The sequence below is a fragment of the Schistocerca serialis genome, chromosome 4 (assembly GCF_023864345.2).
Source record: "Schistocerca serialis cubense isolate TAMUIC-IGC-003099 chromosome 4, iqSchSeri2.2, whole genome shotgun sequence".
NCBI lineage: Eukaryota > Metazoa > Arthropoda > Insecta > Orthoptera > Acrididae > Schistocerca > Schistocerca serialis.
In genome coordinates this window covers 27710911-27771858 of record NC_064641.1, presented here as the reverse complement: position 1 = coordinate 27771858, position 60948 = coordinate 27710911, and the positions used below count along the sequence as shown (strand labels likewise).

The 60948-nt window shown below is 39.8% G+C and overlaps 2 protein-coding genes across 2 annotated transcripts; one reads left to right on the top strand and one right to left on the bottom strand.

The window, feature by feature from the left end:
- Positions 1-19292: 19292 nt before the first annotated feature.
- LOC126473946 (cyclin-dependent-like kinase 5) lies at positions 19293-57709 on the bottom strand. The gene is made up of 8 exons (XM_050101307.1): positions 57623-57709; positions 57388-57476; positions 57089-57282; positions 56811-56898; positions 46477-46648; positions 34245-34456; positions 27918-28084; positions 19293-21961 (listed from the first exon to the last, which is right to left on the bottom strand). Exons 1-7 carry the CDS (start codon positions 57657-57659, stop codon positions 27977-27979), a joined length of 900 nt encoding a protein of 299 aa, XP_049957264.1. The 5' UTR covers positions 57660-57709; the 3' UTR covers positions 19293-21961; positions 27918-27976.
- On the top strand, positions 24657-25394 carry LOC126473735 (tigger transposable element-derived protein 6-like). The gene has a single exon (XM_050100983.1). The coding sequence runs from the start codon at positions 24657-24659 to the stop codon at positions 25392-25394; it is 738 nt and encodes a 245-aa protein (XP_049956940.1).
- Positions 57710-60948: the final 3239 nt, after the last annotated feature.

The following is a 60948-nucleotide window of genomic DNA, read 5'->3' as shown; positions in this document are numbered from 1 at the left end:
TAAAACTACTGCACTTATAAATATACAAATGGGCAGTTTACGTAAGATGATAACATGGAACCTCCCACATTTGTCCATGAAACAGCTCTGAGCACAGGTCTTCATCATTCAAGAAGTAAAAATCTTGGGGCACCTGGCACATGATGATGAAGTTCATCCTGGTTCGAGAAAAATAAGAGCAGTCACAGATTTTCTGACTCCTCTGCAACCTTATGATGTGAAAAGTTTTCTCAGAATGTGCTTGTACTACCAGTGATTCATAAAGGACTTCTGTACCAATGCACGTTCCTTGCAAGAACTACTGCAGGAATACACCACATTTTCCTCGAATGAGGCACATGAAAGATATTTCCTTGTCCTTAAAGAGGCACTAACATATTCTCCTGTCCTAACAACGTACAATGAGAATGCCATGATAGAACTTCACAGTCACGTTAGCCATTTTGGGATACAGACAGTTATAGTACAAATTCAGAAAGGTGGTGTAAAAGTGATAGCTTATGCTTCGAGAGTACTATCCAAGTGCGAGGCGAACTGCTCTACAATTGAGAAAGAGTGCCTTTCAGTTGTTTTGAACATCAACAAGTTCCAGCCACATTTGTTTGGTAAACCAATCACCACTGCCTAGGCTGGCTGACTAGCCTGATGCATCCATCTGGTCAGCTGGTGAGATGGGCACCGAGGCTTCAGGAGTATGATGTCAAGATGGTATACAAAATCAGATACAGACACACAGGGGCATTGATCGCAGTTCAAGGAATCCTTTGGTGTAACACAACAGTGTGGACAAAATATTAGTCATGGCTGCATTAAATGATGCTGCTGCTGAACAGAGGGAAGATCCAGTATAGCTGAAAACTATAGAAGTCTTGAAGAATGAATAACTGACCAAAGGAGGTTTCCAGTTAAAAAACAGAACAATGTATAAGAGAAACTACAATCCAATGGGGCAGAAATGGTTGCTCGTCATCCCAGTTCATAAGTAGCCAGCAATCCTGAATTATTTCTACAACACTCCAGTATTTTGTGTAACATTGTTGCTTTAATTTGCGGTGTAAGCGGTGCTGATAGACAATAAAAGCGGGTTAAAACCTGTGAGCTGTTTGGGGAAGTTAACCTTGCATTACTGCGCAACTGTTTCACCTGTGTATCCAGTCTAGCTTACCAAATTCCCAACCAGACTAACATTAATTATAATCTTTTAATAGTCATACGACAACCGGTGATTTTTATATATATATATATAAGACAATTTAAATAATAAGAAATAAATCAGTTTATATTTGGAAATTTATTTTAACATTGATCATTGAAATTTCAGCATATTAAACTTGATTCATAACTAAGCTGGTGCCTTATTTAAGATTGTGAAAATGTGAGTTTGTAATCTTACAGAACACATCAAATATGGAGCCAAGATCGTGAGACTGCATACAACACTGCATTCATAAAATAACACACACAGAACGTTGAAACATATGCAAGAGGAAATTAACCACAACCAACCGATTCAATCTTCACCCAAAGAAGTTATGTTCGTAGCACAATCCTGTCTGTCATGTAATTACCACACACTGGTATACTAAATTCATACTAACTCTCTGTGAAATCTTCCCGAAAAGAATAGCTGAGGGCTAGTTTGATGATTACACCACATGCTTCACGTGGTCAACTTGGTTTACACAAAGAGTGTAACTCCACAATAATTTTGATAATTAAAATAAATTAGATCGAAAAGCAATTTACAAAAGAAAAACCTCGAACTGGTTACTATCATCTTACTATTAACCTGATGGGTCAAACAATTATATAAGCACGTGGTACTGGTCTCACAAAGTACACCCCACGTGGGTTGAACATAAAGAAAAGTTGCTATATTGAAAAATATTGTCAAGACGAGACATTATAATCTCACGCACATTCGCATTTAAGATTGATTAACTTAGTTAGAGTTACTGATCAACACGTGGTTCCACTTTACTCACAAAGTAGTGACAAAGCAACTACCGGAATATATTCTGAACTTCACACTCGAATTACACTGCGTTGCAATTTAAGATAACATTAGATATTTTAGAGCTAAACCTGAAATAAAGGTGATTAAATTTTCAGTTAGGCTGAACTTAAGAAATCCATTGTCCTACGGACTTAGCAGACACGCGCTTAGCCGGAGATCTTACCACTTCGGATGCTCGCCACGGACAGACTGCCGTGGTCCCTTCCTGAGGGTGGCTCACAAATACAAACGGAAGTGGCCAGAGGGGCAGCTTCCTATACCAACATGACAAGGGACGGACAGGAACATACTAAGAATAGAAACCTCTCTGCTTTTAGAAAGCGTAGCTACCTGTTCCGATGTTGGTCCTACTGTTCTCTGGCAGACAGGCTTGTCTGCTACCCTCAAGCATGCAACTAGAAATACATTTGCTCATTCATCCTCTCACACAGAAGGGAAGGGGGATGACAGTATTTTATCATATACAGTATATAAAAGAAAGCGGATGTAGGTTCCATATGAGACTGTGTGACATGAATTACATATAAACTGTGTTTTAAAGTGTAGTAGTGTGACAGCTCGTTCTTGTTTATGTGTAAAAGTAACACGTTTCACTGCTCAGTCTCCTCCCAGATAGTCAGAAACACCAACCATAGTAAATTTAGAAGAGGAATTTATGCCGTAAATGATAACATATTTAAGAAATTAACATGAAAGGAATCCAACAGAGACCTTTCACTTATCATGTATTTGTGAAGACTAGACTAGTGGTTGTCAAACATATGTAGCTTCTGAGCCACCACACCTTTTCTAAATGCTACCATGAGCTACCAAAAGAAAATGGGACAGAAATAAGAACTATTTAAAAAAATATTACAGTTGTTTGCCTATAAACTTACTTTTCTAGTAGATATGACATGAATTTTCATTAAATTTTGTTTTTTATGCTATTTGATTATGAATCCGTAGCTTCTAAAAATGCAATTTTGATTAATTCACTGTCTTCATATGGTTTGTTATTATGAACCATAATTTTTGAAGCTCTGAATGAAATCTCAGCTGCTCCTTTATTCTTTTTTAGTGGTTTTAAAAAAAGCTGATTGTTGATCATCAAGTTTGGATTTTAGCTCCCTTGCTCTTGTTTCCTTAGAGCACAATCTAGTGGGAAATCCTTTTCGATACCCGAGTGAACAATTCTGAAGTAACTTTCAACATTCCCTTTCTTCCCAACAGATACGCTTGCATATCGCAGTAAACACATACATTTTTCTTTTACCTGTGTAAGGAAGTAATCAGTTTCCGAATGAAGGTAATAAGTTTTTTTGCTTAATATCAACATGCAAATCAAGCTATTCATGTTAGCAAAAGTCTGATATACACACGAAAAATATAATATGCACAACCTCACACGTGTACAATCAACTACAAGGCTGATAATGTAGTTTTCTTGAATAACAATGGCATGTGCTCAGCAGAAAGGAAAGCAGTTGTTTCTGTGTGCACAGTCTGAGCTCAGTGGAGCAATCCATTCTGGCAAACATGAGCATTACCATGATCTACAAAAAGTGTCCCAATGAGCTACCAGTAGCTCACAATTGACAATTTGGCAACCTCTGATCTAGATCAATCAGATATAGGTCTCTACAGATCTGTTATGACACAATGGAAGCACATGTCGCAATTACCTGCAGGCCATTTGGCATCACCGAGCGAGGTGGCGCAATGGTTAGCACACTGGACTCGCATTCGGGAGGACGACAGTTCAATCCCGCGTCCGGCCATCCTGATTTAGGTTTTCCATGATTTCCCTAAACCACTCCAGGCAAATGCTGGGATGGTTCCTTTGAAAGGGCACGGCCGACTTCCTTCCCCGTCCTTCCCTGATCCGATGAGACCGATGACCTCGCTGTCTCGTCTCCTCCCCCACAAACAACCCAACAACAATCCATCTGGCATCAATCCCACCTGCAGCAGCACCATCCACCAAACTGGAATAAACTTCTTGGGGAGACCATCAAAATCAACAAATGGGAATTGATGGACAACAGACTACACTTATTACCTCACTAATTATGCTACCGCTAAAGCTGTACTGACTGCTGAAGCTCTAGATATTGTAAATTTCCTCATAAAAGATGTCATTCTGAAGCGTGGAGCACCCAGTGTGATAATCATTGATTGTGGAAAAGTTTTCCAGTCCGGAGTAGTACCAGTGATAATTCCACATTGCAGTATCACACACAGGCTGACTGTCTAGCAACCACAGTCGAGTAACCTCTGAGGATGCTTTAGTAAGATGTTGACAGACATGCTCTCAATCCACGCTTATGTCTAACAAGGAGAGCAGGATAGAATACAAGACGACATAGTTGCATGCAACACAATGAAGCAAGACATTAAATGTTTCATTCCGTTCTTCTTGCCCCACTGCCGCGAGACTGAAATGACAATGGACACACTATTCCCATTTCAACCAGGCGATACTCAGTTTGACTATTTGAAACACCTCATCACCAGGACCAGGGAAACAAGGCAGCTGGCTCACACCCTGGACCCTGGGCACCCACAGGAAAGACCAGGAGCACTGTAAAAGCAAACACCAATCAGTGAGATACAGCCTAGGAGACTAAGTAGGGAATTTTATGCCTGTGCAGAAAGTGGGGCTATCCAAAAAGTTACTAAAGCACTACTCTGAGCCATGTTGTATCTTTTGTCACTTGTCAGACATTGCATAAGAAGGCCAGGATTACGACACTCCACAAGAAGACAGAAGTGTGGACACATTGCCCATGTCTTCCACATGAAGCCCTCCTACAGTCCCAAGGTGCAAATCAATAATGAAGCTCAGACGGGAAGGGCTATCTCTGATTCTAATCATAGCGGAGAGGTTGTAACAACATGACCAGAACACGAGGATCCGTCGCACCACTGTACAGAAGATCATTGACGAGTTCTAAATCCAGGGTGCTGTAGTCAGCTCTAATGATAAATTCTGAAACGGAAGGTCACTTTTTTTTTAAGGAGAGGGAGCAATGTCATGGGCTGTGGTGTATGCAGTGTAGTGTTGCTGGCTGGTGTGCTGGTCAACAGTTCAAACCCAAGCACCAGCAACTGTTTGTTCCTTAGTATCCACCATTTCTGGAAGGTTCTTGAAATATCTTGTGTGTGTAAAGTCTGTAATTCCACAATATTTGACGTGTGTGTAAAGTGTGTATATTCCACAATATTTGATGTGTGTGTAAGTAGCATCATTCTGCAATATTTGATGTTTCATAAATAGCAGCACTCTCTTTTCAGGAGTTTAGTTTTGTTCTGGCTGTATGTTGGCATCTGCAATAAATGCACTTTCAGTTCTACATGTTGTAATTCATTGACAACCCTGCTTTCAGATTTGGACTTGAGTTTGCTTACAATGTGACAATATGAGTCACAAACATGACTGAACTTAAACGGAAAGATGAAAATCCATGAATGTGGCACAGTGCTGAAAATATACATTCCATAGTATTTCCAAACTCCACAATCTACACCCTGATCACAGGCATTTTATGGTTAATATCCATAAACATAACACCTGCCTCCAAATGATACTGCTGCAGATCATTCAGTTGGTGCGAAGCTATTACAACTCAAACATATGGCTCAATTTCTGCAAATATACTTCACTAGTGAGAATGAAAGAGAAGCAAATTTAAGAAGATACAACAGCACATACATGAAGCCACACCTAGCCAAATGCGTATAAAAAATTTTACACAACATTAGTCCCTACTTCAGGAGTATCATTCCCGCAGTGACAGGGAGTAGCCCACTTAACGAAGACCAAAAGACAGTCGATTAGGGGGAAAAATAGTGTAGTCATAAATTTTTGCACAGTGCTAGGAGGGAGCGTCCTGAAAACATACAAAAAATACTGATTGGTGGGGTTCGAACATTAGTGTGGTGGTGGGTTTAAACATCACTTTTTATGTTTTTCTCAGATCACTCTAAAACCACAAGTCCTATTGAAGTAGTCTAGTTGAACTACTTTAAATTTCCTACAAAAAAAGTCCTATTCATTCAGACGATGGAAAAATAGCAGAATGTTAGAAATATTGTTCTAACAGTATAAAATTGGAGTTTAACTTTAAATGAAGTTGGATAAAAACCAATTTAAAATATGTATTCTGGGAGTGTAACCGTGCAGAGAGAGGAGATGTATGGGGTAAGCAAAGGGTAGGTACATCCCCAGATTGTATTCATACACTTCCCTTCTTCATAGCTCTGCAGACTGAAGGCCGAAAAGGTGTACCTACTTCATCTACCTCCCTACGTCACAAGAAACAACTACAGGCTATTTCACAATGTTAACAAGCCCTCCACACCGTGCAGATATGCCATGCGTGTGTTATTTTGCGCAAAATGCATTAACACAACATGGAATGCAGATATGAATTACTAATAAAAGTATTGCAGGCAACACATGTGGACAGAATCTACATAACTTTCTGCGCACTGTTCTACACTGCTAGATGAGAAACTGATTCTTAGTCATCCTGTATGACAGCTTCTGGGAAAAGCAAATTCCCCCAGCATGAGCACTGCTCACTTTTCAGTTTACAGACATGCTGTACCTTTCCAGTATTTCCTTTCCAGATCTTTTATGTGCATACACAAAATAACTTCACTGAGCTCATGTTTATAAAGTGATGTTATTTTCAGTTCGTTGAGTACTTATTTACAGTTGTTAGTGAACTACTATGTAAAATACATTCCTGAGAGTTTGATTTGTAAGCGTGATGTTGTCAGTGACCTGTGTAGAGTTGGGGGCAAAGGAATTGGATTGGTAAATGTGGCACCTTGCTGCTGCTGTCTGTCATTGATGCTGTATTGTAAAAGCCATATAATTGTGTTTTAGTCGTTTGATGGCAAATAATGAATGTCCAAGAAGTAACTGCACTTATCTCACCATTAATTGTGTTACTAGTAGACTGCACAAACATTTTGTATTCACGAATTTCTGGCACTTGTAACCACTCATCCACACTGTACCTTCCAAGATAAGTTTGAATCTGTCTGATGGAATGGTACTGATCATATTCAAGTCTAGAAAAGTAACCTGCTGCAGTGCATTGCTTGACTTATGTTGAAATATCTGCAGTTCTATAACACATAGGTGTGACCTACTTCTGTGGTAGAGGCATACAATTGAATCCTCTGGGTTGGTTTAAAGGGGGGAGGGGGGGGTAGACCAAACTGCTAGGTCATCGGTCCCTCACTCTGATTAAAATAAATCCACAAGGGTGTGAAGAATATAATTGAGATACAAAACACAGCTGGAAGAAAGGAGAAAACCACAAGAATGACAGAAGGGCAACAAACACTAAAATGGGCAAAATCGGACAAGAAAACCCCAGAGAGACGGAAGAAATATGTAGAAGACATCAAAGCAAGAGGGCACATTACCATAGCTGCATGACCATGAGAAGCCAACCACTCCGCAACGCATTAAATCCTCCAACCTAAAAGCACTAGGATGGAGGGCACAGAGGGACAAAGGACATGTGCTAAAACTTAGATCAAATGATAGAACCCACTCTCACAAATAAAATATAAAACTAAAACTGCTGTTGAGGTATTGTTGCCCAACACCGAAGGTTGGGTGCTGGGAAAGTTAGAAGTCAACCACAGAGTGGCTTAAAGTGGGCAGCCCAGCAAGAGGTGGACGACACCGAGGTGGGTCCCCGCGACAGAGGAGGTAACCATGCGTTACTCACGTATTGCCAATGCGGAGCTGGCAGAGGACACAACTGATTCCCTGTGAGAGGACCGCATGGAAGATTTCAACACATTCATAGTCTCCTTAATGATATGCAGTTTGTTGTGTGTACTGTTATGCCATTCCGTCTCCCAAAGCCGAAAAACCCTGCAACGTAAGACAAATGGCTCTGAGCAATATGGGACTTAACATCTGAGGTTATCAGTCCCCTAGAACTTAGAACAACTTAAACCTAACTAACCTAAGGACATCACACACATCCATGCCCCAGGCAGGATTTGAACCTGCGACTGTAGCGGTCGCGCAGTTCCAGACTGAAGCGTCTAGAACCGCTCGGCCACACCGGCCGGCGCGACGTAAGACAGAACGCAAGTCAGTTTCGGAGATGTCCATCTCCAGAAGCAATTTCCGCATAGCCTGTTTGACCAGCCTGTGGCAAGTTCATTGCCTGGGATTCCGACATGTCCTGCAGTCTACACAAACACCACTACTGAACGATGGGACCATTCCAGGGCATAGATGGACTCCTGAATGGACACTACCAAAGAATGGTGAGGGCAGCACTGGTTGATAGCTTGTAGGCTGCTCAAGGAGTCGGTACACAGGAGAAATGACTCGTCAGAGCATGAGCAGGTGTACTCAAGAGAACGAGATATGGTTGCGAGCTCTGCAGTGGAAACACTGGAGCCATCTGGCAAGGAGTGCTGTTCAATATGTCCTCAATGAACATACGCAAAGCCTATGTGACCATCAGCCATCAAGCCGTCAGTGTAAACCACTTCATGGCCTCGGTACATGTCGAGAATTGAGAGGAACTGATAGCAGAGAGCCCCAGGGTTAACAGAGTCCTAAGGTCTAGAAGAATCTGCGGCCTAGGTGTACACCATGGAGGTGTACATGAATGGACCTCGAGGACAGGTGGTAATGGAAAGGACTCCAGTTCAGACAGAAGGGACCGGTTGCAAACCGCAATCGTAAGCCCTGACCTGGGCCACCGATGCGGGAGATGAACCGCCGTGGTTGGGAAAAAAGAGAATGTAATTCGGATGTGCAGGAGAACTTCGAATGTGTGCAATGTAACTGGCGAGCAGTTGTGCATGCCTAACCTTCAATGGTGGGACTCCAGTCTCCACCAGGACACTGGTCATCGAACTCATTCTTAAAGCTCCTGTCACTTGGCGACCGCCACGTGGTGCACTGTGTTGAGTAAATGCAACGCTGAGGGCGTTGCCGAACCATAAACCAGACTCCCATAGTCAAGGCGGGATTGAACAAGGGCTCTGTAGAACTGCAGCAGCGTAGAGTGATCTGCACCCCAGTTGGTGTTGCTGAGGCAGCGGAGGGCTGGAACTGGCCTTGGCTTATAGCAACACAGTCAATGTTGCTAAATACTGGACACAACTAGTGTAAATGTGTTTATTATGTAAAAAACTGATTTCTTACTCCTGTGCGTATTATGTAAAAATTGATTTCTTACTCCTGTGTTTATTATGTAAGTATTGATTTCTTACTCTTTTTTTCCCTGTGTGTTTATTTTATTACGTTTATGTGTCTCTGAATTACTCATGTATACAAATATGTATATTTTTAAATCAGCACAGTCTGTGTCCTGGTACTTCTGACACAAATAAATAAATAGCAGAGGGCATTGAGGTGCTGCCAGAACTTCTGCTTAAGCTGATGAAGGTGAGGTAGCCAAGTGAACTGGGTATTGAAAACCAGTGCTAAGAATCGATAAATCTCCACTACAGTGAGTGGATCGCCATTAAGGTAAAATTCTGGTTCTGGATGAACAGTGCTGACAGAAATGCATGACACAGGACTTTGTGGCTGAAAACAGGAAGCCGTGGGCTAGTGGAGCCAATGACTGCGCCTTCTGAATGGCTCCCTACGGGCACCACTCAACAACACCAGTATTGGAGGAGCAGTACAAAATGTAGAAGTCATCCACATACAGAGAATGTGCAACCAACAGCCCTACGGCCGTTGCTAGACTGTTAATAGCCAATAGAGAGACACTTAATACAGAGCCCTGTGGAATGCCATTCTCCTGAATATGGGGGAACTATGAGAGGCACCCCCATAGTGGATAAAAATCGGGAGCGGGCCCCAGAGACGCCACTCGTAGAGTGCGGCAAGGATATGATGATGTCAGGTCGTGTTGTATGCTTTACATAGTCATAAAAGATGGCAACCAGATGTTGGCATCTGGAAAAGGCTGTTCGGATGGCAGACTCGAGGGACACAAGATCATCAGTGGTAGAGCGACCCTGGTGGAAGCCGCCCTGACATGGAGCCATTAGGCCACGTGACTCCAGGGCCCAACCCAACTGCTGACACACCATATGTTCCAGCAGCTTATAAAGAAAGTTGGTGAGGCTGATGGGCCAGTAACTATCCACATCAAGCAGGGTTTGACCGAGTTTGAGCACGGGAATGATGATGTTCTCCCACCATTGCAATGGAAAGACGCCATCGCACCAGATCCAGTTGAAGATGACAAGGAGATGTCACTTGTAGTCAGACAAGAGTCGTTTAATCATCTGACCATGGATCCAATCCAGCCCAGGACCTGTGTCGGGGCAGTGTGCAAGGGGGCTAAGGAGCTCCCACTCTGTAAATGGGATATTACAGGGTTCACTGTGGTGTGTAGTGAATGAGTCAACTTTCCTTTCCATCTTCCGTTTGAGGGTGCAAAAGGCTGGGGGGGTAGTTCTCCAACGCAGAGGCTCGAGCATAGTGGTCAGCAAAGTGCCATGCAATCAAGTTTCTGTTGGTAGATAACACGCCATTGATGTTAATGCCTGGGACTCCTGTTGGGGTCTGGTACCCAAAAAGATGTCTGATCTTCGTCCAAACTTGGGAAGGTGATGTATAGCATCCAATGGTCATTTTATAAGCTGGCAAACACGGGCACGGAGGCACTTAAAGGCTATTAGGTGCTATAGGAAAGGGTGCCGCTTATGTTGCTGTAGAGCTCACCAACGCTCTTTAACTGTCTCAGAGACTTGCGGTGACCACCAAGGGACTTTCTTTCACTGGGGGCATCCTAAAGAACGGGGGATCGCACTTTCTGCTGCAGAAACAATCATTGTAGTGACCTGCTCAACGACATCGTCCATGACACCATGTGGGGGAGATACAGTGGTGACAGCAGAGGTGAAGGCTTCCCAGTCTGCCTTGTTTAAAGCCCACCTGGGTAGGTATCCATGGGCATGATGCCAGGGGAGAGACAGGAAGATGGGGAAGTGGTCACTACCACACAGGTCGTCATCGCTCTCCAGTGAATAGATGGGAGAAGGCCAGGACTGCAAACTGACAGATCAATGGCCAAATATGTGCAATGTGCCACAGTGAAAAGTGTTGGGGCACCTGTATTTAAGAAGCACAAGTCGAGTTGTAAAAGTAAATTTTCAACATCCCTACCTCGGCCAGTAAACATGGTGCCACCCCACAAGAGGTTATGCGCATTAAACTGTTCCAAAAGTAGGAAAGGTTTAGGGAGTTGATCAATCAGTGCACTCAGTATGTTCAAGGGTACTGCACCATCTGGAGGAAGATATACATTGCAGACAGTTATTCCCTGCATCTTCCTTATCCTGATGGCCACAGCTTCAATACGGGTTTGAAGGCGCACAGGTTCACTGCATACTGAGTTCACGACATAGACACAAACTCCACCTGACACTCGATTACAGTTGCTACAGTTCCTGTAATATATCACCTATGGCAGCAAAGGCCAGGGGTCCGCATTGCCAGGAACCAGGTTTCCTGGAGGGCAATGCAGAAAGCAGGTTCATAGCCGTCCCATTGTAGCTGGCTACCAAGCCCCCACAGAACGTATCTCTGTCTACGTAGATCAACACCTTCAACCCATTACATGCAGTCTCCCACCCTTCATCAAAGACACCAACCACTTTCTCGAATGCCTGGAATCCCTACCCAGTCTGTTACCCCCAGAAACCATCCTTGTAACCATTGATCCCACTTCCTTATACACAAATATTCCGCACTTCCAGGGCCTCGCTGCGATGGAGCACTTCCTTTCACGCCGATCACCTGCCACCCTACCAAAAACCTCTTTCCTCATTACCTTAGCCAGCTTCATCCTGACCCACAACTTCTTCACTTTCGAAGGCCAGACATACCAACAATTAAAGGGAACAGACATGGGCACCAGGATGGCCCCCTCATACGCCAACCTATTCATGGGTCGCTTAGAGGAAGCCTTCTTGGTTACCCAGGCCTGCCAACCCAAAGTTTGGTACAGATTTATTGATGACATCTTCATGATCTGGACTCACAGTGAAGAAGAACTCCAGATTTTCCTCTCCAACCTCAACTCCTTTGGTTCCATCAGATTCACCTGGTCCTACTCCAAACCCCGTGCCACTTTCCTTGACGTTGACCTCCACCTGTCCAATGGCCAGCTTCACACGTCCGTCCACATCAAACCCACCAACAAGCAACAGTATCTACATTATGACAACTGCCACCCATTCCACATCAAACGGTCCCTTCCCTACAGCCTAGGTCTTTGTGGCAAACGAATCTGCTCCAGTCGGGATTCCCTGAACCATTACACCAACAACCTGAAAACAGCTTTCGCATCCCGCAACTACCCTCCCGACCTGGTACAGAAGCAAATAACCAGAGCCACTTCCTCATCTCCTCAAACCCAGAACCTCCCACAGAAGAACCCAAAAAGTGCCCCACTTGTGATAGGATACTTTCCGGGACTGGATGTGGCTCTCCAGCAGGGATACGACTTCCTCAAATCCTGCCCTGAAATGAGATCCATCCTTCATGAAATCCTCCCCACTCCACCAAGAGTGTCTTTCCGCCGTCCACCTAACCTTCGTAACCTCTTAGTTCATCCCTATGAAATCTCCAAACCACCTTCCCTACCCTCGTAACCGCCCCCGGTGTAAAACCTGTCCCATGCACCCTCCCACCACCACCTACTCCAGTCCTGTAACCCAGAAGGTGTACACGATCAAAGGCAGAGCCACGTGTGAAAGCACTCACGTGATTTACCAACTGACCCGCCTACACTGTGAAGCTTTCTATGTGGAAATGACCAGCAACAAACTATCCATTCGCATGAATGGACACAGGCAGACAGTGTTTGTTGGTAATGAGGATCACCCTGTGGCTAAACATGCCTTGGTGCACGGCCAGCACATCTTGGGACAGTGTTACACCGTCCGGGTTATCTGGATACTTCCCACTAACACCAACCTGTCAGAACTCTGGAGATGGGAACTTGCCCTTCAGTATATCCTCTCTTCTCGTTATCCGCCAGGCCTCAATCTCCGCTAATTTCAATTTGCCGCCGCTCATACCTCACCTGTCTTTCAACAACATCTTTGCCTCTGTACTTCCGCCTCGGCTGACATCTCTGCCCAAACTCTTTGCCTTTACAAATGTCTGCTTGTGTCTGTGTATGTGCGGATGGATATATGTGTGTGTGCGCGAGTGTATACCTGTCATTTTTTCCCCCTAAGGTAAGTCTTTCCACTCCCGGGATTGGAATGACTCCTTACCCTCTCCCTTAAAACCCACATCCTTTCATCTTTCCCCCTCCTTCCCTCTTTCCTGATGAGGCAACAGTTTGTTGCGAAAGCTTGAATTTCGTGTGTATGTTTGTGTTTGTTTGTGTGTCTATCGACCTGCCAGCACTTTCGTTCGGTAAGTCACATCATCTGTGTTTCTACATACATTTATATTATTATAAAGACAAGATGTTTTTCAACATTGTTGTCAAAATTCTCGAAACGATCTACACAAATTTCACTCAAATTTTCAAACGATACTTCAATAAACATTTGGACAGACATAGGCTATATATTTTTAATATATAAATATATGTAATATACAAAAGAGAAATGTTTCCAAAAATCTAAAACATTTCTTGACCAACTGACTTAAAAATTTTACAGTGAACACATGGTGTGTCGTGGGGCGATCACTCTGTTTTTAAAATAATTGAAAAGCCACGATCGCTTCAGTTGTTTATTAGATGACCAGTTTCAGGACTCTGAAGGTGCCATCATCAGATCTGTGAAGGTATAACAGATGGTCTGCCTCATATGCCATGATGTCCATATGGTTTTATAAATGTCAATCCACATTCCAGGTATGTGGTTTTATAATAATTTTAATGTATATAGTTAACTCATGTAAGCATTCCCTCAAACCTGTTATGTTATACCTTCCAGATCTGATGATGGCACCTTCAGAGAGCTGAAACTGGTCATCTAATAAACAACTGAAGCAATTGTGGCTTTTCAATTATTTTAAAAATTTTACTTGTTACTCTAACAAACCCACCCCCCGTGAACCATGGACCTTGCCGTTGGTGGGGAGGCTTGCGTGCCTCAGCAATACAGATAGCCGTACCGTAGGTGCAACCACAACGGAGGGGTATCTGTTGAGAGGCCAGACAAACGCGTGGTTCCTGAAGAGGGGCAGCAGCCTTTTCAGTAGTTGCAGGGGCAACAGTCTGGATGACTGACTGATCTGGCCTTGTAACACAAACCAAAACGGCCTTGCTGTGCTGGTACTGCGATCGGCTGAAAGCAAGGGGAAACTACAGCCGTAATTTTTTCCGAGGGCATGCAGCTTTACTGTATGGTAAAATGATGATGGCGTCCTCTTGGGTAAAATATTCTGGAGGTAAAATAGTCCCTCATTCGGATCTCCAGGCGGGGACTACTCAAGAAGACGTCGTTATCAGGAGAAAGAAAACTGGCGCTCTATGGATCGGAGCATGGAATGTCAGATCACTTAATCGGGCACGTAGGTTAGAGAATTTCAAAAGGGAAATGGATAGGTTAAAGTTAGATATAGTGGGAATTAGTGAAGTTCGGTGGCAGGAGGAACAAGACTTTTGGTCAGGCGAATACAGGATCATAAATACAAAATCAAATAGTGGTAATGCAGGAGTAGCTTTAATAATGGATAGGAAAATAGGAGTGCGGGTAAGCTACTACAAACAGCATAGTGAACACATTATTGTGGCCAAGATAGACACAAAGGCCACGCCTACTACAGTAGTACAAGTTTATATGCCAACTAGCTCTGCAGATGAAGAAGAAATTGAAGAAATGTATGATGAGATAAAAGAAATTATTCAGATAGTGAAGGGAGACGAAAATTTAATAGTCATGGGTGACTGGAATTCGGTAGTAGGAAAAGGGAGAGAAGGAATCGTAGTAGGTGAATATGGATTGGGGCTGAGAAATGAAAGAGGAAGCCGCTTGGCAGAATTTTGCACAGAGCACAACTTAATCATAGCTAACACTTGGTTCAAGAATCATGAAAGAAGGTTGTATACATGGAAGAACCCTGGGGATACTGACAGGTTTCAAATATATTATATTATGGTAAGACAGAGATTTAGGAACCAGGTTTTAAATTTTAAGACATTCCAGGGGCAGATGTGGACTCTGACCACAATCTATTGGTTATGAACTGTAGATTAAAACTGAAGAAATTGCAAAAAGGTGGGAATTTAAGGAGATGGGACCTTGATAAACTGACTAAACCATAGGTTATACAGAGTTTCATGGAGAGCATAACGGAACAATTGACAGGAATGGGGGAAAGAAATACAGTAGAAGAAGAATGGGTAGCTCTGAGGGATGAAGTAGTGAAGGCAGCAGAGGATCAAGTAGGTAAAAAGACGAGGGCTAGTAGAACTCCTTGGGTAACAGAAGAAATATTGAATTTAATTGATGAAAGGATAAAATATAAAAATGCAGTAAATGAAGCGGGCAAAAAGGAATACAAATGTCTCAAAAATGAGATCGACAGGAAGTGCAAAATGGCTAAGCAGGGATGGCTAGAGGAAAATGTAAGGATGTAGAGGCTTATCTCACTAGGGGTAAGATAGATACTGCCTACAGGAAAATTAAAGAGACCTTTGGAGAAAAGAGAACCACTTGTATGAATATCAACAGCTCAGATGGAAACCCAGTTCTAAGCAAAGAAGGGAAAGCAGAAAGGTGGAAGGAATATATAGAGGGTCTATACAAGGGCGATGTACTTGAGGACAATATTATGGAAATGGAAGAGGATGTAGATGAAGATGAAATGGGAGATATGATACTGCGTGAAGAGTTTGACAGAGCACTGAAAGATATGAGTCGAAACAAGGCCCGGGAGTAGACAAAATTCCATTAGAACTACTGACGGCCTTGGGAGAGTCAGTCCTGACAAAACTCTACCATCTGGTGAGCAAGATGTATGAGACAGGCGAAATACCCTCAGACTTCAAGAAGAATATAATAATTCCAATCCCAAAGAAAGCAGGTGTTGACAGATGTGAAAATTACCAAACAATCAGTTTAATAAGCCACAGCTTCAAAATACTAACGCGAATTCTTTACAGACAAATGGAAAAACTAGTAGAAGCCAACCTCGGGGAAGATCAGTTTGGATTCCGTAGAAATATTGGAACACGTGAGGCAATACTAACCCTACGACTTATCTTAGAAGATAGATTAAGGAAAGGCAAACCTACGTTTCTAGCATTTGTAGACTTAGAGAAGGCGTTTGACAATGTTGACTGGAATACTCCCTTTCAAATTCTGAAGCTGGCAGGGGTAAAATACAGGGAGCGAAAGGCTATTTACAATTTGTACAGAAATCAGATGGCAGTTATAAGAGTCAAGGGGCATGAAAGGGAAGCAATGGTTGGGAAAGGAGTGAGACAGGGTTGTAGCCTCTCCCCGATGTTATTCAATCTGTATATTGAGCAAGCAGTGAAGGAAACAAAAGAAAAATTCGAAGTAGGTATTAAAATCCATGGAGAAGAAATAAAAACTTTGAGGTTCACCGATGACATTGTAATTCTGTCAGAGACAGCAAAGGACTTGGAAGAGCAGTTGAACGGAATGGACAGTGTCATGAAAGGAGGGTATAAGATGAACATCAACAAAAGCAAAACGAGGATAATGGAATGTAGTCGAATTAAGTCGGGTGATGCTGAGGGAATTAGATTAGGAAATGAGACAATGAAAGTAGTAAAGGAGTTTTGCTATTTGGGGAGCAAAATAACTGATGATGGTCGAAGTAGAGAGGATATAAAATGTAGACTGGCAATGGCAAGGAAAGTGTTTCTGAAAAAGAGAAATTTGTTAACATCGAATATAGATTTAAGTGTCAGGAAGTCATTTCTGAAAGTATTTGTATGGAGTGTGGCCATGTATGGAAGTGAAACATGGACGATAAATAGTTTGGACAAGAAGAGAATAGAAGCTTTCGAAATGTGGTGCTACAGAAGAATGCTGAAGATTAGATGGGTAGATCACATAACTAATGAGGAGGTATTGAATAGGATTGGGGAGGAGAGAAGTTTGTGGGACAACTTGACTAGAAGAAGGGATCGGTTGGTAGGACATGTTCTGAGGCATAAAGGGATCACCAATTTAGTATTGGAGGGCAGCGTGGAGGGTAAAAATCGTAGAGGGAGACCAAGAGATGAATACACTAAGCAGATTCAAAAGGATGTAGGTTGCAGTAGGTACTGGGAGATGAAAAAGCTTGCACAGGATAGAGTAGCATGGAGAGCTGCATCAAACCAGTCTCAGGACTGAAGACCACAACAACTCTAACAACCATTTCAACGGACATAGGCTATATTTTTTTGAGCAACAATGTACAAGTTTTCCATTGAAACTGACTGAGAGAAAGAAAATGCTGTGTATGCTGTGCTGTGAAACTGTGCAGTTTTGTTTTCTTTTTCGGTATCAGTTTTAACTACGATCACAGGGCATTTAAACATTAGACAAATTGTTTCTCACATATATATTCTTTATGTCCACACAAAAATTTGGTATTTTGTTTTCTTTCTCAGGCGCAGTTTCAAAAGAACACAGGAAATTTCGACATTTGGTTTATCGCCTTATGATTAGAATCCTAATACAGAATCTTAATATCTGAAACTCTATAATCCTCACCTACCACTTCTGCAGATTAAAAATTATGCACAATACTGTCACTGAAGCTCCTATCCTCACAGAACCAGCAGTTGGAGAGGTCTCTCCATACCTTGCATACCAATGATCTCAAAACATTCACTGATTCGTTTTAAATGACTTTAATTCTAAATGAAGGTTTTCTCTGCAATAACAAGAACAAAAGCTTAAAGTGGGAGAGAGGGGGGAAGACGTAACGGTCAGGGGGGGGGGGGGGAGGTAATTAGATAGGAATGGGGAAGGGGGAAGGAGGAGATGGACAGAGAGTGGGGGAAAGAGGAGATGGACAGAGAGAAGGGGAAGGACGAGATGGACAGAGAGATAGGGGGAAGGATGAGATGGACAGAGAGATAGGGGGAAGGATGAGATGGACAGAGGGAGGGGGAAGGATGAGATGGACAGAGGGAGGGGAAAGGACAAGATGTACAGAGACAGGGAGACGGAGATGGACAGAGAGAGAAGGAGAGGAGGTTGTAATACTGCCTGCCAGGCACTATTACAAAATTCCGACAACCATGGGAGTAGCAAAGTGCTACTTAACAGTATATTTTCAAACACTGATTATTTTTGCTGTCTTCAGTTATTTTAAAATGTCTCTGTTCTTTATATATTTGTCCTCCTCCTCTGCAAATAAAAATAGGTTTTTCCATTTACACTGAGTAGTCACCTTACTCCCCACTCTCTCAGACTATCACAAAAGGGTGAAAAGCTGCTCCCTTGTCAAACACACTCTTCCAACTGGATGAGGATCAGGAAGAATGTACTGTAGCACTGACGTTCCTACTATGTGCCTTGAACAATTTAGGACAACGGAAATAAACACCAAACTACATGGTAAATAAAATGTATATCACTGAAACATGTTCTGATTAAAAATTTGTTACCAACTACTTGATAGGGCATACTATAGGTAGAATTATTCTCAATCCACACTTCAAGAGAAAGAATCTAAATATTTGGAGTTACAAACTGTTATCTGTTCCTCAGTTCTCTGTTTTTATTTGCCATTTCAATGTCAGTGATCTCATCTGTAAGACACAATATTTCTGGTTACTCACCAATTTTTTTTTTTTTTTTGCCTTGACTTACTCTGCATTAATTTCTTGAAGCAGCAGAAATTTAACATATTCAATAGAAACTGAAATTTTTATTTCAGTTACTGTTGCTAAATTCTGTTAAACAAAATAATTCATTCATACAGAACACCTAAAAATACAAAAATGGACGGAAGATTAGTATTTTATTGTCACGTAAATGACAATGTCATTACACACATGCTCATTCTGAGAATAGGCAGAGATGAGAAAGAACATTAGCTGTGTTCTTTTTTTTTAAAAAAAAGAGTCATTCTTGCTTTCACCATAAGCAATTCAGGACAAGAACAAAAAACCTAAATCTGCGTGCCTGGACAGGGATTTGAACTCTACATTACCCAGCATGTCATTTTTCTCAGGGCAATTAATATGGTATACAACTTGCCAAGGGACAAACTACTTCAATTATAAGGACAAAGCCTAACTACCTCATTACACAGCCACAGATAAAGAGATTTAACTATCTTCCAGTTTTTTATTGTGATAAGCAATGAAACAGAATAGTAATAAAATTTTATCTTTGGTTACAATGTGTAATAAAACAAAATATAGAGCAAAGAAGGTAGATTCAATATTGTTGTTTTGTTGATCGTCTACAAACTGTAATATAAAAAAAAACAGGCATAGCATTTAATATTTAAAATAGTAAGAGCAGCACTCTGAGAATAAGCAATAAAACAGCAAAAATTTGGACCACTGTCACTTTACCCCCATCTAACATTGTTTCTTAAATATAATGGTAGAGTGCTCTATTTACTAGTCATATGTAAACATACCGTACACACACGAAGCTGTTTATTGGTATCACGTGCTCGTTAAAACGATTCGGTCCCTTTCTTCACAAACCACGTTGACCTTAAAATTTTCAGACTAATACGGATATTTTACATTGATGGACAGATTTTACAGCAGAGCAAACAAGAATGTCTAGCATAATGACTATTACAGAAGTCTTACAGACAAAGTACAAATATAAATTATTTACCTATTGTATAAAGTATTACTGCATCCATAAAATTGGATATAGACTTAAAATATACTTTACAAAAATGCCAGTTGCATTTTCTGCCATATTTAGAATAAATATAACTTAAGTTCACCAGACAAAGGTTAGTCATCATGTGTATCAAACTTGACAATTCCGTCAAGGAACTGCTCATAGCATGGTATTATGTGGAGTGTAGGGTAAACTACTGGCGAATGTGGCTAGTGTTTACAGTGTGTATGAAGCAGTCCACTGAATTATTTCTGCCATTAGTCAGATGTAACAAAGAGGTGCAAGACACAATGTGATGGAGAGCAAAAACTGTGAGACAGCCTTTAGGTGTATCAAAAGTCATGCTGTGAAAGATGTGGTGGATTACACTGACTATGTCTCAGCAGATAGCACTGTCTGGATTCACCCGGTCAGAATTGTGACCAAATGCTGATCAACACAGACTGAGACTGAAAGCATGACTCTCAGCTCATAGCTAATGACAGCTTCATTCCTGCAGGTCTCAAAATGAATACTGCAAGGAATTCAGTCACTCGTAAATTTATAACACAGGTGCATGCAAGAAACACACACTTGTGCTCACAAAACTGCCAAGTAGGTTGAAAGATTTTGATGCAGTAGAGCACAGTAAACATGTTCTTCAGTCAAACTAACCCCCTTTCAACCTTTGTAAATCATATATAGGCTCTTGTTCATTGGGTAGCACAGAAAGCCTTCTGGGACAATGGCCTAAAAAAGAGTGGTGCAGGCTAGAGATAGATCTCTGTTGTTGTTCTGTTTTAATTTTAAGGAAACGGATCCTTCACTTCAATTGACAGGTACTGTGAAGAGGAACAGCAACAACATGCATGACAACCATGTTTTGTCATTCGCCTGTCTGAAATTGCAGCTTAAGCGGCACTGTCTTCAAAGGTTGCACTGTAAAATGAATGTCCAGAGCCAATTATGCATCTAGGAATGATTGAAAAGTCCCCTAATAGAGACCACATTAAAGATATCTGTGGGTATTTGGAACAGTGCTTAAAATATTAGGGATGAAAGTTTTTTAATCTGACTGCCATGTGGTGTTTAATGAGTATAGTGATTGGACAATGGTGTTTCCTACATCCACAGCCTTGTCCAATCAACATCACAGCAAACTGCACGTGTTACAAAGTATCAGGAACATGGCATATCCTAACATGATGAAAGAGACTAATATGTTTGACCAGTGAAGTTATCTTATCTGCTAGATTTTGATATCAAGACTAGAGTTGTTTCAAAATGACAATTCAGGTGCAATACTCTCTAAAACAGTAAAAAGCAGTGAAGATAGGTAGTATTGTGTTAAATTTTCTCTGTTTAAATTTCAGTAATAGTAGAATTTAAATACTGAATTAACTGAGCTCTTTAATGAAGCAAGACTTACTAAACTAATTTAATTGTGTTACAACTCAAAAATAGGGAATACATTTGTCAGGGAAAGAAAGAGGACTAATGACATACTCAAAACATCACAGCTCCTATGTGAAATACTCATTCTAAACTAACAAATAGTAGCAGAAACACTTCTGTAATGAAACACACACAAAAGGATCTGACTAAAATCAAGGTATGACAAAAAGCAAAGACTGAAAACTTTTTTAGACTACACTACAGCACAGTCCATTCAGACATTTCAAATACTGTTTTAGAGGCTCACATTGTAAAAATATTTTCAAGCAATGTCTTTACCAGAATATGGGTACATTTAACATTTTACACAACACAATTAGATTTCAGTCAATTTCTTAATGACTCATCTACCCAAAAACTAATATTTTTCATCATATTCTTCTCACAATAATAACGGGCTCACTTACATAAAAAGACATTGAAGTAATACACTCAAAAGAAAATATTCATCTTTGGTATTTATATAATATGTGTAGTTCACTTTGTGATTATCCAATTATACATCAAAAACTTTCCACTTAAGAAACTATGGACAAAGCACAGTACACATATTGCTTAGGAATGTTCAGTACCAAACATCAGGATCTCAAGCATATGCATCACAAGAATCGTTGTGAATAAAATATACCATCCATTCAGCAGCATCTCTCATAGGTATAACTTCTGTTGATGGCAGAGATGTTCTGCAAAGCACAACAACTGCAAGAAATAAAAACAATGGAAGTGGAAGTTTAATTATTTCAATTACATCATACAAACAGAACAGTAAAATGTCAGAGAAAACCAAACCTGTAGACACTATCTTGGCATTTCTTTATCTGCTAATAACTGTCTTCAGAAGCGGTACTGCATAATTTAGTCTGCATAACAGACAGGGATCTCAAATATCTAACATTGTTGCAAAGTAGTTAATTATATCTACACTCTGTACACAAAAACTAATTTGGTTATAAACAGGGTGGATCACGTAAAACTTGTACTACAAATATTGCAGAAATGAAGAATGTTACTGGTGTGCGGTTTTCACAGAATGATTTGGTAGTCAGGGACTCATATTGAAGCCCATCAACTCATTGTAATAATACTCATAAAGTGTATTTTATGAGCAAACTTACACTTTTTTAAGAGGAACAATGCCTATTGATATTAACAAAGTAAAAGTAGAGTAAATTAAAATGTCAGTTGTGTTTGTTGCAGGATTCTAGTGTGAGTTATTTACGAGATATCGTGTTGTGCAACATCTCCGCGGGTGATATGATTTACCAATGCACAAAAAGCTGTCATGCTCATGGCATATGGAGAGTGTAGGAAGAATGCAGTTCGTTCTTGTATGATGTACGAGGCAAGATATCCCAACAGGCATCAATCATCTTGGCAATTATTTATCAACCTCTTCAACCAGTCACGTGAAAGTGGTAGTGTAACACCTGGACAATGTAACACAAGGAAACAAGTGACCACAGAAGAGGGGGAAATAAATGTCCTTTCTGCTGCGCACGTTAGCTCATGCACAATCACACAAGGAAGTGGCATGAGTCAGGCAAGTATCTTTCACGTTCTCCAGTGACATAGGTTCCATCCCTATCACACCTCTCTCCATCAACAGCAACATGGAAACAATTATGAAAATTGTGTTAACTTGTGTACATGAGCTTAAAGACATGATACGTATGTATCATGTACCTTGCCTATTGATGAAGCCACATTTACCAATCATGGCCATATAAACAGCCCATACACACACTATTGATCTGTTGACAATCCCTGTTGGCTTTATCACATGGAATGTCAGCATCCATGGAGTGTAAACGTGTGGTGTGGAATACTGAACCAGCAGCTCATAGGCTCATTTTTCATAGATGCAACACAAACAAGCATCGCAGCCTTCTAACAGACCATCTTCCACAGACGCCAGACAACATTTCTCTGCAGACTAGGAGCAGCCTCTGGTACCAAAATTATAGCTGTCCAGCCCATAGTGGATGAATTGTTCCCAAATCATTTGACTCAACACAGGGGACCTATATCTTGGCCGGTGAGTTCCCAGGATTTGATGCATGCAGACTTTTTTCTGTGGAGAAAGCCGAAAGACACTGTCTACAAGGACTTACCAACTGCACTCAATGATATGAACAATGTACAGTGAAACCTCTTTATAACGTTCCTCCATATAATGTTTTCCTCTATGTTACCTCCGTTTTTTTCGGTCCCGACTAAAAGCCCATATAAACAATGTTAAATTTTCCTCTTTACTGCGTTTCCTCTATATTACAGTTTCCTCCATGTAACGCTCATATTTTTGAAACCCTGGTCAATTATTTACCTCTTTATAACGTTTAAGTGACAGGATGTAGACGCATCGTTTTCCATTATGTGGTTTCACAGTTTGCACTGGCTCAGAAAGCCCGCGCTCAGCGTATTTCATATGTCAGCGGCAAAACCCGGTCACGTGACATGTGACGCACATTCTGCTTGCGATCTTTTTGGCGCCATTTCAGTCGATGCTTTGTATTAGTACTTAGTAGCGTGTTGTGTGAGCTGAGCAGCAAACAGTTTGTGTGCCTAGTAAGTGTGTGTCTTCGATATAACGTTTTTTTAAAGCTTTCATCAGTGGACATGGGTGAAAAGCGGAAGAATATTTCTCTGGAAGAGAAGGTCTCTATTATTAAAAAAGTGGAGGCATCTCCTGGCATGAGTCGCGTGGAGCTAGCGAAGCAATTGGGACTGGCCCCTTCAACACTCAACACTATTATGAAAAACAGATCGTCGATAATGGAAGGGTTTGAGAATTGTGGAAATTCGAAACGTATGCGTTTGAAACAATTGACTTACGACGAAATGGAGAAAGTTTTATTAACTTGGTTTCAGCAAGCACGTGCTGCAAACATTCCTATAAACGGAACTATTTTGAAGGAGAAGGCGCTTCAAATATCACTTCAGTTAGGAATGGACAATTTTAAGGCATCCAATGGATGGACTGATAAATTTCCACAGCGTCATGGTGTTGTGTACAAATCGGAATGTGGTGAAAGTAAAAGTGTGGACGAACCAACTGTAGCTCAGTGGATACAGACTCTCCCTAACCTGATACAGGGCTACAAACTGCGTGACATTTATAACGCTGATGAAACCGGCATGTTTTTCAATTTAATGCCGGATGAGACATTTACTTTTCTTCTTACCGTCAGGTAAGAAGAGCAAGGAACGTCTTACCGTTTTGTTGTGTACAAACGCCGATGGCAGTGAAAAACTGAAACCTTTGGTTATCGGGAAGCCAAAAAATCCGAGGTGCTTCAAAAACATTTCCACGTTTCCGTGCAAATATACAAACAATGCCAAGGCATGGATGACGAGTGAAATATTTTTACGTTTTCTAAGAGAATTTGACGCCAAAATGGGGAGTGCTGCAAGAAAAGTGCTGCCGTTTGTCGATAGATGTGCGGCACATCCACCAGACGTACCCTTTCTGAAAAATGTTAAAGTAATTTTCCTGCCACCCAACTGCACCAGCCGTCTGCAACCTTTGGACTTGGGCATAATACACGCCCTTAAGGTTAAATATAGGACAGCCCTTGTAAAAAAGGCCTTGAATTTGATGGACCAACGAAAACCGGGAAGCCAACAAAGCTCACAACTGAAACTGAACATTTTACAGGCAATAAATTTAATTATGTACTCGTGGAGGGAAGTAAGTGCTGAAACTATTAAAAACTGTTTCACAAAAGCGGGATTCTGTGAGAATGAGATGGCAGCTCCTGTGGAAGAAGTTGCAAGTGATTTGCAAGAGTTTCACCAATTAATAGGCAGTGATTCTGTCACTTTTGAGGACTTTGTGGCTGTGGATGACAACGTGGCAACCACAGGAGTACAAAGTATTGAGGAGCTGACTGCAGAGAGAAGCTTGGAGAGTAATAGTGGTAGTGAAAGTGACAGTGACAAGGAAGATGACCCTGTGCCCTCATATACTAAGGCAGCTGAAGCCTTTGAAACATTCAGGAGGTACATGATGGCCCATAGACTTGAGGACAGAACAGTAGTTCAACTTGCTCATTTGGAGCAAGAAATGGTTGCCATAGAGTCTAGGAAAAACAGAAAACAAGCAAGCCTGCTTGAATATTTTAAAAAATCATAGGTAGGTTATTTTCAGATTGCTTAGGTTCCTAGAGTTTTGTGCAAATTTAAGTTCCATTTGATAATTTAATTATTGAAGTAATTTTTTCTTTTTTCGTAACTAATTCTTTTTTAATCTGTCCCATTTACTGTGTTTTCATGTAATTTGTTCAGTATATCATAAAAAAATTTGGCTCATATTCTATAATTGGGTCAACTGAAGAATGCGATACCACCTGTCAGCTTTGGAGAATGATGTCAATCTTAAGAATCTGTTATAACTTTTTACTGTACAAACTGATCCATTTACTTTCACCGATCCACCTACCGAGCCCCATGTTTTAATTAAAAAAACTAATCAGTTGATACATTGATCATTTGCAATGAATATCATATGTTGTGAAAATTTAAAACGTCATCTATGGCACCATTTGTGAAAGCTGATTAGTGGTATCTTGATCTTCAGTAATGCCCTATAATTATTATTTGGAAGCCTTCCTCTTTATAGTGTTTTCCTCTATACAGTGTTCAGAATTTGTGGTCCCTTGAAAAACGTTATATAGAGGTTTCACTGTATTACTGCAGCCTGCTCGAACATCTCTGGTGAAATGCTAGCACATGTGCAGCTGACGATTAAACACAGAATGCACCAAAATTATTCCATAAAATTTTATTCCTGTTACCACTACATCATAGAAGTCACATATTAAAATACTGCAAAGGTTAAGTGTCAACATTTGACACAGCATTTAAGAGCCCTGGCAACAGCAATATTATATTAGTTTCTATACTGGAATGTACTGGGATGAATTTAAGAACTGACTTCTGCACACCACTTAAATAAATTTAATGCACTGTTTCGCCCCTCAGCAGCATTTAAGCTTATGTAGATGATACGGCAGCAGTGGCATAGGAATTTATTCACACTATTGCAGACACCACAGAAACTCATCTTTACTATCAAATTAATTATACCATCAGCAAGGCTCCGATTTAAAATAAGCGCAATACTTTCAAATATTTTCCTGTCAACTTGTGATGTGAATCGTACTCTGTTCTCGCTTATAACATTTTAACAATGCTGATTTGAGCGGGTACTCGAATCCAGAACCCCTCTTTTCCACTCTCGTATTGTCTCCACTTACTGCCTTTCATACCATTTGAGAATATATCTTTCAGAAGTAATAAGTGCACAGCTTGATTTACAAATTGTGAATAAGCTACCAATGGGAGCAGCAGTCCATAATGCAGGGCATTAATATGCCATTGAGGCTTTACCTGCAGAAATCAGCCCACAACACATTAACACACTGACTGCCACATGCACATTGATGGATGTTTCGCTGCCAGGTCAGGCCATGGCATCGGGTGTGAGGCGTGAGGCTCTCCTGATGGTGATGGTGGCCACTTGGCACTCCACGTGTTAAGGTATGGTTGATAGCACAGGGAAAAATGTTTCTAAGGACAAGTCAACTTTGGCAGGCTTTAAATGATTATCATGATGAAATTTCCAAGGAGGTTAAAACAAAATGATGAAATTTCCAAAGAGATTAAAACTGTATGTTAATTCCTTGTCCTTTATTGGCTATGGTCGTACCAGATATATCAGACAACTCAGACAAAAGTCTGAATTTGCTAATGTTCTTTTCTACTTTCAAAATTCCACAGAGGTTTTCATTAATCCATTGCTGAAGTAGTACTCAATGAAAAGAGAAACTGAGAGGAATAATTAACCACACCATATATCTTCCTCTTCACAGTAAAATGTACACTGTTATGAAACTTGCTGACAGATTAAAACTGTATAATAAACCCAGACTCCAAACTTGGACACTTGTCTTTCACACACAGCACTCTTTCCAAAACAGCTATCCAGAAAGGAGGGCAGGTGTACTGACAGAATGATGGAGTGAACTAGGTCTTGCACTATGCTCAGATACTTCAGTAACAGCCTGTAAAGCCCAAAGGGTCTAGTCAGTCTGAGACATAGTTTGATAATCAGGCTGTTAACAAGTTGTAAAAATAATTCCTCATCTTCATTCTTACAGAACATATTTGGCAAGAAACTCAAACACTCTGACAGTACACAGAATGTGCAACATTTCCTGTGGCCATGCAATTCCCAATAAAAAGACAAATTACATTTTCCAATCTTCTATCTCTAACAAAACACTTTCTTGCCAGGTTCAAATTAATGATATGAATATAATAGAGGGAAACATTTCACGTGGGAAAAATATATCTAAAAACAAAGATGATGTGACTTACCAAACAAAAGTGCTGGCAGGTCGATAGACACACAAACAATTTCTTGGCAGTTTTTGTACATCTACACCACGTACACAAAAATGGTAATACATAAAATCACACAACATAATAATGCATCTCCCCCCCTCAAACACTGCCTTCACTGTGTGTCCTCTTTAGAAGCTCCTTATATTACACATTGCACTACACTTAGAGTTAACTCAGTCTAAATCTTATTCAGTGTCATGAATGAACAGAAAATTGATTAAGAAAATGGTTTCCTGAAATTAATACTTACCATATTAGTGAGTACACAGAGGGGTTTGAAGAAACATCACTCACAGGACATGGCACCAGTCACTGGCAGCGGTCATTTTTAATGGCAGGACTGAGATCACTGAAGTAAAGATGCGCCATTGCATCATCAGCTGCCATCCGCAGTGCTGGATTGCACACCAGAAGACGCTGTAAAGAAGCAGAAAAATAGGATACTCAGATGCTGAGGAGAAAGAATGGATAAATTGTGGAGTTATGTTGATATTACAACAAAGTGTAGGAAAATGCATGGACATTGGATTTACCATCAGATTAACTGAGCAAACCCCACAATATTTTATTGAGACAGTTACTCAACTTACACATTGTAAACTGTTGGCAAATCTAGAGACTAAATCTGTGAGAAGACACAGGAGGAGAAAAAAAAGTTGTGTGCTACACTTAGTCTAAATCTATCAGAAGACACAGGAGGGGGGGAAAAGTTGTTTGCTATGCTAAGTCAAGCTATATGTGATGTCTTAAAAACATCAATAATACCTCCTACTAAGCAATTTTTTCTTTAAATTTGGTTTAGTGGCCATAAATGCCATGGCACATAGCTGTTAAGTTTGGTAAACAGATGACTGATGTCATATTTTTGTTATTATTAAAGTAGAACTGGCATTTATTGAGGGGCAATCTTGCTCCCTTCTTCGATAGTAAGCTCAACTAATTGCTCTGTGTTTTGGAGATATGATTTTATCCATTCAAAGTCCGGGCCCTAATACCTATGCATCCAAGTTTCTGAAGCAAGATGTTGTGATTGATGACATCAAATGCTTTAGAGAGGTCTACAAATATGGCTGAGATATGTTCTTTATTGTCTATTGCATTTAAGGCTTCATTTAGGAATGCAAATATAGCTGTCTCAGTAGATTTAGATTTTCGGAATCCATGTTGAGTATTTGAGAAATAATAATTTTTTTTATATGAAACTGATTAGTCTTTTATAATAGATTTTTTCAACTATTTTGGAAAAACCAGGTAAGAGTGAGATAGGCCTGTAGTTTGATACTTCTTTTTTTATCCCTTTCTTGAACAGGGGTTTCACTCTTGCTATCTTCAATTTTCCCATTTTTCCGGGAACACCCCTTCTGACAGAGAGCAGTTACAGATGTTGACAAGTGGCCTGGCTATGAGGGGAGCACATTTCTTCAAGATATAGTCAGGGATACTGTCCGTATCAACAGAGAATTTGGGCTTCAGTTCTTTGATTATATTAAGTATTTCCTTTTCATTGGTGGGGTATAGAAAAATAGATTTGTTATTTATAGTACATCTGGATTGATCTACAGGAGTACAGTGTAAATTTTGATTTATAAGATTTTCAGCTATCTGCGTAAAGTAGGAATTAAATTTATTTGCAGTTTTTGTGGGTTCAGTTATCACAGTTGAGTTCTCCATTAGGCAATTAATGTTATGGAAGTCTATCTGTTCTGCTGCAGTTTCTTTCCTGGCAATATTCCATATGGCTTTCATCTTATTGGTGGACTATTTTTATGATGTGTCATTTGCCATTACTTTTGCTTGTTTGACTACATTTTTGAATATCTTTTTTAGGTTTTGTAATAAGAGTCAAATTCTGGTGATGTGAGTTGTTTGGACAATCTGTGCAGTAATCTTTTTTTGTTTGAAGATACTAGAATCCCAGGAGTAATCCATTTATTATTTTCTTTTCCTTGTCTACGTTTTCCTCAGGGTTGAAGGGCAGCACAGTTCAAAATAGTAGGAAAAACTGTTAATAGAGTTATTATATTTTCCATCTGTGTGCTCGCAGTTATAAATCTCTTCCCAGCTTTCTTTCCTCAAGTAATGGAGAAAATGATTTATATTTTCATTACTGTAGTTTCTACTGGTGATTGTTACGCAGTGTTTAAGCTGTAGCTCAGTTTCTATACTCAGAGAGAGTTTTTGAGCTGTGTGATCCCCAAAGCCTGTGTTTAGGGTTTCTATTGTACAGTTCACCTGAAGCTATTAACAGGGATGATTGCGATAAAGACATTATCTTAGACTTGGACAATGCTTTTGACACTGTTGGCTATAAAATAGTATTGAGTAACCAAGAAGTGCTAGGTATAAGAGTAACACTGAATGAATGGTTTCAGTCTTACTCAGGCGCGGCTCGTGGTTTCTATACGGGGGAAGGCTGTGGCATTTATTGATCAGAGCCAACATAGACCTCGGGTTACGCTACAGATTAGTCTGACGTAAACAACTAAGAATTCAGGGGGAGGGGGTGGGCAGATCACGCTCTACCCATAATTTTACGTACTGTATCTTCTATAATCAGGTATTAAATATCATTAGAAGCTAACTTCGTGTTAAAATCTTTGGTTAGTGTTTTTATACGTCATTATTGCATTTTCTGACACTTTGCAGCAAATCATATGAAAAGACGCGTTTCGGAGAGATCTTTAATGCGGGTCTGGAAGCACCAAGTTCTTTCACTTTCATCCTATGGCCGTGTTCCAAGTTTTTACCTATTAATTTGCACACTGAATTCATATTGCGCTTGTTTCACACTCGCGGTATGTTGCAGGTATTCACCAGCAAGTAAAACTCACTAAAATCCTGCAAAATATACTCCGAAAAAGAAACTTGCTAATATCACACGGTATCAACAAAAGCAGTCAGCATCAGCATCAGCAAGCAAGGAAGGTAAAGTAACGGGACAAATTTCGCGCGTTTTGTCCTCTAACCACTTATGAAACGCTCGCTAGATGGCAGTACTGGTACGTTACTGTAGTGTAGTGCACTCTGGCGGGATATTTGCAAACTTATTCTAAATGTGGATAAAATAGCCAATAGCAGAAACAAAACAACTATGTAAAACATTATCAAAACAATAATACTAAATGTCGATTAATGACGCATCGAAGCGTAGTAGAGATATGCAGAGACAGAGATTGGATAGCGAAGTTTCGGCCACTCTACATTCCTTTATTACATAGATAGTGGAACCTGAAAAATATGTGGTGGTTGGTACGACACCCTTAGGCTGCAAGCCCTGAGCCTTCGGGTCGCCCATAAAGAGCAGTACTTTGTAGAAGCCACGCCCCCAAACCGCTACTACATGCAGCTTACGGACGTTTCAAGGCGCAGCCTAAACACTACTAACCATTCGGAAAACATCTATCGATACAAACAGTTCCAAAAATGTTGACCGTCGTTATTTTAATCGGAACGGGAAATATGCGAAATTCGTCCTGATAATTTAAATTATGTAATACGTTCTTGCGAAATTTACTTTAACATATATTTTGGGGCGGCTCCGCCTCAGAGCCTTTAATTACGAGCCGCGCCTGGTCTTACTTAAAAACAGGGTGCAAAAGGCAGAGATTTTTCACAAGTCTGCTGATGATACATTTTTAACAAAGCAATTGTCAGACAAGAAATATATAAACACCGGTGGTCCTCAGGATATTGTACTGGGTCTAATCTTGTTCTTAATATATATCAATACTTTCCACACAGTGTAAGACAGGGACAAAAAGTTCTCTTTGCCTATTACAGAAACATCATAGCCACAGATAAAACATCAGAACTTCTATAAGGGAAAGCAAATGAAACCCTCAAGTATGTTCACAACTGGTCAGTATGCAATAAATTAAAGTTGAACATTAAGAAAACTAACAGCATGCACTTTAAGCATAGATGATAAATCTATAGATTGTCTAGAAAACACAAAGTTTTTAGGGCTGAACATTGATTGTCATCTAACGTGGAGTGAACGTACAAAGATACTGGCAAAAGAATGTCCCCAGCATGCTATGATCGTAGGGTGTTAGCCTCAGTGCGTAACAGTCCATGTCTCGTGGTGTCATACTAAGCCTACGTACACTAAATTCTTTTCTGGGGATTGAAGGCCCAAAACGTGTACAAAGTTCTTAAACTGTAGGAAAGGACCACATGGATAATAACTGGACATAGTAACTAGGCTCATTTTAAAGGGCTGTTTAAAAATAAAAAAGGGAATCTTTACTATACCAAGTGATCACATTACCAATATATGGTGCACACCAGGGAAAATATTAATAAATACTCCACTCATAATTCTGTACATAATCATCAAACAAGAACCAGTTTGGAGTTACATTTAGCCGGAAAAAACAAATGAAAGCATTCAAAACAGTATTTTATATTACGGGATAAAACTGTGTAATGAAGTGCCAAAAGAAGAGAAAACTATTACTGAAACACATTTGTTTAAAAAAGCCAGCTAAAATGTACTTCAGAAATAATGAATATCACACAATTAAAGATTACTTCAAGGAAAAAGAGTAGTGTATAGTAATCATGGTTTATTGATTTCACACGGATCAGCGTCAAGATGTATAATGCAAAATAGTACAGTACATTGAGTTAGTTTTTCAGGTGGACAGTAGCAAAGGGGCACATCTGCATCTTCTCAGTCAAGGAGTCATCTGTAGGTGTCTTAGTGTGAGCGAAAGTGAAGAGTACAACTATGTTTCACATAGCAAGTGACCAGAAACGTCCAGGAGTTATCACCACATGTATTCAGTGCATGGACAGTGAAGAAGAAATTAAGTTTCATATCACAAGTTACCTGAAACAATCTGTGGTAAATGAAGATACATTATTCACTAGAGAACTACTGAGTGAGACAGTGCAGCTGTTAGAAAACTGACATTGTAATCAGGAGGATGGAGCTGCTCGGTCCAGTCATCCTGATTTCGGTTGTCCGTGGTTTTTCTGGAACGCTAAGGCAAAAGCCAGGATGGTTCCTTAATCAAGGCCACAGCCAACCACCTGTTCTATCCCCATAGAACACCTATCCTATTCTCTTAAAGCGTGTTATTTATGCTGTGTTATATTTTGGCCCATTTACTGGAATTTTATTAACTTGACATACCCTGTATCACTGCAAAATGATCCCTGGATGAATAAATAAATAATAAATAAATTTCTGGGATATAAATGGTCTGCAACTTCAACTTTTGTAGTCCTGTCTTCCTCAGTTGTGTGTAATATTACGGTATATTGATAACTTTTACTTATGGACCGTCTGACAGCAACTGAATAAAACACAATTTTAGTGCCATAAGCGTTTCGCCTTTATTTTCAGCAAGGCATCATCAGTGGCAGGTTGCGTGGACAGTTGTTTTAATGGCATTAAAACAAGCGTTCAGTGCATAGTGCTGTGGAATGTGGAAAAAACCGTAAATTGGTGTTCATAACAAGAATAACAACACCAAAAATGCAACAGGAGTGTAATATGTAACAAAACTGTCCACGCAACCTGCCACTGATGATGCCTTGCAGAAAATAAAAGGCGAAACGCGTATGGCACGAAAATTGTGTTTTATTCAGTTGCTGTCAGACGGTCCATAAGTAAAAGTTATCAATATACCGGTCTGCAACTTTTTTCGTTGTAGTTCCCCAGGATCAACTGTTAATGCCTTGTGGTTTCCCATACAACCTGTGTGTCAGGAATGGCAAGGAGGCAAGGTGAAGGTGGGGGGGAGGGGGGGGGGAGGAATTCCCAAAAGTACATTCACGCATTATATGATTTCATGTTACTATGTTTAGGGGCTCCAAATGTGGTATGTGAGGGTTTTATACTATACTGAATTCTCAAAGTTGGACATAATGTACAGATCTGCACTTCTTATGATCTGTATATTGGCACATTCCAAATCTATGGAATAAAGTTCATTTGAGTTGTATGTAAATTTCTTCATATTCCAATTTTCAAAAACATTTGTGTATTTTATTTTTCAACTTCCAATCCTCCTCGTATTTTTTCACTGCTCATGTGAGCATTATGGACTAACCTTATGCTCTTCTCAAAAATTTATTTTCTGCATTTTACATTTCCCTTAATATTATTTCATAAGCAACCAGCTTTTTCAATCAACCAAAAGTATTGGAAGAGCCAGTGTACATGATGAAACACGTTACACAGTAACAATATAGGCAAGGGAAAAAGGCACTAGTTACTAGAACTGAATTCTCTCTCTCTCTCTCTCTCTCTCTCTCTCTCTCTCTCTCTCTCTCCCCCTCCCTCCCCCCCTTCCCCCTCATTTGGCATTAAGGGAATTATCTGAAGAAAGAAGAAAGGTTCCAGAAATTACTGTTATTATTTTCAGAATATTGAAGTCATAATTTTGTAAACTGAAAGGGTATAACATTACTTTCAAAAAAGATGAACTATTTTATGCTTATTTTAAATAAAATCTGGATTTTTCCGTTGTTTGAAAAACTACTACACTATTTCCCGACTAGAGCAAAATTAATACTACATTATATGAGTGATCACATGCTAAAGTGAAATCTGATAACTGCTTACCTGTAAAAGGTCCCGACCTTTGGCATTTAACTTCGGCACTACTTGACTAAATGCCATGCTTGGATGATAAATTGGAAATGGTTTATAATCTGGCAGTTGTGTCAGACCACTCCATGTCTCTTCAGTTGGAGTACCTAACAACTTAAAGATTCGTTTCAACTGATCTTCGACATCTGAACCAGGAAAGAGTGGTCTCCCTGCATTCGCCAACTCTGGAAAACACATTGGTGTATCAACAAATAATGTTAAAAAAATCTGCTGAGCTGCAAAATGTGCACTGAATAAAATTAGTTCAGATAAAGTCAAAGTGTCTGTAGCAATGCACAGAAAAAAATATTTGATCATTCAGTTTCACCTTAGACCGTTGCAAAGATGATTCCAGGAGCTAACAAATTCAAAAATCCAACAAACATATTACTAAATGACATTGAAATGCTTGTTTGTAAATGAGATTAACAGTAGGCCGCTGAAATTCATGTGGACTTTTACAGAAATTATTTCCTATCATGCTAAGCAAATTACATAACATCTAGATAGTTATGGGTTTCTCATGGTTTTCTTAAATTGAGTATCCTTCAAAAAAGACAAGAGTGATTTTCCTTGCCATCCTTGCTTGATCCAAACTTCTGCTCTACCTCTAATAACCTCTTTGTTGATGGGGCATCACAGCCCAGACCCTGCGTCCTTATCAAAGCAACAAATACAGCAGTTCACAATATGATATGCATGTGCACAAATTTTGTTATCTGAGATATTCCCAATATCACCATTCTCAAAACAAGAACAGTTTTTATTGATCTCAAGATTCCTTGTGTCCTACGAATGTAATTTGGTTAGAAACCACAATAAAAAAAAATAATTTGATGTTAAATTTAAGTTATGGTCATTTCTATAACAGACAAAATACACTAGCAGACAGCAAATATTTGGTCATGTTGATTGTTGCACACGACAATAAACCTTGGGCCTGAAATTTCGTGAAAGAGAAGAGGAAGAAGAAGATTTCTTGAAAGAGAAGAAGAAGATGAAAAAGATGTTGCAGTCGAATCTATTCCAGCTCAGTCTCCTATTTCAGATTTTCTAAGTTTTCTTCAGACAATATGTGAGTAGCAAAATTACATTCATGCTGCCACAGCTTTAACTGCTTCCCCATTATAGGTTCACACCTCAAAATTCTCCACCTCTATTGAACCTGCTATTGACAGAACTTGAAAACCAATTACAAAACAAGGGAGGAATGAAGAAAGATTAGGGTTTAGTATTCTATGGATAAAGAAGTGATTAGAGGCAGAGCACAAACTCAAAACTGAACAAGAGCTGAGAAAGAAACAGAGTGTCTTTTTCGAAGGAAACATCCAAGTATTCGCTGTAAATGATTCACGGGGGACTAAGTCTAGATGGTCAGACAAGATTTTGGAACACTGCATCTTCTGGAAGCAAATCCAGTATGGCAAATATTGAACCATCTTGTTCGGTAGAGGTAAAGTGGGTAGATTTACATTATCTTTGCTCTAACCATGAAGGTCAAATGTTAACAATAAAAAACATGCTGTCCAGTTAGCTTTAGGCAATAAAGCTAACAGAAAAAATTACTGCACCACATAATAATCTACAATGACTCAATCATAATGTTTAGAGAGGAATTACAGAAAGAATCCTGGGAAAAAATTTATACAGCAGACAGTGTAGATCAAAAGTTTAAGTATTTCTTAAATAGATTCCTACATCATTTCTTGTAGTCTTGTTTTCCACAGAAAGAAATTTGTGTAAAACTGAACAAAAGCAAGCTAGGTAAATGTAGCAGGCAAATGCACTCTGTTCAAAACATAAAACATTCTAAGAATAGAGAAGACATTAACAAACAAAAACTGTGCTCCAAATGAAACCGAGACCCACACAGGAGCTACGGCAGAAATGATGATACTTTCAAATCCTTGGCCACTAAATTCAATAATTTCTTCCTCACAGTGACAGAAAATGTCACTGTGCATCGACTAATAAACAACTGCTTACAGATGCATTAGATGTATATGTGCAGACACTGCATGTACCATCAGCTGACAGTAATTTCGAAAACACAATTCCTTAGGAGATAACAGGACTCACCAGGTCACTAAAAAGTAGCAATTCTGCTGTCTATGATCGTTTTCTTGCAGAGTATTAAAATCTTGAGCCCACTTGAAGGGACTATTTTTATGCTATCTTTGTAATCATTACATATACTATAAATGCAAAAGTTCTGTATATGCTTGTTACTCCTTTATGCTGAAATGGCAGGACAGATTTGGAAGAAATTTGGAATGGATTTAGCTTATAGCGCAAATGAACACATATGCTACTTTTAAATGTGTTTAGTACAAGATATTTATAGATTTGAAGCATTCAACGTGAAATTTAGAACAATAATTACTCTTAGAAAGGCTATTTACTTTTTGTCTTTTGAACTGTACCGTATTTGGGGAAATACCTTTATTGTGTAATACGTCATACGTAATACAATTCAATGTCATGAATACAATGCTTAAACAATCCTCAAAGTGTTTGATCCATACTTTCATATAATCCTATTGCATTTTAGCCACCGAGCATCAGGCTATCTTACAGCTTCTAAACACTTGAAGACTCATGACCATGGTAGCATTTAAATGCTGTATGACAGATGATGTGCCTTTACATCTAGAATGTGGTAGACTTTTAGTTAGGCAGGATCTGATTAGGATATGCAAGCCTATCCACTGGTAATAGGCATACGCATGAGGGCATATGACGTTGTTACACAAACAAATATAAAATTTGTGCTGCACCAAACTAGAAATTGCTTATTTTCTTTCTTGGCCGAGTTAGTATGTTTGTTCCTCATTTATGATGAAATGTCTGAATGGATTTAGATACATATAGTCTATTTGGATACATATAGTCTATACCCTGAATTAACACATATGTCATCTTTTATTCCAGAAAGAGTCACTGTACCCATGGGATGGTCAACATGATTGCTGCTCCCATGGGATGGGTAACATAACTAAAAGTCTTCCATGAATGTTAACTACCAAATGAATGCATTAAGTTTAGCGTACAGATAAGAGCACCCAAAGAATGAATCGGTGGGAAACATTAATAAAAAATTACTGATCATATATTTGGTGGGGTTACAACCTCCCTGTCAATGGATACAGTTATGAAAACAGACACTACTACAGACCCTGTAGAGTTTCTATATTCGTTAGAGCTGTCGGGGACGCCATCGCACTAGTTGGAGCTGAAGGTGGGAGTGCCTGTCACACTGATGCATAACCTGGATCCACCAAGACTGTGCAATGGCACCAAGTTACTATCATGGAGCTGAGAAGGTATATCGTGCAGGCCACCATCATCACTGGCAGAGCCATACGAAAGACAATACTGATAGCATGAATTCCTATCGAGCCAACAAACTTGTCTTTTCAGTTCAAATGCTTACAGTTCCCTCTGAAAGTGGCCTTCTTGATCATTATAAATATGAGTCAAGGACAAACATTAAAAGTGGCAGGTATTCATCTGGGCACATCACGTTTTTCACATTGACAACTCTACACTGGCTGCTCACATGTATCAAGAGACAGAAATCTATACATATTCACAGATAACAAGAAGTCTTGGAATGTTGTTCACAGGGACATATTACAGTATTTCTCTGGCTCTCCATAAACACTAATACAATTATGATGTTTTCCACGCTAGGCATCTTGGAAACAATCTTGAAATTATTTACTCTCTTTCCTGGTACATTCTGTAATTCACTACTCGAACACGTAAAAATTTTTACCTTAAGTAAACATGTGAGCTATGAGGAATGCATACTCTGCCAGCTCATCTCATTGTCTCAAAATTTTCCACCCCCCCCCCCTCTCCCCCTTATGACGCCACACTTTGCTGGGCCACAAGTGGATAACTGTTGTGATGTGCATACATGTGAATTGTGAGTTTCAGCATTAACATTTCTTTATAAGAAATTGTTTAGCTGCAGGTAACACCATTGGGTGCAACTAGTCAGTCAATAATTTCGGGCATATTTCCTGACACACTTAAATATGCAGCAGTAGCACCCATCTATAAAACTGGAGATAAGCAAACCACTTCTAATTACAGACTCAGTTCGCCTCTTTAGATATTTTCAAATATTTTTTGTAAAGTGGCAGAAAACTGACATATATTTCTGAGTAGAACTTTTTAAGTACTATAAGTTCAGGATTTGTCAAGGATTCTTCACAGAGACCATGATACAAGACACAAAAAATGAAGACCTAGCAGACCAGAACAAGGAAAGTTATCCTATTGGTATATTCTGTGATCTTCCCAATGTCTTCTATTGTGTGGACCAGTTACAAAACAATATTTTAAAATGTTGTGAAAGATGAAAAACCAATGACAAACAAGCAAATTTTAAGATGTAAAATTCAATTAAAGACACCATAGTAAATCATGAAATATAAATTTTGTAACTTCCTGAAATTCAGCTCGAAAAGGACGCCATTGTTATTCCTGCATGAATATCAGAGTGTTCCAACGAATTTTTCACAAATATAGTGACATCACATGTCATATAGCAGACTACCAGAAAAAAATAAACTCCTTTAAGTCTGAGCATCTCAAAATTCTGAAATGTTTTGATAGTGGACACAGACGTTATTATTTTATGGTTAAAAAAACAAAATTCTACCAGTTGGGGCAGGATATCCTCAAAGATAATTAAAGTGTGTAAAATAAGAAGTCCACACCAGCTGTATTAATAAATCAGTCTTTTGAACAAGGTTGTATCCCAGCTGTGTTGAAAGTCTCTACCTCTCTTCTTCTTCAGATTTTATCAATAGAGTCTGAGAAAGTAGCTACTATTGAGATACAAAATTTTATGGAAAACATATGCATATGGCTTCCATTAAGCAGAAAATACTGTAGACACCAAATAAAGTATTTCCAAGATTAGCAATTCACTGGACAAAAGTAATAAACTGGCTGAAAATTTCAGAGACATTCAATAGGCCTTCAACTCACTAAACCACACATTGCAAACACACGAACTAGATGAGCATTAGACTGGGAGAGTGCAGAACAGCTGTCCATGTCATATCCACGTGAAAGTAAAGAGCAATTGTCTGCTCAACTACAGAAAATTAGACTTCAAAATGGAGGACAGTGACAAGATGTCCCTTAAGGCTATTCCCTTCCGCTCTGTGTTGATGACTTACCCACCAATGTTAATCATTTCTGTTGGCTGATGATACAGCTGTTTTAACAGAAAATCATTAAGTGGAAAATGTTCCTGATTACGTCATCAATACACTCGATGGCTCAGATGCAAGGATCCAACTGAATGTTTTGACTCTGGGCATCTCAAAAATGCATATGGCATAAATCAAAACCTGACACTTAACCTGTTAGGAAACTAAAATAACCCTTAAAAATAAGGGCATTGGGTCAGGCGGGAAATTGGAAACAATCATGAGAAGTTTTGACTTTGATTTCAAGTAATTAGTAGCTTGCCAACCTTCCCAGGAGACACCGCCCTATAGTAGGCACCTTCAGTGCCAGGTGGGAGGGTTTGCGAGTTGTGCCGGCGGTTGCATAGCTACTAGCAGAGTCACCCAAGCCAGATTGGTCATGAATGAGGAGTGTGGAGCCAGCTTCCCTAGTGGAGCAAACCTAATACAAATTCTGGTCCTCCAGGTTGAGGATTGGGTGTGGGGCTAATAACCCCATACTGTAAAAAAAAAGAATATTACAGAAATTCAACAAAGGACATAATTAAAGAACAGTTCTACAAAGACTTGGCACAAGTATTCTGTACAGTACCTAAATATGACCTGACACTAGCAGTAGGAGATTTTAATGCAAAAATAGGAAGGAATGAACATCCATATGGAGTTTCTGTAGAACATTTACTACACGAAGAATACAACAAGAATGGATACTTACTATGTCAATTCAAAGCAAGAAATAATATGATTATTAAAAGTACCTGCTTCCCACACAAAATGATCCATCTGGGTACTTGGAAGTCTGTAGTCAATGAAGTAGCCAATCAGATTGATCATATTTTAGTGACTGACATGTCAGTTATGGATGTACGGAGCTGCAGAGGAGCAAACTGTGACTCAGACCACTCTGTGATAAAATCAGTCTTGAGAGAGAAACTGTCACTAACAAATGGCATCGACAACAGAATAGGCAAAAATGATGAAATGGGTTACTGACAAACTGAAAATCCCTGATGAAGTAAAAAAATACCAAGTAACACTAAGCAGAAAGTTGAGCAATGAAGGGACCACAGTAGGAATAGACAAAAGGTGGAGCAGAATTGAAAAACCCATTAAACATGCTGCAGAAGAAATAATAGGCATAAGAAGGAACAGAAGAACCCAGAAATAGTTTGACAAAGATTGCAGGTCATCAATAGAGGAAAAGAACAGGGCAATGACAAAAGTGCTACAGAGAGAAACCAGAAACAATGTGGAACAATACAGGGTGGACAAAAATTGTGTCATGAAATTTTAACCCTGGATATCCGATACCAGGAGGAACCGAAATTACTAATGTTATATACATCGACAATGCACAATTTTTAAACTACGGAAACTTGGCACCACGCGCTCCGATTGGGTGTGGGATTGCCCTCTTGCCAGATGCTCTGGGCAACGCATGACCACTAATGCTTTGCCTGTTGGAGATTGTGATGTATGTGTGAACCGACAACCACAGCGCTGCCTGTCAACCGACAAATGGCAACAGGACAATCCCACGGCCAATCTGAGTATGTGGCGCCAAGTCAGATTAAAGGAAGACACCAAAGCAATTCAAAAGCGAGCTGCTAGATTTGTTATCAGTATGTTCGATTAACATGAAAGTATTATCGAGATGCTTTGGGAACTCAAGTGGGAATCTCTGGAGGGTAGGTGATGTTCTTTTCGAGGAACACTACTCAGAAAATTTAGAGAACCGATATTTGAAATTGACTGCAGAAGGACCCCACTGCTGCCAACGTACATTTCGCATAAGGTGCACAAATATAAGACAAATTAGGGGTCATATGGAGGCATTGCAGTAGGTACTGGGAGATGAAGAAGCTTGCACAGGATAGAGTAGCATGGAGAGCTGCATCAAACCAGTCTCAGGACTGAAGACCACAACAACAACAACATGGAGGCATACAAACAGTCATTTTTCCCTCGCTCTATTTGTGAGTGGAACACAAAGGTAAATGATTAGCAATGGTACAATGTACCCTTAGCAATGCACTGTACAGTGGCTTGTAAAGATGTATGTATTTGGATCAATGGTAGCAGGCAAGTGTCATCTGCAGCAATACAGGACAAAGCAGTTGTCTACTCCCTACCTGACCCAGTAGAGACCCTAGTCTGGTCGCAAATAAAACAGTGACCCAAATATAGAATATATTTCCTTTACAGCTACTGACAAGATGACTCTTGCATATGCTGTTATTTGTATATATTTGACGATGCTAGTGTTAATTTTGTGTTTAACATTTGACGATGCCACTATGGCTGCAGAACATTAGGACATGTTTTTATTGAACAGATCTGACGATGATCATATAGACCAAAACCAGTAGTCTGATGACAAAAAAATTTGTGATCAGAAATGTAAAGTAAAGAAAATTTAATCCTCACGAGGATGACCATCCTTAAGTGGAGTTTTCAATGAATTCTGCTTAACCTATTGCAGTACCAATAACTTAAGTTCTTATCCGTCACATGGATACGCCATTTCTGTATGAGCAATTAAACAATGGGTCACTGCAGCTTCAATGCGTGGAGTAAGAGCTTGCTGATGCCCAAGGCCTAATTTATCCAGTGGTTTCCTCCAACCAAAGAAGAAATTAGAATAAAATTATGCAAATCCTGTATCAAGGATCAGATTTAATTTCTTCTTTTTATTCCCTAATTCCAGACTCTCAGAAAAATACAATTTCCACCCTTTAATTCGGTGGTATATGACTGATTTTAGCACACCATCAGCTGCTTCTGGTTCCCTAAGTATTTTAACTTTATTCATGCACAATTCTTAAAACATCATTTACAGCATAACTGCAATCTGGACACTTTTCAATGTAGGTCAGGGGCGGGCAGGAATCCTGCACGTGTGCTGTGCACTTCCTCGTGTGCAGTTAGTGGGTATTCTGCGTGCACACAGGGGCAAGCTGGCCACCCGCTTCCCTCCCCTCCCCACCATACCATCTCTCCGCTTCTTCCTTTGTAATGCGTTTTGTTTCCTAGCTTGCTTTATTGAATGAAGGCATAAGGTTAGTAGGAGTGCTTGAAAGAAATCATGCTTTGAAAGAGTACTTATTACCTACGATATGCTACGGTTGCAGGTTCGAATCCTGCCTCGGGCATGGATGTGTGTGATGTCCTTCGGTTAGTTAAGTTTAAGTAGTTCTAAGTTCTAGGGGATTGATGACCTCAGAAGTTAAGTCACATAGTGCTCAGAGCCATTTCTGAACCTACGATACGTTTTATATCATTATCACAGATCGAATTTACAATAAGTTTAATGTCTGGAACCAAATTTCTACATACAGACAAACGCAAACAGTTACGTAAATTTTCATCACTGATGTTTGCTCTTAACCGAGACTTAAACGTACGTCGAGCCAAACATTGACATTATCTCCGCGGCTTCACGATGGAGACGAGGAAACTCTTGCTGTGAAAAGTCTTGATAAGAGTCTATTATACGTCTTGCCAGAAGGAACTTGTCTCTCAGACGAGAATTACATTGTATATCTATTAATTCAATTTGCAAATTGGGATGAATATCATCTACAGAAACAGCAAATGGTCTCGAGAACCATTCAAAAACTTGGGATAAATATGATATATCCCCAATCGCTTGAGAAATTCCTCTTTTATTGCACTAAGTACCAAACCATATTCTTTGCAATTCTGTTCTCGCACAGTAGAGACAGTAGGGAAATGCAGTGCATTCCCTGACGAGAGCTGTCGTTCCAACATGTCAAGCTTGCTAGTGAAACCTTGCACCTTTTCAGCCATTTCACAAATTAGGTGATTTTCTCCCTGCCAACTTGTGTTTGATGCATTCATGTGTCCGGTAATGTCCACTAAAATGCAAGGTCGGCAAACCCACTCTGGATCTTCTAACTTGGGATCGTACCTTCATTTGTCCTTTAAAAACTGATTTATTGGTATTCTCAGCTCAAAAAATCTTTTGAGTACATTACCGAGGCTAAGCCAGCGGCCTTCACTGTGGGATTGTATGTCACCGTACTCTCCCCCAATTTCAGCTAAATATGTGTGAAACTATGCGTATTCCCGTGGGATCTCAAATAATTAACTGCCTGAATAACCACCTGCATGACGTCCCCCCAGTTTTGCTGCTTTTGCACAGACTACTTCTTGGTGAAAAATGCAGAGGATGCTGTACAATGATTTTTCTGTAAACTGTAGCTTTTTTTTCTCAGTAATCCAACAAATCCCATTTCTTGCCCTTTCGTTCCAGGTGCTCCATCTGTTGTCACTGACACCAAACATTCCCAGTTTAAGCCAGCTGAATTGAAGCGTCTTCAATGGCTTTAAGGATGTCCGCACCGGTGGTCGTGCTTTTTAAAGATATCATGTCTAAAAAATCCTCTGTTATGTGCAGAGCGGTGTCCACGCCGCGGACATATATCACTAATTGCGCGGTGTCTGAAATATATGTGGACTCATCAAATGCAATAAACTCCTGCACTGCACTCCTTAATTGACGGTAAACGTCAGCTGCCACGGCACTTATACTATCACTTACAGTCCGCCGAGAAAGAGTGATAGCTCGAAACTGATTTGTATTCAGTGGGCAAAGTAAATCAGCAGCACCACTGATACACGCCTTTATAAACTCACCTTCAGCTAATGGTTTTCCAGCTCTCGCTATATTAAGCGCAATCTTATAACTTGCACGTACCGCTGGGCTATCATTGTTGTCGTCATGGAAAATTGAAAACAGTGCTCTATAAAATGTTAAATCAGTTAGATGAGAGACATGACGAAAGAAAGTCGCAGATCTCTCGTGACAACAGCAACTTATGCCAGATTCGTGTAGTATCGTCAGATCGCTCTTCTTAAGGTCAGTCAGTTTCCCCATCCACCCAGAATCCGACAATAAATTGTACTCATTAAATTTATTATAATGGCATTCAATACTAAACTTCTGCTGACCAGCGAGAATACTGCCACATATTAAACATTTTGAATTTTCACGTTTTTGCACAAAGAAAAAATGATTCTCCCATTTCTTTTTAAAAGATAGCAGATCTCAACTTCTCCGTTTCCTTGATTCACTCTGCATTTTCCGGTTCTTGAAATACAAAGTTCACTACGTAGTGGTCACTTCGCATCAATGTCCACAGCTTAGCCTGGTACTACACTGCCGCAACCTTCCCGCTGTCGCCACTGCCCCGGTCGATGATTGCACGCGAGCAGCACACGTGCAGCGCTGTGCGCTCATGAGCCGTGTGCAACGTTTGCCCGCCCCTGATGTAGGTTGTTGACATTTTTTCAAAACCTGATATGGAATAATATCATATTATTTTGCAATCTCCGCTCAGTAACTGTACCCAGTTACCCTGCTTTGTAATTTTTTTGAGGGTAAATAATGTAAACATGTAATGGTTCTTATTCGGCTTGAAAGTAAGTAATTTCATTGTTATAACCTCGTTTGGAAATGATAAAATAACTTAATAAACCATAAATGTGTTTAACTTACCAATTAATAAAGGAAAAAAAACCACACAATTTTCCCTCTTCCAAAATATGGAGCTAACAAACATCAACATAAAAGATCAACAATTAATAAAGTTCAACAATAGAAAACAGAGGGAAGCAATGTCACAATATGAAACAATGGCTGAAAGAGCAATACTGCCTACAACTACACCAAATGTCTCTCCAGCAAAATTTGATACCCACTATTTCCCATTGCCTTTAGCTGACAAATAGTCCTCCCGATCCTAGTAGAATTGACCCTGCCAAATTTTTGGGCCTAAATTTAGACAAGAATTTAAACTTAGATGTCCATATTGGATATTTGTGAAGTACATCATGTATCTTTTTATTTGATATGCATATATTATCCAGTGCCACTGACATGGACACACATGAAATTGCATACCACAGTTATTTTGGACCTGTAATAAGGTATAGTATTGCTTTTTAAGGAAGCTTTGGTAATATAACACATATACTGAAGCTCAATAAAAAAAAAGTCAGCACAAAATGTATGTTGCCCACCCAAGTGAATCATGTCATCCATTATTTAAAGCCTGCACCCTCTAAGGTAATATTATAATCTTTTTATACAGCGAACCCAAATTATTCCTGGAAAATCATTCAGATCATTTGTATAGTACAAAAAAAATAAGTTAGTTTCACAATTCCTGTCAACTGATACAAATTATTTCCTGAGAATCCTCAACGTATGGGAGTGAAACTCTTGAACAGACAAAGACAAGAATGTTATTAACGTGAACCTCTACTGAAAAAGAAGCTACATGATACTCCGCTACATAAATCTTACTACTCAGTGAATTAGTTTATTAAGGATGGATCGATAATTAAGCAGGATGTCACTGATACTTAACATCTTATTATGGAAATACAACTCTTTATTCTCAGGATAAAATCTTAATTTTAGAATGCTGTTCCACCTCACTTTATACAAATCAATTTTTGGTGTGTCTCCTGTACCCTAACAAGATGTTTAATAAGCATCTATTATGTGATGCATAAACAGTTACTCACAATTCATATGATTGTATGTGGTACACGAAAATCTTATGGCATTAATAACATTCCTCTTGGATGGATGTAGCCTTACCTTCCTAATGGAAAGCAGAGGGTCACAGGAATAAGGCTGACCTCAGAATAAGGGACCATAATATAAGTAGTCCCCCGAGGATCAATACTGGGTCTGGTCTTACTGTTAAACTACAGAAATGATCTTCCAATGACTTCAAAAAGCAGATCAAAAATGTCATGACTGCTGATGACACAGGTTTAAACTCAATTTCACCAAACAGTCCTAAGGTTACCAAGCAGGCTATGTTTTTCATGCAGATTTTGCCTTCTTTATCAGTTTCAGAGTGGAATCATGTATCTTGTGCAAAACATATTCAACAAGCCCACCTCTCACACAAAGCATTAAATTGGGAATTTCGAATTATTCTGAGTAAAGTGCTTACCAGCAAATATGCAGCCTGCAGACCACATGTCAATAGACGTAGTGTAAAGTTTGGCACCAAACAGGACATCAGGAGGTCTATACCACAATGTCACAACTTCTGCTGAGTAGCATTTGACAGGGATACCAAAAGCACGAGCAAGACCAAAATCTGCCAATTTTAATTCACCATTCTGGGAAAGGAATAGAAGACAGTAAGACATTCTTGTACGGTTAATTCAAAACGTTTGAATTACATCACACAACAATTAATGATACTTTACAAATTATTCCTTTCTCAATTGTCACATTACATAAAATTCTAGCCTTGTGTGGCAGGATACAGACCACATTTACCTAATGCATGCCCTAAATTAACTGAACATTAGTGAACAGCCAAAAAATCAGTAAGGCAGATGAAATTGAATGTTCCCTTCAGCATTTTGTCTCCTACACCCTGACTGACTGCAAAAATAAATCCAACATGATTTACATCCAGTGAAAGACCGTAATCAGAAAGCTAGCAGGAACACAAGGGTAATGAATGATGATGTAGTACAAGGTTTGAAATTTCTTGAAATTCTGGAGCTCTTTCTTTGTCTTTGCATTATGTAGGCCACAGGTTGTTCCAAGTATCTTTACCTGTTTAAATATGCAAGTCACTAGTTAATCTAACAGAACATGAAGAATGAGTATGTATTACACACTTCTTAAGTCAAATTCCATAAGTGATGCCACATGAATTATACAACATAATGAAATTTAGCACAATTTTAGTTACTTAACATTAAAGTGACAACAAGCCAAAAGCAGATAAATTACCAGTCTTGTTGATTAGTTGTTACATACTCCCAGTTTTCAATACTGACCCAGCATTTCTCCATATTGCATTTCAGAGTATCCTTTTAACTTTTATGTTGTCATTTGTGCATATGATGCCCAGCCATATGTACAGTAGGCATGATTTACTTAGGAAGATGTTACTTCATCAAAACTGATATTCAATTATTCTCACCTCAATTCTTGTAGCATTGGCTTCTTCAAGGGCACTGGTTTGGGTATGCCAGTCTTGTCATTTTATTCTCAGGTTTCTGCTCAGACAGCACTGATGATATTTCTCCAAGCTAATTACATGCATCCTGTCACCCAAGTTTTACAGATAAAAGTTAAAGTTCATATTATCACATACTGTTACACATTCAGAATAGGCGCAGTGTTGATGTTACTATTACTGAAAACCCTTTGCTGTAAGTGAGTGAAGGTTGTGAAAGTACATATACGGCAATGGACTTCCGTATCAGTTTGCACTTGTCCACAAGTAAATGGCGATATAGGTAAAATAGTTTTATGTCCTGCAGAAAATTGCCACTGTTTGTTAGGAAACAATAAACTGATTAGACAGTATACAAATGTTGATACAGTATGTGTGTCTGTCTGCTGTTGAAATAAAGTTCAATGGTTTTATAAGCTTTGTCATGAGGAGTGGGAGGACTTGCTTATCATATACCAAGCAAGTGAAAATGATACTGTCTCAGCTTACAGGAGCTGTATAATGATTGTCAAAGATACGGTTTTCCTTGCCCTTAATCTTTTGAGGTTTACGTAACCATCCATCAGTCCTGTGCTCCATTTCTTATTCCAAGTGGTTATTCTGCTTTGAGCAGATTAATGGCTGCAGGCAACTACATATTCGTGTGTAACTCCTGTAACTATTCCAAATTGTTCTCCTTGTCCTCTACTAGAGCTTATAGGGAGAATAATGCCTTCCATGTTGGCATGCAGCAATTAAAAAGTCTCTCAACATATTATTTTTCTATGGACTGCATCTTCCTTAACTGAGTCAAAGGACTTGACTAGATCTATAAAAGGCCAAGTGCAATGGTCAGTTTTATTCTCTGGCCTTCTCTTGTAACTCAGAGCAGAAAAAATTCAAAACACTAACTACAATCAGGCAAATTTTCCTTTTTGAAGATGATGATTACTGTATCTTTGAAGTTCTGATGCTCATACCTTAGTAGTGAGCAAATCTGTATGCACACATAAGGTGGGTGCACTTTTTTAAAAGATATCTGTTGTTGTCTTCAGTCCAGAGACTGGTTTGATGCAGCTCTCCATGCTATCTATCCTGTGAAAGCTTCTACTGCAACCTACATTCTTCTGAATCAGCTTAGTGTATTCATCTCTTGGTCTCCCTCTACAATTTTTACCCTCCACATTGCCCTCCAATACTAAATTGGTGATCCCTTGATGCCTCAGAACATGTCCTACCAACCGATCCCTTCTTCTAGTCAAGTTGTGCCACAAATTTCTCTTCTCCCCAATTCTATTCAATACCTCCTCATTAGATTTATGATCTACCCATCTAATCTTCAGCATTCTTCTGTAGCACCATATTTCGAAAGCTTCGATTCTCTTCTTGTCCAAACTATTTAACGTCCATGTTTCACTTCCATACATAGCTACACTCCAAACAAACACTTTCAGAAACGACTGCCTCACACTTACCTCTATACTCGATGTTAACAAATTTCTCTTCTTCAGAAATGCTATCCTTGCCATTGCCAGTCTACATTTTATATCCTCTCTACTTCGACCATCATCAGTTATTTTGTTCCTCAAATAGCAAAATTCATTTACTACTTTCAGTGTCTCATTTCCTAATCTAATTCCCTCAGCATCACCCAATTTAATTTGACTAAACTCCATTATCCTCGTTTTGCTTCTGTTGATGTTCATCTTATATTCTCCTTTTAAGACAATATCCATTCCGTTCAACTGCTATTCCGGGTCCTTTGCTGTCACTGACGGAATTACAATGTCACCAGTGAACATCAGAGTTTTTATTTCTTCTCCATGGATTTTAATTCCTACTTCGAAATCTTCTTTTGTTTCCTTTACTGCTTGTTCGATATACAGATTGAATAACATCAGCGAGAGGCTACGACCCTGTCTCACTCCCTTCCCAACCACTGCTTCCCTTTCATGTCCCTCGACTCTTATAACTGCTATCTTGTTTCTGTACAAATTGTAAATAGCCTTTCATTCCCTGTATCTTACCCCTGCCACCTTCATAATTTGAAAGAGGGTATTCCAGTCAACATTGTCAAAAGCTTTCTCTAAGTCTACAAATGCTAGAAAAGTAGGTTTGCCTTTCCTTAATCTATCTTCTAATATAAGCCGTAGGGTCAGTATTGCTTCACGTGTTCCAATATTTCTATGGAATCCAAACTGGTCATCCGCGAGGTCAGTTTCTATTAGTTTTTCCATTCGTCTGTAAAGAATTCGCGTTAGTATTTTGCAGCTGTGACTTATTAAACTGATAGTTCAGTAATTTTCACATCTGTCAACACCTGCTTTCTTTGGGATTGGAATTATTATATTCTTCTGGAAGTCTGAGGGTATTTCACCTGTCTCATACATTTTGCTCACCAGATGGTATAGTTTTGTCAGGACTGGCTCTCCCAAGTCTGTCAGTAGTTCCAATGGAATGTTTTCTACACCCAGGGCATTGTTTTGATTAGGGTCTTTCAGTGCTCTGTCAAACTCTTCACGCAGGATTCTATTTCCCATTTCATCTTCATATTCATCCTCTTCCATTTCAATGATATTGCCCTCAAGTACATTGCCCTTGTATAGACCCCTATATAGTCCTTCCACCTTTCTGCTTTCCCTTCTTTCCTTAGAACTGGGTTTCCATCTGAGCTCTTGATATTCATACAAGTGGTTCTAGTTTCTCCAAAGGTCTCTTTAATTTTCCTGTAGGCAGTATCTATCTTACCCCTAGTGATATATGCCTCTACATCCTTACATCTGTCCTCTAGCCATCCCTCCTTAGACATTTTGCACTTCCTGTTGATTTCATTTTTGAGACTTTTGTATTCCTTTTGGCCTTCTTCATTTATTGCATTTTTATATTTTCTCCTTTCATCAATTAAATTCAATGTCTCTTCTGTTACCCAAAGATTTCTACTGGCCCTTGACTTTTTACCGACTTGATCCTTTGCTGTCTTCACTATTTCATGTCTCAAAGCTACCCATTCTTTTACTGTATTTCTTTCCCCATTATTTGTCAAACAATCCCTAATGCTCTCTCTAAAACTCTCTACAGCCCCGGCTTCTTTCAGTTTATCCTGGTCCCATCCCCTTAAATTCCTACGTTTTTACAGTGTCTTCAGTTTCAGTCTACAGTTCATAACCAATAAATTGTGGCAGAGTCCACATTTCTCCCTGGAAATGTCTTACAATTTAAAACCATTATATAATCTATCTGAAACCTTCCAGAGTCTCCAGGCCACTTCCATGTATACAACATTCTTTCATGATTCTTAAACCGAGTGTTAGCTATGATTCAGTTATGCTCTGTGCAAAATTCTACCAGACGGCTTCCCCTTTCATTCCTTACCCCCAGTCTATATTGACCTAATACTTTTCCTTCTCTTCCTTTCCCTACTATTGAATTCCATGCCCCCATGACTATTAAATTTTTGTCTCCTTTAACTATATGAATAATTTCTTTTATTGCATCATACATTTCACCAATCTCTTCATCTTCTGCGGAGCTATTTGACACATAAACTTGTACTACTGTGGTAGACATGGGCTTTGTATCTATCTTGGCTACAATAATGTGTTCACTATGCTTTTTTTAGTAGCTTATCCACCCTCCAGTTTTTTTATTCATTATTAAAGCTATTCCTGCATTATTCCTATTTGATTTTGTATTTATAATCCTGTATTCACCTTGCCAGAAGTCTTGTTCCTCCTGCCACTGAACTTCACTAATTCCCACTATATGCAACTTTAATCTATCCATTACCCTTTTTAAAGTTTCTAACCTACCTGCCTGATTAAGGGATCTGACATTCCACACTCCAATCTGCAGAACACCAGTTTTCTTTCTCCTGATAACGACATCCTCCTGAGAAGTCCCCGCCTGGAGATCTGAAAGGGGGGAATATTTTACCCAAGAGGACACCATCATCATTTAAGCATACAGTAAAGCTGCATGCCCTCGGGAAAAATTACAGCTGTGGTTTCCCCTTGCTTTCAGCCGTTTGCAGTACCAGCACAGCAAGGCCATTTTGGCTAGTGTTACAAGGACAGAACAGTCATTCATCCAAACTGTTGCCCCTGCAACTACTGAAAAGGCTGCTGCCCCTCTTCAGGAACCACACGTTTGTCTGGCCTCACAAAAGATAACCCTCCGATGTGGTTGCACCTATGTTACTGCTATCTGTATCACTGAGGCACGCAAGCCTCCCCACCAATGGCGAGGTCAATGGTTCATGGGGGGGGGGGGGGGGGGGGGAGAGAAGGTATCTGTAGGAATTCCATTCTTGGAAATGTTTCTTCCAATCACCTTTTACAGAGCAGCTGCCTTTCAGGAAAGTACCACCATCCCTAGATCTTATAGGGTTGAGGCTTTGAGTACATAGGCTGTACTCTGTCTTGGTAGCACTGAAGGCAGTTTGTATGGTTTTGGTTTCAACCAGCCGTTCATTTTCTCAGGACTTAAGCATCCGTCAGTGACCCTTCAGTTCTGAAGTTCACCTGTGTTCTGATATCGTTTCCTGATAATGTAGTTCCTTGGAAGCAGACTGTGGTTGTTTTGCCACGCAAATGCTGCCCTCTTACTGTCCACGAGACTCAAAATTTCATGGTCATTTTCACTGAACTAATCAGGTACGATTAGTCTTCACATATGTGTAATGCAATCTATACGAATGCTTTAGCCTCAATTTCAGTGCTGGATACTAATCAATAAGGCAGTATACAAGGAAAGAGGGAAAAGCAATCACTCTTCTTTGTAGTTTAAAATGGTATTAATCTGAGGTTAAAACTGAAGTACACTCAGTAGAAACTACTAGTCACAGCCTACATTTTTTTCGCAGGAATGCTATACGAGGTCTGTCTATAACGTATCCAACTTTTGATTTTCCCGCGCAAAACTGAGACGATAGCACGGCACCATTGTACACAGTAAAGGAAGAGACCTTTATGCGTACGTGTGAATTTTGTTCCTGCCTTCCAGTGTGTCAGTCGCTACCTGTTGGTCACTGAGTGAGGTGCTACACAACATGTTCATCGGATTACTGATTCTCTCAAGATGACTAAATGTGTTGAGCAAAGATACTGCATCAAATTTTGTAAAAAGCTTGGTGATTGTCGAAGCGAAACAATTCGTAAGATACAGCAGGTGTTTGGAGAAGATGCGATAGGTGTAGCACAAATTAAGAAATGATTCAACAGATTCAAAAAGGCCACACATCAGCAGAGAGTGACCAGCATTCTGGCAGGCTCCAAACAGCTCGGAGTGCAACTGTTGTTGAGAGGGTGCAAAATTTGGTGATGGCAGATCGTTGTTTGACCGTGCAGGAGATTGCCCAAGAAGGTGGAGTGAGTAAAGATTCTGCACATGCAATTTTTCATGATGATTTGAACATGCACCAAGTGGCTGCGAAATTCGTGCACAAGTTGTTGTCGCCGGATCAAAAAGACCTCCATTTTGATGTTGCACAGGACCTTCTGGTCTCCACCAACACTGATCATCGGTGTCTGAACACCGTGATAACTGGAGATGAGTCATGGGTGTATGTGTACGGCCAAGAAACAAAAAGACAGTCATTGCAATGGAAGCATCCAGAGCCTCAAAGGCTGAAGAAAGTGCAGCAGGTGCAAAGCAAAATCAAGGCGGTGCTGACTGTCCTCTTTGATGTCCAAGGAATTATGCATCATGAATACACACTGTAAGGACAACGAGTGACAAAGGAGTATTATCAAGATGATCTCCGGCAACTCCGTGACGCAGTTCGGCACAAAAGACCAGACATGTGGATAGCAAAAATCTGGCAACTGCATCACGACAATGACCCCGCACATTCATCCCACTTGACCCAAAATTTCTTGGCCAAACATGGAATTAAAGCCGTTTCCCAACCTCCCTACTCTCCAGGAGTGGCTCCTTGCAACCTCTGGTTGTTTCTGAAACTGAAGATGCCACTGAAATGATCCCGTTGAGAGTACAGAAGAGATCATGCGGAACACAACGACATAGCTTAACACCATTCCGAATACAGATTTCCAGATGTGTTACCGGCAGTGGAAGGATCAGTGGGCTAAGTGTGTGCAAGCACAAGGGGCCTACTTTGAAGGGGATTAGGGTCACAACCCCATCAGATATTCAAAATATTTTTTCTGGCCAAAGGTCGGATACTTTTAGACAGGCTTCGTACATTCATTGCATCACAGCATACACTGTGCCTTCTTGTTGGTCTAAAACTCCTAACTGCATCAAATGTTGAGCAGTTCGCCCTCTAAAACTGTGAAAGCAGTGTTGTACCACTGCAACAAATCTAACCTAAAAAAAACAGACTTATTCACAGCCACTGTACAGTGCATGGCATTACCTGTTATACTACATCTCCCACCACAGAAATATGAAGGATGATTTCAACATATAACTGAGCAATAGAACTTAGGTTTACAAAACTAAATAGAAAGTTTTCCTTGTAGCACACTCCTTTTATTCTGTACAGAAGTACTTAACAATAGTATTGCACATATTATTTGCAGTATATACTGTGTTAAATTATTTCTGTGTTTCTTTTTTATTCTTATTATCTTCTTTTTTAATTTTTAAAATTTCTTCCAGTCCTCTATGAATTATGTAGGGTCTCATCTTACAATCAAATAGCTTTGCTCACACAGGTATGCTTAACCTGATGATTAATTGAACTGAACATAAGTTAAGCTCAACAATTAGAAGCATTCAAAGTTACCATTCTGAAAAAAAGTTTGATGTACCATGATTGTGATTATGGTTACATGCAACAATCATAGTGTTAAAATTAATTTAAGGCAAAAGTTTTCAATGTTTATTCACCAATTTCCTGATCTGCCTTAATAAAACAGACTTTGGAACAATTATATATAAAAACAAAGATGAGGTGACTTACCGAACAAAAGCGCTGGCAGGTCGATAGACACACAAACAAACACAAACATACACACAAAATTCAAGCTTTCGCAACAAACTGTTGCCTCATCAGGAAAGAGGGAAGGAGAGGGGAAGACGAAAGGAAGTGGGTTTTAAAGGAGAGGGTAAGGAGTCATTCCAATCCCGGGAGCGGAAAGACTTACCTTAGGGGGAAAAAAGGACAGGTATACACTCGCACACACGCACATATCCATCCACACATACAGACACAAGCAGACATATTTAAAGGTCTTTAAATATGTCTGCTTGTGTCTGTATGTGTGGATGGATATGTGCGTGTGTGCGAGTGTATACCTGTCCTTTTTTCCCCCTAAGGTAAGTCTTTCCGCTCCCGGGATTGGAATGACTCCTTACCCTCTCCTTTAAAACCCACTTCCTTTCGTCTTCCCCTCTCCTTCCCTCTTTCCTGATGAGGCAACAGTTTGTTGCGAAAGCTTGAATTTTGTGTGTATGTTTGTGTTTGTTTGTGTGTCTATCGACCTGCCAGCGCTTTTGTTCGGTAAGTCACCTCATCTTTGTTTTTATATATAATTTTTCCCACGTGGAATGTTTCCTTCCATTATATAGACTTTGGAACAAACTTTACTAGTGAAACATTCCTAGTAATTTAGGATTGTGCCAATTGCTGTACTTCAGATTTGTTTCTATGTGAAGCCTTCAAAGGAGAAGTAATTGTGAGTGAGGATATAATTAGTCATGGCGACCAGGAAGGAGGTTAGGGGAAGGGGGGGGGGGTCTACTTCAGAAGAAGGTGTTTTGACGAAAAGCTTAAATATATAGTAATCTTTTTGTTGAGCCTGTCTGTGACTCAATGACTCCTCTATATGGTTAGAAGCAATCTATCCTTTTCATAATACTGTCATTATTCCATCCTGGAGTTTCCATTATTTAGCTTATAGAATCAGTACACAACATTTCTATCCTGAGTGAAAGTGAAGAAGAATTACATGATCTGCTGAATGAGATGAAAAGTCTAATGAGTACAGAATATGGATAGAGAGTAAGTCAAAGAAAGACAAAAGTAATGAGAAGTAGCAGATATGAGAACAGCAAGAATCTTAAAATCAGGATCGATGGTCACGAAGTAGATCACGTTAAGCAATTCTGCTACCTAGGCAGCAAAATAACCAATGACGGACAGAGGAAGGAGAATGTCAAAGGCAGACTATCACTGGTAAAAAGGGCATTCCTGACCAAGAGAAGTCTACTAGTATCAAACGCAGGCCTTAATTTGAGGAAGAAATTCCTGAGAATGTATGTTTGGAGCAACTCATTGTATGGTAGCTCAACATGGACTGTGGGAAAACTGGAAAAGAAGAGAATTTAAGCATTTGATATGTGGTGCTACAAACAAATGTTGAAAATTGGATGGACTGATAAGGTAAGTAATGAGGAGATTCTGTGCAGAAACGGAGAGGAAAGGAATATGCGGAAAAGGTTGACAAGGAGAACGGACAAGATGACAGGACATATGTTAAGACATCACGGAGTAACTTCCATGGTACTAGAGGGAGCTGTAGAGGGTAAAAACTGTAGAGGAAGTCACAGATTTGTATACATCCAGCAAATAATTTAGGATGTACGTTGCAAGTGCTATTCTGCTCTGACATGAAGAGTTTGGCACAGGAGAGGAATTCATGGCAGGCCGTATCAAACCATCATGTTAAAAATAAGTGGTAAGGACAGTAAAAAATTACAAACATTTAACCCAGTTGCTGCAAGAATTAATCAGGCATGTTAAGAACATCTGAAACAATTTCTATGAAAAACATCTTCATGTAACAGAAGTTGCATTTTATTATCTGGCTAACTCATTCTACACATGGCTTGCACTTCTGTTATCATGTCTTTCTTATACAGTAATATATAAGGACAGTGAATCAATATCTTATATTCATCTGAAGTTTTACTTAACAGAACGCCTTCTGTAACCATTATCATCTACAATATTAAGTAACTACATTACCATGATGAAGTTGGGTCATTCACACAAAGCATGTGCTATTTCACAAGAGTTGGGTTTTTTGGGGGAAGAGACCAAACAGCGAGGTCATTGGTCTCATCAGATTAGGGAGGGATGGGGAAGGAAGTTGGCCATGCCCTTTCAAAGGAGTCATCCTGGCATTTGAACACATCATGAAGAAATTGAAGCAAGAGTCACAAAATTTTTTTAATGAAACTATTCCATAATATGAGGTTAGTGGAGCAGCAAGCAAAATATGACAGGACACATCACATTCATTTCTTCACGCATGTGTAAACTGTTTGATGTTGGAATTGAATTAAAACCTCATTTTCATGACATGAATGCTTCACATTGATATGTATTCAACAGTGCTTGTGACAAAAACTATACGAACCTTGTTAATAAGTAAATTCTGTGGCTTGAGATCTCTGTGGAGAACGTTATGGCTGTGACAAAAAGCGAGGCCTCGCAGCAGTTGATACCTACATAAGAAAATTAAAATGTTGCTACGTTTAGTCAAAGGGCACAGACATTCATTGGCACAATATAAACCATGATTTACTAGTATTATATAGCCTCACAAAATGTAGAGGTCATTTATCATCAGTTAGGTAAAGTCATAAATCGCAAATCTCATAAATCTTTGTAAGTGAAGCAATTGCGTGTACTTACATGAAAGATTTCACTACATCTGGATCTATTTCCCCGTTTAAGCTATCAAAATATTTCTTTAAGTCTTGATCACAATGTTCAAACACCAACGTTAGTTTTTTATCGCTGTGAAGCACATCATACAACCGTACAATATTCTTGTGTTTTAGTTCTTTTAAGAGGCATATCTCACGTAACGCCGATGAAGGTACACCCTAATCAATGACAACAACATTAATATTCATAACTGCAAAGCACTATATTGGCTTGATACAGTTCCGACGTTCTCTCAGGAGAAAACAATTCAACAAAATACTTGCCTCATCATCATCGTCTAAACGCACTCTCTTTAAAGCGACAATTTCGTGCGTTTCGCGATTTTTTGCTTTAAATACAGTTCCGTAAGTACCTGTAACAAAAGATTAAATCTCAAGAGTGTAAACAAAAACACTGTATGACGATGTCAATACCGATAATCACGTTTTTCGACAAAGAGGTTTTCCAGTTTAACAGCATCTCCCGAACACTATCTACTGGAAAAAATTATGCTCTTGCCTTCGCCAATTTTCTCTAATTTCTCATATTTTTGCATATTCAACACTGACAGCTATCAACACCTCACACTGCTACCAACCTTCCTGTACATAAACAAAACAAACCCTGAGTTTATCAACGCCATTTGCTCAAACATTACCAACCACTGAAACAAAATCAAGAGCTGAACTGCCAGTCAAAATGTGTTTCGTTTCGATAAGTACAAAATTGTGCAGATGATATTTTTCCTGATCGCAGATCATATTACAGTTAGAAGAAACTACTGTAAAGTGTACAATCAGATTTAAGAATTGATGGAAAGTAATTTCTTCTGAAGCCAAGATCATAAATATAGCTTATTTTATGACGATCCTTTTCAACAGCAGCTTCGTATCATCATTTCATGTACGAGTGTAACGGAGTATAAACGACATTACTATTAGATTTCAAACCTTGGGAAACTTAAAGTGCAAAGACATCTATCACATTGCGGGAACATATTCTACTCGTAATACAGCGTAAGCACATTCATTTATCAATGACAGAAGATGAAAATATAACATACACATAATGCCAAATGTGCTCCCTGAAGTGAAATGGCACAGCCGTAAAATGTAACGACGTAAACATCAAGGTACGAGCTGAACAGACATGCAGCTCAGGATAGTGCGTGCACTTGGAGAAACTGTCAAGAAGTGGTACTCGTACATCAACACATCGTTTATTTACAAACAACAAATTAACACATAACATATTCTGCGAATCTTAAATACACAGAAGGAATTTTTGTGTCACAATAAGAAATTTACATTTTTCCTTTTTTTTGGGGGGGGGGGGTTGATCTCATTTTGTTCTATATAGTTCATTGAATTTGCTCGGGGTGGACGTTCAATGTCACCCATCCAGGTTGTTCATTGATCCGTTCACTCAGTTTTTTACTACAGAGGGTAGGTAGTCTTCTGGCCGAACACACTGAACTGCCGTGCTGGATGACTAAGCCATCGAGGACACAGAAGATAGTGCGACTGCAGAGACTTATCTCCAGCACGCTCCCTGTGAGACCCACATTTTCAACTTGCTTTTTTTTGTCTCTATTGTAATTTCATTCCCCTGCCCCACACGGGCAGGGGAGCACTGGCAGTGGCACAGCCCACTGCTCTTCAGCCAAACGGCTGTATAAAATACAGAAAGGGGGATTCTTACATAAAAGGGGGATAAAGAAGGGGTACATAAAAAAACCTGGAAATGGAGATGAGGAGACTTAAAATACACACTAATATGGGGACATGCACTAGGGGACAGTTAAAAGTTGACATAAAGTTAAAAGAACACAGCTGGTAATTTGAAGTGCACTTAAAAAAACACTCAAAGCAAAAACAATATAAAAGGCGGCCACAGTACAACAAGCACACGAACAATAATGGACTATATACAGGTCGAGCACACAATTAAAACCACATCACTAGATGACACTGAATAATGGCACAGAACACAACACTAATGCAGCACACTTGATAATCAATAAAAACCTAGGAGGATCTGCTGGGGGGGGGGGCAGGGGAGAAGAGAAAAGGAGGCGAGAAGGAGGGAAGAGAAAGGGGGATGAGGGGGGTGCGCTGAAGGACGGCTGGGGAGGGAAGGGATGGGAAAGGAAAACAGCCAAGGAGGGGGTGCAGGGACTCAGGGAGGGAAGGAGGAAAATCCGTTCTGGGAGGAGGGGAAATGGAAAAGGGGGCCCTGGCGGGGGGGGGGGGGATAAGGCCAGGTTACAGTTGGAAAGAAGGGTAGATGTCATGGCGAAGTTCAACATCTGGCAGGGGTAGGTGCTGGGAATTGCCCTGATGAAGGAGATGGAAGCTGTGGAGGTGGAAAGAGGGAGGGATACAGCGATGAGGGAACCAGAGGACGAGGGAGATCAAGCCTGCGGACAGTGTAAAAGGTGCAGAGATGTTGGAGGAAAAGTAGGAGGTGGGCGAAGGGGATGAGGTCATACTGGAGTTGTGTGGGGGAAGGAAGGCAGATACAGAAAGCAAGGCGGAGCATGTGGCGTTTGAAAAAGCTGGAGGGGGGGGGGGGGGGGGCGGATATCCAGGCAACACTGGCATAACAGAGGAATCCAACTTGCTGTCTACACACTTCATTTGTAGTGCCCTTGCCCACTATACTCATTACTTGTGGCAGTCAATCTACTGATTCCTGTAAGAGTTTGAGCAATGTGAGTGCATCCGCACTGAAGAAGATCATTGGCCAATAAGCGTTACCTATATGAAGATAGTATCTGTTCTTTCAGACCTGTCCGAAAGAACAGATACTGTCTTCATATATCTTAGCATAATGCCCTAACTACACTGATTTATTGGTATACCACCGCCACCTGTTGATAGTTATTGCAAGTGTATGCTCTACTGTGGTCTGCTAGTCCGTTCAGTTCCTACCTTGATTTTGTCGGTTTACGACATTACATTTCACTTCAACGAACACATTTGGACCTATGTGCATTTTTTTTTTTTTATAAACCAAAAAACCAATTTGATGCTGTGTTATGAGTGGAAAGTGTTCTCACTACGTGACTGCTACGTATGTGCTCTAAATTTCTGAAGGGAACTGCTGCCCATTTATGTAACTGACCTAACACTACCAGTTCGAGTTCTAGAATACATACAGATTCTACAATAAACGAGTCAAGCTGGATGCTCCCATTGCTCTCTTGTGTGAGACTAAACAAACCACAATTTAAACTTCACCAATTAATGCAACTGTTTTACCGACCAAATGGACAACAGCGGTGGTGGCGGAACTGCAATCATTGTACACAAGGACACTGAACACACGAAGATTGAGCTCCTTACATCTGAGAGAGTACAGGCCACGATCGTCGGGGTAAGTTCAACGGAACTCACAGGGCACTGATTCGCTCTACAACAAGCCAGTAAACGTCAGCACACGCAATATCAGCGCATTGCTCAACATAGCACCGCATGTAATAGCCGCTGGAGATCTTGACACAAAACACCCTGATTGGAATTCCCAAAGACGAACTTCCAACGGCAAAAAACTATACGATCATACATTAGCCCGAAACTACATCACACTGGTGGCAGTTGAACTGACATATATTTCTTGCCAAAGGAATCAGAGTCAAGGTGTGTTAGACATGCCCTCATCAAGGGCATAACGCTGAACCCTGAGCCTCTAAACGATCTGCCCTCCAATTACACGCATGTTATACTTCAAATGAAAGAAGCAATGCAGAACAATGAACCAGGCAGAATGCTGAACTATAGGGGCGCGAATTGGGCTTTGTTCAAGGAAAAGCTTGATGGTTGTTTTCCTTACATGCACGACAT

What these genes read in the sequence shown, in the direction of transcription:
- LOC126473735 (XM_050100983.1), top strand. Translation starts at nt 24,657, where the DNA reads ATGGGGAGTGCTGCAAGAAAAGTGCTGCCGTTTGTCGATAGATGTGCG.
- LOC126473946 (XM_050101307.1), bottom strand. Translation starts at nt 57,659, where the DNA reads ATGCAAAAATATGAGAAATTAGAGAAAATTGGCGAAG. An exon ending in ATTAGAGAAAATTGGCGAAG is followed by an intron (nt 57,477 to 57,622) that starts GCAAGAGCATAA and finishes CTTTTGTTACAG; the next exon opens with GTACTTACGGAACTGTATTT. An exon ending in GATGTAGTGAAATCTTTCAT is followed by an intron (nt 56,899 to 57,088) that starts GTAAGTACACGC and finishes TTTCTTATGTAG; the next exon opens with GTATCAACTGCTGCGAGGCC.